At 54.1% G+C, this 69,640-nt stretch overlaps 1 protein-coding gene across 2 annotated transcripts; it reads left to right on the top strand.

The window, feature by feature from the left end:
• Positions 1–13,009: 13,009 nt before the first annotated feature.
• On the top strand, positions 13,010–57,773 carry EPHB3 (EPH receptor B3). 2 transcript variants are annotated; one of them, XM_074963477.1, is made up of 16 exons: positions 13,010–13,060; positions 34,679–34,743; positions 35,221–35,893; positions 50,417–50,572; positions 50,864–51,199; positions 51,936–52,060; positions 52,218–52,386; positions 52,476–52,581; positions 53,462–53,514; positions 53,779–53,901; positions 53,991–54,238; positions 54,719–54,934; positions 55,042–55,191; positions 55,299–55,492; positions 55,768–55,923; positions 56,520–57,773. In XM_074963477.1, exons 2-16 carry the CDS (start codon positions 34,687–34,689, stop codon positions 56,626–56,628), a joined length of 2,871 nt encoding a protein of 956 aa, XP_074819578.1. In that variant the 5' UTR covers positions 13,010–13,060; positions 34,679–34,686; the 3' UTR covers positions 56,629–57,773. The 2 variants fall into 2 exon arrangements, with proteins under 2 accessions (XP_074819578.1, XP_074819577.1); XM_074963476.1 differs by having other exon boundaries at positions 55,027–55,191.
• The last annotated feature ends 11,867 nt before the right edge of the window (positions 57,774–69,640 follow it).

The raw sequence follows: 69,640 nt of genomic DNA, 5'->3' as shown, positions 1-69,640 counted from the left end.
TCGCCAAGAGCCCGTTGTACAGCGCGTCTGAGGAAAACAATAGCCCCGACCCCTGCGCAGTGAAGGGAGCCATTTGCAGCAGCAGTGCCGGCGTTAAGCCTGGAAATGCTTGCGAGCCTCTGGAGCGGTGGGTGTCCTTCGGCTGGGCGTGGGGTGAGTCCCCCAGCCAGATTTAGTCCCTTAGAGAGAACAGAAAATACAGCACTGAAGAAAGTGACAAATGCAGAAGCCTCGTCTAGTGAGTGGTGTGTTCCCCTAAGGAATGCAGTGAGGATAAATTGGGGCCTTGTCATGGCGTGGTGTGTTGCCTGCAATTGCACCTGTTCATCGAATCCCAGGGTTGGAAGGAGGTCATCTAGTCCAATCCCCTGCTCAAAGCAGGACCAATCCCCAATTTTTGCCCCAGATCCCTAAATAGCCCCCTCAAGGATTGAACTCACAACCCTGGGTTTAAGCAGGCTAATGCTCAAACCACTGAGCTACCCCTGTTGTTATGGTGTGGCGGCTCCAGGGAAGGAGATGGCAGGGCCATTCTAGCCACTCCTCTCCTCTGCTCAGGATGTCTTGGAAGTGTCTCCTGGTTGGGCTGTGCGAGTGAGACGGTGCACGTGTGCGTGTGTGGGGGAGAGATTTGGGGTATGTGACGGGGTGTGTGGCGCTGTACGATTATGCACGTGAGTGTGTCATTTTCCGGGAGGCGGGGGTTGAATTGACTCTGTTTAGATGTTCTCTGAGCAGCAGAGAAATGCAGCCAGTTCGGATGTTTGGGCAGGGTGTGGGTGGGGGAGGTGCTCTGGTGACACCACGCTCACTTTGGCCCAAAGCTGAGGCAGTTTGTGCCCGTGAGGAGTGCAATGGCCTGTGCTGAGGGTGGGGAAGCTCCAGGTAGAAGGACAAAGTTGTGAATATTTGAAAGTGACGGAGGGAGGACTGGCTTCACCAGGCCATGTCACACCTCGCCGTGGTACTTGGGGCGCTAAGCACTAAAAGGAAAAACAGTGCCTTCCCTTTGATGAAGATGCTGCTGCTGCCACAGGCAGGAGGAGCCATGGCAACCTGAGAAAGGAGGAGGAGGATGCCATGGCAACCAAGAAATGAGGGAGAGTTGGATAGGAGCAGTTTAACATGGGAAGGACTCTGGAGGCAATGAGGGGACCCATCCCCTTGGCACATGTAAAACTAGACTGGACAGCAGCCTAGTTAGTACCAATCCTGCCCCAGTCCTTGGCATATAGTGGGAGGGAGATCTCTTGCCGCAGGGATCTGGGAGCGGGGCTGAAGCCAGGCAGGGAGGAGGAACCAAAGATGCCTGAGGTGTGAACGGAAAGGAAAGAGGCAGGAAGGTAACCATAAATGGGAGGGAAAGGGTATTTGTTCCATCCTTTTCCTTGCATACCCATACAGTCTCCAGGAGCCGTGATTGGCATGCAGCGACTGAGCTCACTCGCTCACCTGGAGACTTTATATTCGTTCTTTCTTTCTTGGTTCTTTTCCTTGGTCTGAAAATAGGCATCGAGGCTGTCTTGCTTTTTGTGAATGAGAAAACCCCTTTCATCAGCAGCATACATCCGCAACCTGCCTGTGATGCCAACAAATGCTGGACAATGGCTCGGCAGCTGGTGTACTGAAAGCATTGCTCCTTATGCTAACCACAATTGTCTCACTGCTTTGTTAGGGGGCTTATTCCTTCACCCACTTACTTCCCTGGTCCCTCTCACATGAACAGAGAGCAACAATACCCAAAGTCCAAAGGTGGAAACAATTCGATGTTTATTGGGGTGAACTTCCAGCAAGCATGATTGCAGTTTCCTTCCTTAGTGTCCCCCTTCCCAGCTCTGACACCACAGAGCCTTACATCTGTGTCTCTGTTCCCATTCCCCCCCTTAGCAAAACATGATTCCAATTTCCCCACCCCCATTCCCTGTTCCCATTCCCCCCCCATTACTTCCTGATTGACTGCAGACTATATAGTAAAACTTGAGTTCTGCTTAGCTATACCTTAACCTATCATTTTCCTGAAATTTAACTAACCAATCCTAACATATTGTAACATGATTATTTAACCAATTATATCCCACCACCTTAATTGGTTTACACCCAGCAAAATTAATTATACAGCCGACAGAAACAATCACAGAGCCAGACAGAGATTATACAGACAAACAATAGGGAAATGGGGACTACAATGATAGAACAACACAGAAATGAGGATTTCACATCCCAGCTCTTGATAAGCGAGTTCTTGCCAGACAGGATGCTATCAAACTAAGTTTCCTTTTACATCTTCTAGGCACTTCCCTTTCTCTGGAGGTGATAGGCACTATCAGGACAGGATTGTATTCCTAACAGCCCAACAGCACCTTATTTCAATGTGACTAGTTTGGAATGTGAGGATGTGACCATTCGCTTCCCAGCTTATGGCTGCCTCTGCTGCTTAGCCAAAGGCCTTAGCCTAAGCACAGGGCCTCAGACTGTCACAGTAAGAGAAGGACCTTACACCGGCAGACAGTGATTTTGATTCTTTCTTTTATACCCCTAACTAGCTAAGTGATAAGAATACACCTAAAGGCCTTTACAGACAGGCCTGAATATCTATATCCTAACATGCTTCCTTGTGCTCCCCCAGTCTGTGAGCTGCACCCACTTGCTGTGTCTCTTGTCTTATACTTGAATTGTGGGGGGGGCAGGGCCCATCTTTTCTTTAGACGTGTGTACAGCACCTTGCACAATGGGGCACTAACCTCAACCGCACAAATACCAAATCAGCATCATCCGTGTTCCCCGGGGAGAGGGCGGGGCGTATAACCTGGCAGTAGAGCTGGAGCAAGGGGAGGGGGATACTTAGGGATAGGTAAAGCCCAGACCTTTTCTTCTTGCTCAAACTGTGCTGCCTGAACTGAAACCTCTCTGCGTGGGGTAGAAGTAGGTGCCGTGGTGCGCCCATGGCTCATCGCATTGCAGGGCTGGGCCTTGGGGTGTGTTGTTGAACAGGAAATAGGCAGCGTGTGCAGCATAGCTGAGTTAACATTCCTGGAGAATCCTGAACTGGGACTTCCTGACTCGTTAACAAGGGGGCCAGCAGCACAGCATCTGCATGGGCATATGGGTGGGCGAGTGGCAGTTGTGGGAGAACCACAACTTAAGATTTTAAACAGAGGGGACAGGAAATTCACTGAGAAGGCGTGTTTGCCAAGTGGCGCTGGTCGCACTGGCTGGGCGGTGCCAGGAGGCACGGGGAATGTTTGCCAGATGGCGCTGGCTGTGTTTGCTGGGCAGTGCCGACGGCGTGGTCTGCGATTTGTCGGTGGTTTTGGCTGGATAACATTAGCATCATTCGCCAGGCCACGTTTGCTACATTTGCTGGGCGTGATTTGGTGGGTCTTGATCCGCTAGGTGAAGGCAGAAGCTGCTTCCCAGCCCCAGGCTCCCTCCTCTCTGCTCGCCCTGGGGGACATTTGAATTTGCTTCATTGAGCTGCTAAGCCCACAGAAGTCAGGTCTAATGGCCAGGGTATTGCCTCAGGCACAGCACAGCATATTGGGAATGACCAGCAGCAACACAACCAGCCTGGAAAGGGGACAATCTGACCGGGCAAAGGAGAACTGACGTCCCAGCCTGGAAGCACTGATGCTGCTCTGATGGAGGGACTAAGCAGGGGCTTTTGCTGCCGAGAGGTGGATGTATTTCCCACACCTTCCGGCTGGTGGAGCTAGTCTGCAGCTTCTGAGAGTTACCCTTCCGCCCCCCCACAACTCGACAGGCCTGCAAAGTGTGAGGTGTTCCACTTGCCCTGAATTCTCATGGCTCCTCCCTTTCCAAGGTTTCAGAGTAGCAGCCGTGTTAGTCTGTATTCGCAAAAAGAAAAGGAGTACTTGTGGCACCTTAGAGACTAACCAGTTTATTTGCGCATAAGCTTTCGTGAGCTACAGCTCACTTCATCGGATGCATTCAGTGGAAAATACAGTGGGGAGATTTATATACACAGAGAACATGAAAAAATGGGTGTTATCATACACACTGTAAGGAGAGTGATCACTTAAGATGAGCTATTACCATCAGGAGAGCGGGGGGAGTGGGGGAGAAAACCTTTTGTAGTGATGATCAAGGTAGGCCATTTCCAGCAGTTAACAGGAACCTCCGAGGAGCAGTGCATGGGGGGAGGAGGGAATAAACATGGGGAAGTAGTTTTACTTTGTGTAATGACCCATCCACTCCCAGTCTCTATTGAAGCCTAAGTTAATTGTATCCAGTTTGCAAATTAATTCCAATTCAGCCATCTCTCGTTGGACTCTGTTTTTGAAGTCTTTTTGTTTTAATATTGCGACCTTTAGGTCTGAGATTGAGTGACCAGAGAGATTGAAGTGTTCTCCGACTGGTTTATGAATGTTATAATTCTTGACGTCTGATTTGTGTCCATTTATTCTTTTGCGTAGAGACTGTTCGGTTTGGCCAATGTACATGGCGGAGGGGCATTGCTGGCCCATGATGGCATATATCACATTGGTAGATGTGCGGGTGAAGGAGCCTCTGATAGTGTGGCTGCTCTTTGCTCTTCGAAACTGACATGGGAAAACAGGAGGTAATATCTATTGTTTGACATGGAAACTGACATAAATTTGTCAACTTCTGATCAAAAGCATTTGAGGTAGGAATAGAGGCGGGTGTCACCTGAAAATAGCAAATAAAGTTACATTGGGGAAGGTGTGTGTGTGCGTTCATGCGCGTGTGTGTGTATATGATACAATAGACAGGAGGGTCTGGATTTTCAAAGGTTTGGCATCCACACTAGGTTTTTGTTTCCCCCCTAAAGAGCTGAGATCACATTTAGGTCCCAAAGTAAAAGCCTGGTTTTCAGCCATGCTCAGCACCCCGCAGCTCCCGCTGTGGATCTCACAGCTCTTGCTGGGTTTTCACAAGAGCACTGCACCCAACATGCTGAGCTCTTCTGGGGGTCAAGCCACTTATTTCGGTGCCTAGATGGGAGCTGAGCGCTCTTACAAATTTGGACCGTAAAGCTAGGAGCAAAGACGGTATCAGGGAGTCACTGGAGTGATTGCACAGTGAAGGTTGCGGCCAGACTTCCATTATCAGCCTCCTTCAGATTTTGAATTAGGCGAAGCAATTTGTCTGCAAATGTATGTGGTTAAAATAAGTGATTAAGAGAATTTTAATCCTGGGAACTTGGAAAGCAGGAGATTTAAAGAAACAAAACCCTTTCATATGCTACTTATGCAAAATAGTCTGGGTTTAAAATTTAACAGCAGTGACTGATCATTTTCTGTCCACCTCTTGCTCAGCACAGGAAATCCTGAAGATCTCCCTATATCACACATATGCATAGAGAGCTCTCCTCACGACTGGATGGAGTGGGGTTCTTGCAAATGGGGCATCTGGGGAAAAAAGGGATGGATACATCCTTGATGACATGGTTGCTTAAAGTTTTAATTGCCCAGTGATTAAAGTTTTAATTACTAAGGAATTAGCACTTGAAGTTGTAAGTGTTAAAGTGCTTACCTGCATCCTGGAGCTGGTGGGGCAGAGCAGGGTGAGTCATGAGAGAGTATTGAGGTGGAGGGGGGATGGGAAGATGGAGAGGGAATTAATAATTTTATTAAGATGATGTTGAAGTAAAAAGAAAACGGTCCAGAGTTTAAGCATAGACGTTTCTGGTTATCAAGGAATAAGGTACAGATTATCAAGGGGTGCAAAATTCGGTTTAGGAACGGGTGGCGTAAGGAATACATAATCTGCAATCTCCCTGATTGGGGGTAAAAGTTTAACGGGTCAAAGTACAGACATTGAGATATGGGGGTATGTTGTTCATATAATGGCTATGTTCAGGTGTGGAGTATAATGAGCGGATACGATGATGAGGAATGGATTTACCCTCATTTGGTGAGATTTAATGTTCAGTGAGTTTATGGTTCCAGTTCAGATGGTCCCATGGAAAAAGTCTCTCAGTCCTTTTCCCATAGTTGATGCACGATGTCGTACCGGCTCACATAACATCCTAGATCCAATATGCAAGTATCTAGCAGACCTGCTAAAGTCCAATGTAGCAGGACTCCCTCCTGCAGAGGGAGGTGTCGACTCGGGGTACAGCACAGTGGGCTCCTCGGAAAAGAAACTGGCAGGAGCCAAGTAGCTGCTAAAACAATTATACCTGCTCTGGGAAAAACTTTGCATATCAGGCTGGAACTCAAGCTCTCAGGAGATAATGCACCAAGCTACTCATGTGATGCAGCAGAAGCCTGGCTTCAGAGTAATTCAGCTAATTTAAAAACCAAAGAAATTCCCAAACAAAAAACTTTAAGCTGCTGTAAAAGTTGCTACGTGCAATTGAAATGTAGACGAGCCATTCAGTGCATTGGTGTAACTGTGTATTATGTAGAGCTGGGCGAATCGCTGATTTTTCGATTTGGTGGCTGGTCTAAAAAGTGTGTGTGTGGAGGGGGCGGGGGGAAGTCAGTTTGGGTTGAACCAAATCTGAAAGTTTTCAGAATTTTCAGTCAATTGCAATGTCTGTTTGGGGGCCTGAAGTGAGCTGTAGCTCACGAAAGCTCATGCTCAGATAAATTGGTTAGTCTCTAAGGTGCCACAAGTACTCCTTTCCTTTTTGTTCCAGAGTGAGGATTCACACCCAGGTCTCCTACAACCTCGCCTCAGGCCCCAGGCACGGGGTTAAGGGCTGCCTCCACTGCTGGCTGTTTCGTGAGTGGCAGAAACTGTTCCTGTCAAATCTGCAAAGCATTTCAGGTCGACTGAAGCTGCATTTTTCGGCGAATAAATATTTTGTCTGAAAAAATTCACCCCGCTTGGGTGTTACGGAAGCGTCTCATAGTGACTTCAGAACTGCGTTCTAAACTGGGCTTAAAAAGGGGCGTAAATGCTGGCATTGCTCTAAAGGCAGGTGCTGATTGATGTGAAATTTCACAAGCGGTGAGGGGTTTTTTTTTGTCCTTTGAATTTCCTGTGTCTCTTTCGTTTGGTTTCTCTTCATACATGGCTCAAAGGAAGTCTCTTAAATTGGGCTCTGGTTGAAATTTGTTATGGGCAGTCCTACTTCTCTGTGTTGACAGGTATCACATAAAAGACAGAAATTGGTAGAGAGGGGGATCCTGGCTAGCTCTGGTTCAACAGGTAGTTTTTATTTATAAAAATGTGGGATTTTACATCACTTTTTGCCATTATTCACAGTATAAGGGAATGTTTGGGCTCTGTGCATACAAACCAGATTGACTGGGACCAGGGCACACACAAGCCGGAGTAGCTGATTGGGACTGACCGCACATTAACCCTTCTCCCTCAGGAACGACTCATTTCTATCAGAATGTAGCCTATAACAGAGAAGGGTTAATGCACGGCTGCTGACGCTAGGAGCCATGTGCAGCTGCTCATGGATCAAATATTCTGTCAGCACCTCCCCCCCATCTCACCGGGGTTTTCTCCCCTCCCCTCCCCCCGTTCCCTATTCTACGTGGAGGGAACCTACCAGCAGGGTTGTTACTGATGGTCTGTTTCCCAAGAACAGGGACCGGCAGATGCAGTTACTGAAGAGGCAGGCAGGCTAGTTAGCAGTGGCTGGGGTTTGCCCGTTCCCTTGCAGTTATACTCTCCTGTCCTCGTTGCCATTTTCCCACTAATGACAACACTTAGCTCTCCTACAGCGCCTCTCATCCCTAGCTCTCAAAGCTGGGTCCGTATCCCTCGCCCCATTTACAGACGAGGAAGATGGAGCGCAGAGCGGGGAAGAGGTTATTCCCTGACGTCACCCTCCAAGACGTGTAAGCACCTAGACCAAAACCTCAGGTCTCTGGATGCCCAGCACTGTGCTGTAGCTGTCAGACCATGCTACCTCAAGAGCCCTCTTCTGGATTTCCAGCAATAGAAAGGAGCAGAGGGTGGTTGTACTCCACATTGAATGATTGGCTCCGTGAAGGACCATGCATGATGCAGGAATTTGGTCAGGACACTGGAGTTAACCTCCTTGAACTTGATCTTTAATTACTACAAGTGGTCAGCATGTTTCATCTGAAAAACAGAAGCCCCTGGCCATCTAGTGTAACCTAGGAGTTTATGCCCAGCAAGCGAAGGACCCTTGATCGGTGTTTCCTGAATCAGGTGTACAGTCTTTGTTCAAGGTTCTGCTGATTCATTATAGCAAGTGTGGCAAACATGTGCGATCCTGTAGTTAACGTTGAATTTCTACTTCCATTCTAGCCCCCATCCTTCTAGTTGCTCATAACTTTCTTGAACAAATTCCTTTTGGGTTGAAATTTTCCAGCCTTGGTCTCAGCTCTGCAGGGAATTCTTTTGGAAAGTTTGATTAAAATCAGTTCAACCATTTTTGAGTTATTTAAGTGTGAATAAACAGTTTTCCCATGTGTTCCAGTCAGAAATTTTGTGCTCGGGTAACTCAAACATCTGAAATTACAAAGTAATCTGGGTTTCTGCATCATTTTGAGATGTGCATTTCCAGCTGCCTGGGAAGCCACATGGCTCAGTATTGTAAAAGTGGAGTTTTTACAGTTAGCAAGTTCGCCCACATGCAATAGAATTTTTCTCTCCTTTTTTCTCTCGTGGTCAATTTTTTGTCCTCATCACCCAGGCCCTCCATGACACTGATCTTCCCCCTCTGGATCGGACCATCTCTCATAGTGCATTACTTAATGATGCCAGCCTCAGGACCCTGTTTGCTTCTCTGTCAGCCAGCTTTGCACTTCCTTCCACACCGCCCCCTCTGCACGTAAAGCTCCACCAGCCTGCTACCCTCTCCTCTTTCAGTCCCCTCCATCCGACCTGCTTCTTCCAGGTCAAGTTGTTCAGGATAGATGGCCAACGTGGCAGCCACTTCCTCCCTGAGCCACCATGAGGGAGTGAGGTCTCACAGCCCGGGCTGGTCGAAACTGTTTCCATTGAAATTGTTTTGCCATGGATAATTGGGGTTTTGACCAAATTCATTTTTTGGTGAAAAGTGTACGTCTCTGTGTAAAAAAAATCAATTTTTCGTTGAAAAACTGACTGCCTGAAAACCGAAAAATGTTGATTCTGAAATGCCAGTGCGGTGCCTCATGGGGGTTGTAGTTTGGGTGCCTCATTCCCCCATTCTCCTCTATGCGCCAGACTCCCCGGCTGGCCTTCATCTCCCATGATGCACTGCAGCCACCGAACAAACAAGAACACCATAGCAAGTGTGACAAACGTGTGCTGTCCTGTAGCTAAGGGGTATTCCAGCCTGTTGGTTGTGTTTGTTCTCCTTGTCATTCCATGAGGAGGGAAGAGAAACCCACGACACACGGGATCTGCCATGTCAAAGGGACAGTCACACCATTGTTTCAGCTCCCTGGAGCACTCTGGGTAATAAACAGGGAATGCTGAATACCAGACCTCCCTGTATGAATCAGGGGTGTTAAAATGCCAGAACCTGTAGGGCTGTGTGAGCATTTCACGCAGATACTCAGCTCATGTCCAAATCCCCATGGGTGACCAATGGAGAGACCCCAGGAATAACAGCCAGGCCAATTGGCGTTGATTCATGAATATCTTTTCTCAAAGCTCTTCCTGTTTCCCTTTGCTCGACCCACTATACTTCTTAACCTTCGCTTCCGGCCTCACTGCTGGCACCACGGTAATAAGACTGTAAAATGCAACCGAGCCATTGCAACCGGGGGGGACAAGATGCCCTGTAGAGAACAGAGAGGGATTTGGGCATCAATCAGCACCCTCTGCTGTACTTGATGCTGTCCACACACGCAGCAGGACACAGTCCTCGCCTGAAGAGCTTAGACAGTGGCCCAGTCCAAGGCCCTCACTCCAGGGATGTGAAAGGCAATAAGACCCACGCCCCTGCAGGGAAAGTGGCGGCTGGGGAATGCTGCGCCGTGTATCTGTTTTCTGTCTGGGTCCTAGACTCTTTGCAGCCCAGCTGTCAGTCACCTGCCCAGTGGGGGGGCAGAGGCAGATCCTGGCTGTGTAGAATGGGAGCTTTCTAGTTCTTCCAAGGATGTTTCCAACCTAAATGATTGCGAAGAGCCTTCCATCCATGCCTTCTTGTAGCCCTGTGTGAGACACACGGAGACATGGGAATTGCGCCCACCTATACCAAAAAGTGGATGTTGACTCTTAAGCCTAAGGATGACCGGGCCAGATTTTCCAGTAACAGGGGGGCTTAATTTGCATATGCAATTGCCATTGCAACCAAGTGCCCTTGACTGCAGCAGCCTGGCACTGGCTGGAGGTGCAGTTACTGCCCAGGGGGCTACATTCTGCTTTGGGCTAACCTCCCACTGATGCTGGCAAAGGATCTGTCATGTGCCCAGCATGATATAGGCCCGAAGCTTTGTAGCCCCTGCCTTCTAAAGCAGCTGAGGGCAGCCCTGGTGGGTGAGGAGCTGCAGAGGAGAGGCTCGCCCAGCCGTTCACTGCTGCCCCACTGGGGTTGGGGCTCTATTTCTGGGAAGCACTGAGTAAATTCACCCCCCTGCCCTTCTTGGCCAGCGAGCTGGGCAATCCTCTGGCCTCCTAACAGAGTGGAGAGGCTGAGCTGAACCAGTCGGGCACAAACAGAAGCGAGATGAGCCCCAACTTCCCTTGGCGGAAGGAAGTTCCCATCCAGGGGTCAGGTGGATCACTGCCACAGCAGCCTGTAAAGGACCGGAAGTCCAACCAGCTGTTTACTACCACACCCAGAGCACCTGGATCGGGCTCCACTGTGCACCATGCAAAGTCATGGCACAGGCAGTCCCTGCCTTGGAGAATTCACAGTCTGGGCTGCAGCTGGGGTAGGGGTGGCGGAGGAGAGCAGTAGGATATTGTTCTCCTGATAGGGGGATAACGTGCTGGAGGCAGCCTGACTGGAGGCATTGCTGAGTTCTGTTCTTGGCTCTGACGCTGACTCCCTGTCTGGCCTTGGGCAAGTCACGTCCCCCCTCTCAGTCTCAGCTTTCCCTTCTCCTGGAGAGGGACGCTGATCAAACCCACTTGCGTTGGGACTGGAGGGTTCACAATTAATTACTTTGACCATGGACGATTACAGCCAGTGAACAAGGGGGACAGGAGGTACCAAGAGGCTGGTTACAGCTCTCTGATTCTCTGCCCCTCCCCTGGTCCCATGCACTTTAGAGAAACCTGGAGGCTGCTCTATCTTATGCCAGCTGGTGATGGCCCCTAAGGACCACTAGCTAGGGATAACCAGAGTGACTTGTGCTCCCTCCACTCACCCTGCACGAGGGGCTGCATGGAGGGTGACACAGGATCCAGTTATACCAGCTGCATGCCATCTGGGAACTCTCCTACGCCAGAAGAATCCCTAGCTAGACGGGCACAGCCCGGCTCTTCCCACTTTGTGCCAAGGAAGCAGAGCAGAGCAAAGGAGCTGCCCTGTAAAATGCTACAAAGTCTGGACATTTCTCCCTGGGGTCACGCCAGGCCTAATGCCGCTGAGCGCTCCATGAAAGTGGGGAGCCGACTCACTCCGGGGGTTGGGAGGCTCAGGGTCACTCCCTTTACACATTAGCTACGTGTCCCTCAGCAGGCGTCCTTCAGCAGCCGAGGGACAGAGGAGACATCCCCTCAGCCCTAGCCCTGACTGTGAGCTCTCTTGCCCTACACTGCTGCAGCTCTCCAGGACTGGGCCAGCCGCAAGGCCCAGCCTGGCAAGAAGGGGGGTGAGGTGAGGGCAACAGCAGAGTGGTAGGGAGGTGGGCAGAGGCGCTCCAGTTGCATGCCAGCCTCAGGGGTGGGGTGAGCAGGGAGGAGTTGGTGAGTGTGGGCCCTGTAGACGCCGCAGCCTTTTGATCTTAAAGGAACCTAGAGTCTTGGGACTAAGGGATTCATGGTGTGGGGCAGCCGCTGGACACGCATCAGCCTTTGTTTCCAGTGGGACTGAAGCCAGGCTGCCTTCAGGAAAGATGGGACCACCTGGGAACTAGGTGAGGAGACTGTGAAGGGGCAGAAGAATGTGGGGGCTGGGAGGGAGACTAAGGGGAGGAGGGTGCAGGGGAATGTGGAGAGCAGATGGTAGACTGAGGGGGAATGGGGATGTGGGGGGCAGGAGGGAGTCTGCCGGGATGCAGAGGGATGTGGAGGGTAGGAGGAGACATGGGGTGGGGGAACACCAGCTGGCAAAGCAAGAGAATGTGAGGGGCCAGCTGCCGTGAAGGGAGAGAACTGGGGGAGCAAGCGGGGGCGGAGGAGGAGGTGGTTGTGGGGCAAGGTGGGGGGGGATCAGGGGCGGTAGGAGGCACCTGGCAAGGGGTTGGGGGGCAATAGGAGCCTGTGGCAGGAGCCTGGGATGGGGGGTTCCCACAGGGCTACGCCCACGACGAATCCTTGATTTTAAGGCATTCTCGTGGCCCCCCACGGGTGGGGAGGGGGTGCAAGCTCTTTAAGAGGCCAGTTCCATTTGTGGCCGCTAGGTGGGGCGCTCTCCTCGCTCTGCCTCGAGCGGCTCAATGGGCGGGTTCAGGGGCGGGGCCTGCTTCGAGTCGGCACCGAGTCCCCTCCCCATCTAATTCATCTTTCCCTGACGCTCCGCCCCTCGGTTAAGCTCCGCCTCGTGGTTAGAGGAGGGGTTTAGAACCCCCCCCGACGTCCAATGGGCTGCGCGCTTGGCGTTGTTAGGGGCGTGTCCCCCGCGCGGCGCTCCCGCTGAGCGCGGCGTTTGGTTGCCAGGGGCGTGTCGAGAGGGTGACTGGCGGCGGCGGGGCCCCGCCCCCCGTGGCTGAGCCGCGGCGGCGGAGCTGGAGACCCCAGAGCTGGAGCGTGAGCGGCGGCGAGCGGAGCCGCGAGACCCCCAGGGCAGCCGCAGCCGCGCCGGAGCCGATTCGCCTCGCGGAGCCCGGGACACCCCCCCCGCCCCCCCACGTCTGGAGCCGCCCCCCACCCCCACCCCGCAGCCGGCACCGGAGCCCCGCGACCCGCCCGTCCGGGCCGCCCCGAGTCCGGGCACTGCCGCGCCGCCCGCCGGGGCCCCGCGCCCCCGCCATGGCCGCGGCGCCGCCGCCGCTGCTGCCGGTGCTGCTGCTGCTGCTCCTGCCCGGCGGCCGCCGCGCCCTGGAAGGTGAGACCCGCCGGACCGGACCGGGGCGGCGCTGATCCCCGGCCCGGGCTGGGGTGGGGGGAGCCCCCGGGGCGGGCGCGCGGGCGGGCGGGCTGCCCCCATCTCTCCGGGGCGCGGGACGCCCCGACCGCTGAGTCCCCGTTCCCCTGCTGGGGTGTCCCCGGCACTGGCCGGGGTGGGTGGGGTTCCCCTCCCGGGCACTGGCCGGGGTACCCGAGACCTTGGCCCTGGCCGGGGGGTGACCCGCTCTCGGCGGGCGGGCGGGCAGCCCCCCGCACGGTGCCCGGCGTGTTGCCCATCCGGAGGCGCTGGCACGGGTGCGGAGACTGGGTGGACCGGGGAAAGCAGAGTTGCTGCCCCGGACGGCTCCGGGCCCTCGGAAACCGGCACCGCTGGGCTGTGGGGGTCAGGGCACGGCTAGGGGGCGTGGGTTTGGGTCCCCCCCCGCCGCCCTATGGGCTGCCCAGACCCTTGCAGAGGGAGACGGTCCAGCCCACCCGTGCCCATCGGCCACTTTCTGCGCCGTGGTGCCGGTCGCCTGCAGGGCGACGCAGCCGGTCTGCGTGGGGCGGGCTGGGGCGGCAGAGGCGTCCCCGTGGATATAAGGAGCATCTGCCCTTGAAGTGGTGGGGCGTCACTGGGCCCAGGGGAGATGCGGATTGTGGGAAGGGGGTTCCAGAGGGCTTGGTGTCCGTGGTATGAACCGAAGAGCATCCATGGGGTGCTGAGATGGAGATTTGCAAGGGCACACGTGGAAGCTGGTTGTCAGAAACTCTTGGGGGGGGGGGTTCCCCTCAATTTTTTTTTTTTTTTTTTTTTTTTTTTTTTTTTTAATGATCCATTCTGTCTGAAAGTCAGGATTTCCTGCTGAAATTCCAGGGGGCGGAGTGGGGTGTGGGAGAGGGAGTGTACTCACAACCTTGGACTCTACCTGGATTCTTCAAGTAGCCAGATCCGTGGTGGAACGTTTCAGAATGTTGGCATTGGATTCCCCAGCATTAGGCTTCAGAGTTAACATCTTGCTGAGTTGAGTGGGGGCAGCTGCTCTTTCTATGGACTGTTTCAGGCTGTCTGTTTGCAAACACAGGGAAGAGTGCTTCAGTGGTTACTCCGTTCATAGTCAGGGTTTTTTCTCCACAATCAAAAAGGCTAGAAATTGAACCTTTTTAAGTGAAAGGTTGGATGCTGCAGAAACTGATGAAGGCCACCAGAGAAGTACCTGGGTGTTGGACTGCTGCATCCTGGCTCCCAGGCTGAGACCAAATGGTGGTCACAAAGCACTGAACGATTTAACCCCAAACATGAAGGAAAGCCCTCCATATGGAGCCTTTTCCTAACCGTGCTTGCCCCAAAGGGAAGTAGCTGGTAAGTGTATTAGTGTGTACCCTTCCAAGAATAGACGTGCTGTGGGCAGACTTCTTCCTCCCCCTCTTGATCTGGAAAAGAAACTCTCTTCTAGTTCAGTTGAAGATAAAAAGTCAATTAATTTTCTTCCACTAACAGGGTGAAATCACAATCTTCTGGGCAGCCGGGTGATCCTTCATATTTGCAAGAGGAAAGCAGCTTTATAGTCCAACTGGATAAAGATCACGGGGGGGAGACACTGGGATTTGTGTGTCTTGTGGGTGGACAGTTTGGAATGGAGGCTAGTTGCAGATGATAGACATTTCATTTTTGCACTAAACGTCTTGCAAAAGCTAATTTTGGTCTCGTGACAAAAGTCTCTGACCCCTTTTGGGATCGTTGTAGGTTGCTCATTCTCCCCCTGGGTTCTGTAACTAAACACTCTTGCTTGCCAGAGGATAAAAAGGGGTGGGTGGGTGGGAAGGAAGGGGTTGCTGACCACTTCAAAAATAAACAAACAAAACCCCATAACAGACTAAGGGAATTTTCTGCCTTGTTGTTAAACAAGTCAGCTGTTCACTGAAAACGTTTTTATTCTGTTTTGCATGGCTGTGCTGGGACAACAAAAATCAAAGAGAGCCTTAGTGCTTGTTTGGAGTCATTTTGCTTTCTATTTCCCATGCATAGCCCCATGCTGCAAAGTTTGGGTCACCGCTTGTTTTTGGAGGGGCTGAGAGGACTGGGGACTGCCTCTGCTGGCGTGTAGAAAAATCAACATTTCTCTTGGTCTTTAGGCATTGGAAAAGGTGCGGGGGGGGGAGGTTGTTACAAATATCTTTTTATTTTTTTCCTTCTCCTCAAAAAAACTTCAAATGCGGGGCAACAGTCACCCTGAGTCGTTCCCTGTGAGGGCCAAACTAGGATCTCTGGGCCTGCTCAGTCTTTGAGCTTCTAGAGACTGTGATCCCCTCCTTGGGCTGTAGCAGTCTGGGAAGCAGTGACTACTCTGCATGCACACTGCTCTTTTGGGATGAGCCTTGAGCCAGCTGTGGACCCCTAAAGATCAGCCTGGAAATGGTGGCTGTGGACCTTACGTATTAAATAGATACTGCAGAATTAAGTTCTTCTGGGCAGGGACTGGTTTCCGATGCACAGCCGAGCTCTGATGTTGATTGGGGTGTCTGGGTGCTGCCCTTATACTGCTTCTAATAACAATTAGTTTCCTATAAATCCTTTGGGAATTAAGAACCAAGCCAGTTCTGGGGCCCAGCACAAACGCAGAGGATTACAACTCTGTGTGTGTGATAGGGGATTGATTGTGTGTTACAGGCCAGCATCTCGGCTTCAGGTTCTTGTCACGGTGCCTGCTCCTGGTTCAGTTCTCTGCTCCAAGGCTGTTCCATTGCCTTTCTGTAGCGTTTCTGGGTGGGCTGTCCTGTGTGCCTGAATTTCCAGCCCTGCTGTTGTGACAGTGGGTCTTGCAGCATTCAGTAGGCTGTGGAGGCAGCGGCCAGAATCTGCACAGCTTCTGGAGATGCAGCGGGTTGGGAGAGGTTAGGTCGCCTTTCCCCAGAAGCAGCTTGGTGGGCTCGGCTGTTTAACCCCCGTGAACTGGGGTGAAGAGCAGGACAAGGAAAATAAACAGCTTTCACTTAGGGTTTTCTCAGCTTCCCGAGTGTGGAAGGTCAGAGGGCCGAATGCTCCTCCTCAAGAGGTCACCTTCCAGCTGTTTGCCAGGCCTCCCTGAACATCCATGCTTCAGTGCTGGGCTAGCAGGCTCTGTGTGTGGAGCAAGGCTTGGTGATGCCAGGCGCTGAGCTGTGTCTGGGAATAGAGGGCGCTTCCAGCCCGCAGCCTGTTTCAGCTTCTCTTCTAGCTGGACTTCATTTAAATTGAGCTGGCTGGCTGGGCCAGGAGAGGGCTTCGGTGACTCCAGTCTTTCCCGGCTCTGGGAGCTGAGATCACTGACCCCGTGGCCGGGGATTGTGCTCCTGCACTTTTGCTGTGTTTGGCTTTTTTAGCCGCTCGCAAAGCTGTTTCCTGACCTGGGCTGGAGCATTCGAGTTGTTACTGTAAATCTGGTGTGTATGGCTTTTCAGATATTTCAGTGCTAATCATAAATCCGCCGTGGCGATAAATCTGTAGGCACATACTCTGTAACCACGGCCGCTAGTGGCCCGGGATTCTGCTGCCCCACTTGTCAGGTTCTGTGCTGGGAATGTGGAGCTCCCAGCTGGCTTGCTGGGTTGTATTCCACAGTAACTGCTGTAGTTCGTGTCACTTGGGCGGGGGGGTGTCACCCCTCTTGTCTGGCGTTGCGTTGGGCTCCCTCTTGCCCTTTCCTGTGGCAGAATCGCTTGGAGTTCTGTTTGTTGGGCTCCCTCTTGCCCTTTCCTGTGGCAGAATCGCTTGGAGTTCTGTTTCTTAGCAAGGCACCGTGAGGGGGGGAGGAAGCTGTTCTCCGCAGCAGCTCAGTGAGGGCTTTGTGCTGCTGAGAAGAAAATGGTTTCTCTCCAGATCCTGTAAGTGCGCTGCGTTTGTTTGAAGTTACAATGTGTTTTTCTTCTCCAGTTCAGCAGACCCTCAGCCTGCTGGAGAAGGAATGCTCTGTCCAGAAGCAACAGCAGTGGCTTTCTCTGGCGAAGCATTTGAATGCAAGAAGGAGACGGGTTTGCCCTGGTTTGGTTGGGAGCTGAGGCTCCTGTCGTCCGGAACGAGCTCTCCACGCAGGGCTGACATGAGTGCAGTGGCCTCCTTTGGGCCTCTGTAGCCTGCTCTCTACCCAGCTGTTGTCACTTAGAATCTGGGCTGTGGAAAAAGCTCAGAGCACCAAGAACATCCATTATGTCCAAGACTCCTAGTTGCAGCCTGCCAAGGCCCAAATGCGGGACCTGAGCAAAATGCTATGGGATTAATTTATTTCCCATAAATCACATTTTCTCTAACCGTGTTTAATGCCTCAGCATGTCTGATGTGATTGCCAGCTGTCCAAGCGAGGTCCCCAGCACTGTGCGGCTGGGGGGTAGTATTGGTGGTGGAAAAAGGGATAGTGGATAGCTGCTTACGGAGCTCTGCCAGTCTCCCTTACCAGTGTGTGGGATGGGCAGGCAGACAAGACGGCTGCGTTCCCTCACGTTTCGCTCAGGGGCGAAATTCGGCCTCTCCGGTGGGTTTTTTTTTTCCTCCTCCCCCCCCCCCCCCCCCCATAGTCTCCTGTGCCACTACCCATGAGCCGCACGCTGGGGAGCTTCCTGAACTCATCTGCAGCCGGGAGCGGGAGGCGACTTTTGTGCGCCATTTCTGAAGAAATCCCAAAGCGGGTGTTGCGCCTTCCTGTGTTGCACGGTTTATGGGCTCTCCTAATGTAAATAACTGAACGTATGCCCTTTCCCTGAATGTTTGGGAATGAGAAATATTTGGGAGTCAGTCCTTGGCTTGGGTTTTCCCCGATTGCCAGTCTACAGCCACGGTTTAGCTTTATGAAGGCCGACCCCCAAATACTGCGCCAAGTTCATTCCTGTGCCAAAACCACCCCCCAAGTTCTGGGACTGTCAGGTATTTTCTTGGCAGAGACCTTTGCTTTTTGTTTAATTACATTTCACCGAAATGCCTCATTTCTCGATGGGGGTGACTAATGGACTCATTTCTCGACGGGGGTGACTAATGTTAGCCCGGCTGTTTTATTGATGCTTAGGGGTAGGTGGGGAGAGAATGCCGGTCGCGGGGCTTCGTAGTGTAGTGTTGGCTACACTGTTCCTGTTCCTCGCAAAATGCCCTGCTGCGTGCAAGCTGCTTCGGCCGTGTTTCCTGAGCCGAGGAGCAGAGGGGCTTTCCTTTGTGTCAAGTGGAGCAAGCAGCTAGTTAGAGAGAGGGAAGAACTTGCAGCAGAGTTGCATGTGGTGAGATTTCGGTGGCAGTCTGTATGTTTGTGGCTTTGCACTTCCATTGTTCTCTTTTTGTGTGTGTGTGTGTGCGCGCGCGCGTGCGTAATAACGCTTTGCTCCTAGTTAGAGGCATAAAACATCCAGCTGCCTGAGGGGTAGAAACTCTGGGTCTGCCTGTGTGTGTGTGTCGTCATAGGAATATTGGCCTCTGGTTTTAAGAAAGGTCCCCAAACTCCCCCCTGTTGTGATGACTTATTGCACCAAATATTCGGGGAAACCAGTTTGTTGCATTTTCTTTCCATGATAAGTTGCTGCTGCTGAGACTGGAAAATCGGAGCTCGGCATTTAATTAACTGGCCAGAAGACTCTGAATCACAGACTTGCATGTTTTGAAAATTGTAGTTGTTCCTGTTGTTGTTGTGCTGAGTCAAACTGGTTTGTCGGGATTAAGCGTCTCCTCTTTGGTGCCGAGCGCAGGGGGAGGGGTGGCGGGCAGGGGTGTGTGTGTGTACACAGCCCAGTGCCCTCCAATGCATGGCAAAAAATGTTCTCGGCCCAGTTCAGGTTGGATTTGGGTGCCCTGCTTCACTAGTTTGGGATTCTCGCCCCTTGGCCGGAGAAGCCGGTGGGATGGAGGCCCGGTTTCTCTGCAGGGCTCTTGGCCTGGCTCTGCCCTAAGGGCCAAGGTAGCAACTTAAAGAGTCACTAAGCCGTCCCCAGGAGGGTCAGGCAGAGCCCTGAGTTGACAGGGAGTGCGCGGGGTACTCCGCAGGGCAGCTCGGGGCCGCTAGCCTCTCAATCTTGACATGGGTGGGGGTCTGTCCTGCCCTTTGCTTCCTCGGCCGTTTGGTTCAGCGATATGTGGTAACAGTGGAAGGAGAAGTGCTCTCTCACGGAGAGGGTCTGCTGTTCCCCTCTGAGGCTTGCCGCGTGTCTGGGAGGGAGAGAGTCGGTGGCTGAGGGACGGGGAGCTGGACGCGCGTGCTCCTGCTCGCAGCTGGGTGAAGTGTGCTTGCAGCTCCCGGAATGTCACTAGGAAATAAACAGGCACAGAACAGAAAACCCGTTCTCAGCCTTGAATTTGTCCTCTCCTAGTCCCCTCTGCCCCCAGCCACGGGGCACCGGTGGGGGTGGGGCAGCCCAGTCTCGTAGCGGGATTTCTGAGCCGAAGCCGCCATATTGGAGGGAGGGGAAAAATCTTTCACCCGGGTCGTCTTCCCTCCCTCGGTCTCATGTTGAGCTCTGGGCCCAGACGGGTGACGGAGCTGTCGTGTTTCGGCCACATCGCCTTATTTGGCTTGTCAGTAAAAGTCGAATTTCGGTAGCCAAAAAAACAGATCGGGATCCCCGGTCTCGGCTTCCCTCCCCGCTGTGTCGGCACAGGCAGGCGAGCTGAAGAGCCGCTCTGACCCCTTTGTCGCTCAGTAAGGTCGCGTTGAATGAGGCTCAAAAGGAACTTCTTTAAAAATGGGGGTGTTCTCCAGTCAGGCGAACGGGGAAATACAGCGATGGCCAAGCCCTGCCTGGCGCTGGGATAGCTCGGATAGATAGGGCAGACCAGGAGTGTTGCTGACAGGCGGGGAAGGGTGGTGGCTTAGCCACGAAGGAAACCAGGAACCATTTTATAAGCAAAACAGGCCACCTACACAGGGCTGCCTTGTGACTCTCCTTTCTGATTAAGGGTGCCTTTAAAAACAAACGTACCTAGGAATGTGCATTGGTGGCGTTCCACTTCACGCTTAGCTGACGGTTCCCTGCCCTTGCTAATGCCTGGGTTGCCGTGGCACGTCCCGATCGGGAAGATGGCACTGGAAGGGGTGGAGATCTGGCAGCCATGACGCCGAGCCTCTGCCAAGCACCGCAAGCGCCCTATTTCCCCCCCAGTGCTCTCTGCTCTGCAGATAGCCCAGGGACCAGCCGCGCTGGCAACTCCTTTGGGCGGGGGCCTTTTCAACACCCTGCCTCCCCGCAGCCTTGGGTTCATCATGGTGGAAGCCTTGCTGCTGGGCAGCTTCGCTCTCTGCTTCGCGCTGCTTGCGCGCCGATGGGGTTGCCATAGCAAAGCGCGATTGACTGGTCACCCCTCCAACAACTCCTCCATCCCTCCTCCTGCCGTTAAGCACATCAGACTCTTCTATCTCCACTTCCCATCAAGGTCAGGCACCCTAACGCACAATTGCTGAAGTGTTCGCACTTGCAGATGCTGTACTGAGGTGTTCCTCTGCTGTGGGAGGGCGCTGGGGCAGTACTGGCTCATAGTGCCGGTGGGCAAGAGATGCTGGTTAGGTTAGGGGGTGCTTTTACATGAAGAGGAATGAGAAGTGATGCTGAGTGCTCCCAGGTAGGGAGATTCGGGATGCAGGTTCCCCCAGCATTGTTACTAGGGGCACCTGATGGCAGGAATTCAGCGGCACAAACAGCTACCCCAAGTCGTGTGACTTGGCTGCGGAAACCTTCCCCGTGGGTTTCTGTGTGCGTGCGTAAGCATCCAGCCTCGCTGGTCGTTGTATGTAGCGGCAAGCTCTCCGCCACAGGCTGGCACGTCCCGCCCATGCACTGGGAGCCGCTGACCAACACCTGTTTCCCAGCCCCCTCCCCTGGAATGCCAGCAGTCGCTGGACCTTGCTGGCCATGGCGGGGCTGCAAACATCGGGCCTGATTCCGTCTGGAAGAGCCGCTTCGGAGAGCGTCGAGTTGAGGCTGCGGTCACCCAAAGGCCCCCTTCTCCCCAGCTTTTCCTGCCCCAGATGGAGCTGGGGAGGCAGTTAGCTCAGGGGGGGTGGATGGTAGGAGAGAGCGGATGTCCTAGGACCTCACCCTGCAGCCTCCTGGTGGCAGCTGCTGCTGCAGCATTTGCTCTGACCAGTTTCCCTGGGAGGTGGGGCCATGTACCCTTGCGGAGCGGCTGAAATCTGTCCGAGCGGGGGTGGGGGAGGCTTGCCCACTTCTCCAACCAGCCCCACTTGTCACTTGGCTAATTCAGCCAATTGCCCAGTGAGAGCCGAGGCCTGAGCGAGACCCCACTGTAGGGATCGCTTGGGGGGGGGGGGGGGGGGGCTGTCCTACATGCCTGCACAAACGGCATGCAGTCCACGGCCTTTTTTTATTAATGAGAAAAATGTGCAGGGCTTGAACGATTGCCAGGAACAGATTTATTCTAGTTCCCCAGAAATTAAACTGAAATGAAGAGGAGAGAGTCGGCCAGGCCTGGCACCCCCCCCCCCCCCCTCCCCGATTCTGTGCTTGTTTTAACTTCGGAAGAATCTGACTTTGGAAGGGGGGGAAGGATATTTGGGTTTAAACAGTTCCAGATGGGTTTGGTGCTTGAGAGTTGGAGGAAGTGAGCAGAGAGCAGCATGGAGATTCGGGTAACTGCCCCAGGCGGGAGTGGGGAGGGAAGTCTTGGCAGAGGCTCCATCTCGGGGCTGACTGGATGGGATACAGCTTGGCAACTGAGCACTGCCTCTCCGAGCCGCTGTCTGAGGGCTGAATGGCTCTGGATCTGCGATAAGTAACTTCTTGCCATTTTTCCCCCTCCTCTCCTGGAATGTTTCCAGAAGAATAACCTGCAAACGGCACTCGGGGGAGGTATCCCAGCCCGGAAACGGCTGCCACCTCCGGGAGCCAGTGCAAACCCGGAGACTGTGTCGTCTGCCTCCCCTCCCGTCACTTGGTGGACCGGAGCTTGTTTGGTGGCCCTGAATCACGTGCAGCCCAGAGCCCCGGCCACAGACACCTGAGCCTCCCAGCACGGGCTCTGCCCCTGCGGGAACTCCATGAAACCAGATGTGCAGCATCGAAAAGCAGGGAGCTGCTTGTTTCTGCTGTGCTCGGCCCCATGCAGAGGCAGCGCTGTGGCTCTCTCCCCTGGCTGTCGGGGACTTGTGAGTGTGGCAGGCTGTATTCTCCTGGTCGCCACAGCGCTGGAGGGTGTGGAGAGGTTTTATTTTGACATAAAGTCTGGAAACGAAGATGGGTTTGTGGAGCAGTTTGCTGCCTGCGTGTCCCGGTTAATGGTATTCGCGGGGCTGATGTCACCCGCTCGGCTGAGTTATTTCCATGGCCGGAGAGTGGCCAGAGTGAATGTTTCTGCCAGGAGCGTGACTTATAAATCACTTTCTTGCCTGCTGGCCTGGGAGGTCTCTGCTGCCTGGGGTCAGTCACATTCTCCCAGAGCCCAGATTGGACCCCAGAGTAGGGAAGTGGTAAGGACAGCAGCTCCTTGCAATAGGGCAGGGAGATGTCTGTGGTGTGTTGGAGGCTGTAGGGCTGAGAAGAGGCCCTGGGGGTAAGAAATGGCAGCTGGAGGCTTGGCTGAGACCACTCTGAAACCTGTCAGCGAGCCAGTGATCAGAGACTTGGGGGGGGCTCCACTGCGAATGAATCCATAAGCAGCCCTGTAGGAATGAGAGATGCCCCTTATCTGGGGATGTTAAAGGGCTCCTGCAGAGGAGAGCAGTTGGGGGTGGCTCTGGGTCTCACACCTTGGGAAAGGGAGCTGGAGTGAGGGACTATCTGTTCTTCCACCTGAAACTGCCTCCCTCTGCAGACCCTGGAGTTGCACATGGTGCGTTGTGCTCCCGAAATCCCCAGGGTATTAATAGAACGGTAATTGCAGTGTTGAGATGGCCTCTGAGCAGCTGGCTCTAAACGGCTCTGGGTTCTCTTCCTCCTTGGTGCCTTCAAACGTGGCTGCTGCTGCCCGAGAAGGTGCCAAGGCCTGGCAGAGCTCTGGTGGGGCTGCCCGCTTGGGAGATGGCACCAAAAGCTCTAGCTCAGAGCAACTGCAGAAGGGAGTGAATCCCCATCATCTGTCAGACCCTGGGAGGAAGGCTGAGCCCCCTGTGGGTTTTCCCCTCCTCCCAGGCACCGTCTGCTGCTCAGCAAGAAACTTCTTGTTCTTCCCTGAAGCTTGGTGCCCAGGGGCTGCGTGTCCAGCACTTGCAGGGAGCTCTGCCTGGCAATGAAATGACGAGGCCCACAAATTGTTAGTAAGCTTCAGTCTGTTGTGATGTGAGGAAGTTAGACCCCCTGGCGGGAGGGCAGGGCGGTAAGTGGGGCATGCTTCTAGTCTGTCTTGTTACCGTCCGAGAGCAGCTCCTGGGAAGAATCCAGTTAGAAACCTCCCTTCAGGGGTTTAGCAGCAGGCGGGTGAGACACCGGGAACTGAAGAAAATGCTCCAGCCCAGAGAAGCTACCTCTGGCCTCCTTCGTCTTGGCCTGTCATTCAGTGATTTTTGTCTGGGGTTTATATTTGCAAATCACCAAGGGGGTCTGGGTGAGGGGAGTCCTGAGCAGTGAGGTGTGTTTGCTGGGGGGTGGGCAAACACAGGGGAGGGAGAGGAGATGCAGTTGCTGGCCGGTCACTCACACAACCCCTGCTGTCTCCCACTTCCTGCCCCAGGTTTCGTTGATTGCACCCTCTAGGTTGGGCTAGTTTTCCAGGCACAGGATTGGGGAGTGGGGGGGCACTGCACCTTCCCCTAAAGCAGCAGGCTTCAGAGAGGGAAGATGGCCTTGCAGTAAATGAACCAACCCGGGACTCAAGATCTGGGCTCGGTTCCCGGCTCAGTTACAGACTCTCTGTGTGGCCTGGAGTCGGGACACTGAATCTCCTAGTGCCTCAGTTCCCCATCAGGAAATGAAGCCACTTCCTTTGGCTAGGCTGTTTATGTTGTAAGCTCTTCAGGGCAGAGACTGCCTTTGTGTCTGTACAATGGGGCCCCGATCTCACTGGGGCCTCTAGGCCCTACCGTAATACAAAAATAATGAGTCTGTTATTAAGTGCTCACAACTTTAAGTGGGGCAGGCTCTGCCCACTGCCAGAGGCAAGACACTGGGTTGCATGTGCCAGTGTTTGGCTCAGCAGATCTGATTTTCTTTGATGGTGTTCCAAATGTCCTTGGCACAGAGTGCCACAGCTGTGACACCGGCCCTGGTTTCCTTTTGCTCCCAGCGGATAGCTGGCTCTGAACTGTGGGGGAGGTGTGCCCCTTACCTCTGCAGCCATGTATGCGAGCGTCAACCCAGCCAGGGGGAGAAGCTCTTTGGGCCATGGTGTTCCCTCTTTCCCTCCACGCCCATCTCTGGAGGCGAAACCCAGATACCTGTGGGTTGGAAAGTGTCAGCAACAGGCACTTGTGATGCACGCCGGTGAGAGAAGAGAGGGAGCCGCGCCTGCCCCTGTGTTGTGGCTGCACCGTTTCTGCAGGAGGTCAGGGGGGCCCGGCGGGGCGGAGTGAATCTGTTTGCACGATATGCTCGGGTTGGGACCCCGCCTGCCCGCTGCGGCGAGGGTGACGAAGTGCGCTGTTGTGATGGAGCACCTTGCTCTGGCTCAGGGTGAAGTAGAACATATAGACACGGAGGCGAAGGGGCAAGACTGGAGCCTGTGGGGGCAAAGTTGTAGGGTAAGAAGGGGGAGGCAGGAAAGCTGGTCTCTGTGTCTGATGAGACGTAGTAACTGAAGGAGCTAGGAGCTGAAGGACTGATCCTGGCTGGGCAGATTCCCCAAGGGGGTCTCGTGGCCAGGACCTAGAGGGCTGAGCGATCCAAGGTCGGGGTGCGGGGAGGTATTGGGCACTTGCTGGGAGAGTTCAGGGCTCCCTAGTGCTGGTGTGTGTCTGCAGCGGCAATGATTCCCGGCTCCTGTAGGGGGAGCTGCCACACAGCATCTGTCTAGATCAAAGGCAGCCAGCGAATGTTTCTGGCCTTTGCAATCCTGCCGAGGGCTGTGTCCTGTGCTCAGGGGTCACAGCCCCTCCTGGTCCTGGAATAGCTTTGCGCTGACTGTTCTGATCTCCTGGGGCTTGTGGGGAAGGAGCGGAGAGGGCCTCTCCTGTTAAAAATACTTGGGGGGTGAGCAGCCCCTCTGTGGCTACTGCCAGTGCCCCGGCATTGCTAATTCCAGCCTGGGAGTCTAGCACCAAACCACACTCGCTGTCTCCTCTCCCCACTCACTGCACACACGCCCCAGCTGCTGTCTCCCTCTGCTCTCCTGTCCCCCAGCCTGTCAGCCTCTCCCTTCCTGCCCCTTCCCTCACATGGAAACCCCTGTGGCTCGCCACCGAACCCATGCCGGGAAAGTCACTGTGAAGGGGTGAGAGTTCCCAGCTCTGGGGCGTGTAGCGGGGAGGGGAGCAAGCAGAGCTCTTTGCAGCCTGGTGAGGCATGGGCATTTCCTGCAGTGTGCAGTGGGGGTGCCAGACTCTGTAACAGGGAAGGTGGAGGGGGGATGATGGGATCTGCCTCGTTTGGAGGGTGTGGCACTGTCACAGGTCCTAGCGAGTGCTCTCTGCTGGCCACCCACTAGGACAGCTGTGAGGAGTCTGTGCTCCGGCTCCCACAGGGCGTGTGAAAGCTGCTAGGCCACGGGAGGGACCAGCGCTGCAGCCTCCGAGGCGCTGTCTGGCATGCTTCCTGGGCATGGATGCCCAGTCTGCTACTCCTTTGAAATGGGGCTCCTTGGCTCATCTGCCCTATGCCCCCAGATACCCCTGTTACTTAAACACACCCCTCTCCAGAACTCCCCCCGCCCCCGGAGGTGTGAAGCTTCTGGTTACAGTTGAACTCTCAGGGGCCCGCAGTAGTTGTAAAGCAGTCAGCACCACACTCATACGCTTTGCGCAGAGACTAGCCCCTTTATGCTCTTTTATACTTAATCATATAAAGCACAGGAGAGTGCGGATTATGCAAAACAAACATTAAATGCATGTCCCTGCCTCAGTTTCTTCCCCACTCCAGGGCATTCTTTGGGCTGGGGTCTGAGTCCCTTGGTTTGTCCAGAGTCCTTGGCCCCTCTGGGCTCAGGAAAGCAGGCAGGGCCCCTCCCTCCTGGGCTGCTACATGCTGGGGGACCTCTCCTTCCTACAAGTCCTTTACCCAGCTTCTGTGACCTTACTGTGTCTTGCCCCATGCTTCTTTCTCCTATCTCACCTCTGTTCCTATGTGTTTCTTTATTTAAACCACTCTCGGTCACTTGGTCTCTCTTGTTTTACTCCTGGTAAGTTTCCACTTCTCCTGCCTTCCCCTCTCCCTTCAGAAGGGTTGAGCTAGACTGGATTTCCAAGGCTGGAGCTGCTTTCTAGCATAACCTTTGTGAGGGCTAAGTAACATAGTTACCCTGAAGTATTTCCCATTGCTCCTGTCTGGTGTGTGCCTTCTCCAAGACCTGTCGGCAGTGCTGGGTCCTCATACGTATAGGGACTCGCAGTACAGCTGCTTTTCATAACACAGCTTCACACTATTAGCCAGAATGTATAAGTTGTGCAAATGTCGCCCCGGTTCATCGCAGGTGTCCCCTTGCCAGTGACTAGGGCTGAATGGGATGTGGGCACTTCTCTGTGGATGGGATTCAGGGTGTTGCAAATTCCCTAGCAGAAGCTTGCCCTGGGATAGTCCCCAGCAGCTAGTCAGCACATGTGACTGGGCATTTCTCTGCCTTGGTTGAAGGCTCCTCCCAGAGGATTGGGGTGGGGTGGGGGGATCTAGGAATGGGTTGGGCATTGGGGTCTGGGAAGTGCATGGAAGGGTCTCCCTGCAGGGTCTGCCCTGATACACAGCACTCTGTGTGGCTTTGCTTTTGTGTATGTGAAATGCGCGTCAGCGGGAAAAGTGCAACCTCAGGTTCTCTCCCACAGGCAGCCCTTTGTTCCCCGAGAAAGGGCCTCCCTCCAAAGTCCTTTGTGCTGCAGTTTAGAACGGGGCTGGGATTAATTGTACCAATAGGTGCCTGAATGGGACGCGCACAAGGCCACTCGTTCCTGCTATAATTATCTCAGAGCTGGGGAGGGAACTACAATGTGCAGAAGATGCCCCCTTTGGTGGCAGCACCACCCGCAGATCATTGTGTGTTCTGCTTCTGTTTGCTGCCGATAAGCGGCAACCAGATATTGGCAAGCTTCTGCCATCCCCAGGCCCCAAGGCTCTCTCCCTTCTTCTCAGAGACCTCTCTGTGTGGCTGTGGGGGAGGGGAGGTGACCAAGCCCCAGAGCCGGGCACCCCCTCCCAGCAAACGCTGCCATGTGCAAAGGAGCTGTGCATAGGATGACGACTCATGAATAGCCCCACTCACCCATTGCCTAGCATCGGCAAGGCTGGGTTGGCCATGGCTCCATTCCTGCCGTCCGGAGTGAGGCTCACCTCTGGTATGGACCCAAATGTTCAAGGGCGCGCGTCAAAGATCCCTGGCTTCTGCATTCTCTCTCAGTGGGTTGCAGAATGAGCCCAGCCCTTCTGTTTGACGCTCTGGCCTGAGTAACCCATGAACTTTTCTCTTAGATATTTCTAAGGAGCTCTTCGCTTGAATCTGAGCCCTTCTTTTTTCCCAGTGGGGTAGGTATAGCTGAGAGGCCAAAGTCCTACCTTGCCAGAGCATCATGATAGCTGGCAATGTCGCAAGTTCAAAGCCAAGAAAGCGTAAGGTTTTGTACCCAGTGGATCAGATTCTTGGACTCTTTCTGAGGAGCTGACTGAAAAGAATGCATAAGAACTAAGGATGGCCATACTGGGTTAGACCAATGGTCTGTCTAGCTCAGTATCCGGTCTTCCAATGGTGGCCAGTGCCAGATGCTTCTGAGGGAATGAACGGAACAGAGCAATTTGAGTGATCCATCCTCTGTTGCTTGTCCCACCTTCTGGCACTCAGAGGTTTAGGGACACCGAGAGCATGGGATTGCGTCCCTGACCATCTTGGCTAATAGCCGTTGATGGACCTGTCCTCTGAACTTATCCAATTCTCTTTTGCCCCCCTTTGGTTCAATAAGTGCCCAGAATTGCTGTGAGAAGTGGTCTCCCCAGTTCTGCATATGAGTGCTGGAGCAGGTACTGAGAGGAAATCCTAGCCCTAAGCCTGGTCAATAGCAAAACTCAGACTGTAATGGCGCGTCAAAGCCTTAAGTACTGAAAAGTTTCTACTTCTGCTGCTTCTTCATAGTGCTCTGCCATCAATATCAGCCTCGACCACCTATTCTTCCTCTTCTCCCATGACACTCTTCATGCTGTCTTCCACTCGCGGACGACTTTCCATGTGGTGTGGCTCTGCAAAGCTACCACCCGCTGCTCCTTCAAATCCTTCCTCAAAATTCCCCTCTGCCACAATGCCCGCAAAAAGTCTTCAACGGACCATGAATAAGGCAAGAGGTGGTGAGGCTACCTGCTTATTGTCTACCTGCCGCCTCTTCCGTATTGCTTGTCTTCAATTGTGAGCGTGGGCAGGGCAGGCGATGACTGTGCCTGTTCTGTTTGGACAGCAGCTGGCACTTTGCGCGTGCGATCACGATCCTTTCCATCAGAAAGGGAAAGGGGCGGGCGGTGTGTGTCCAATTTGGGATTTGTAAAGACTTGAAAGTTGATGAAGAAAACAAGGTGGCGCGGTAGCGTTCAGGACAGCGTCCTGCCTCTGCAGCTCCTTGCTTCAGGCGGCAGGTACAGCGAGTCCCAGAACCGTTTCAAGCATGGCCCTCACATACAACCGATCTCTGAGACAAGGTTACAGAAGGCCTGGAAGGCCCAAGTGGCCCCACCGCCTCAGGCCTGGGAGCTGCCTTCTGCCCTCTGTTTGCGGCCCTTTCCTTGGTTCGGAGCTCACTGTTAACTGTCTCTCATTTTTCTGTGTGGTGTTTGGCCTTGGCTGTGGGCTTGCGCTGTTGCCCGGCCGTTACTCAGATCAGGTGGTGGGTCTGGAGTAATGAGGATGCAGGCGGCCTGTCTCCTGTCAGAGTGACTTGTCTGTCGTAGATCAGCACGTGCATTGCCTGCGCTACCTTGGAGAAGGGCATTTCCTGGGTGTGCCAGCTTTGTCCCACGGGGGCCTCTATTGCCTGGCGAAGCAGGCCGTCCACAGGAGGGTTTGAATGCGTCAGGGTCCAGGATATTGCTTCCCACCACGTGTTTCAGCAAGGCACAGAACTCCACTGCCCTTAGTGTGGAAACTGCAGGAACATGATGTCTGGGAGGGAGGGTCCTCCCAAAGGCCAGCACACCAGCTACTAGGGATCAGGGGATGGAGATGGAGGGAAGGGAATGCTCCAAGTGCCATGGGTGGAATTTCCTTAGGCATCATTGGCACAAGTGAGGACTGTAGCAAGGGAGTCTTTGGCTCTGTGGGATGCGTGGCACGGGGGCTAAGGGTCTGGACCTCGCAGATCCTGTTGTCTGTGTGCATTTCCACGGTCTTCAGAAGATGCCATCAGGGCACTGTGTCCTGTACTAAGAATCTATAGATTCTGTTTTAGCTGCAGTCTTTGGAGTGGGGGAACGCCCAGTGGCTTTCTGTGCTGAGCGGTCCTGGGCATCCCTCATCCACTCGTGTGAATGTTTGCATTGCTCGGAGTCTCGGGTCTGTTCACCTTTAGGTTTCCTCTGGCTCCTTCTTGGTGGAATGGCTGGCTGATTCTGGGCTCCTCAAATCCAAGTTCTCTCCCAAATCTGTCGCTTTCAGCCACTGGGCTCCCTAACCTTTATCTCTTTCCCGCTCCTGGTGCACCTAGTACTGCTGCCTGGAGACCTCTGCATCGGCCCCTCTGGCCCTTCTCAACAGCCTTCCTGAGGCAGCCGCCATTACAGCCCTTTCCTCTTCCACCTCTGGGGTCAGCCACTCTTATTCCTTTTGACACACGGTGGAGTTGCTTCAGATCACTGGGACCTGGAGGTGGAAGAGCACAGCTAGGAAATTCATTCCCGCTTCAGGCCGTTTCCTCCTCCCTTCTCAGACCCCTTGCACGAGAAACTGGTCAGGGAAGGGCTTTCCGATGAATGATAGAAATACCCAGTCCGCTCTGGGGGGAGTATGAATTTTATGCCGAATATTTCCTAATCCTAAAAGAGGCTCGTGCCCCATCACGCTAGAGAGCTAGGGTTCTACGCAGAAGCTCAAAGTCTTGTGTGATTCCATTGGAAGCGATAATTCCTTCTCTCTGAGCCCTCGGGCCTGGCTCGGAGCTCTCCGCCTTGGTGATGCATGCTGTACTTCCCTGTTGCCATTTGAACTCGCGCAGGCAGATGTAACATTCAGACTTGGCAAAGACCAATCCCTGTCAATGCAGAGTACTTGTTTGGCTTTCCGCACAGCCACTTGGGTCTCCATGAAACATTTAACGGCAGTGGCTGCATATCTCAGGCATCATGGAACACAAGTGTGCCCATATTTGGACAACTGGCTCGTCAGGGCTCTGTCCTTTCACAGGGTGTATATCCCTGCGCGCAACTTGTTCCCCCTGCAGAGATCTGGGACTCCAAACAAACTGGGTCAGGCTGACTTTTATAGGAGGCACCCTGGACTCCTGTGGCTGCAGCCTTTCTGCTGAAGGAAAGGCTCCTAGAAATGAGGAATGCAAATCTCTGTAATGATGCTGCATCCCCCGGGGAACAGATGGGTCTCCCTGAAGCTGGCTTGTCTCATGACACCTTTTGCCAGACTGCAGCTACAGTCCAGGCTGACCACTGGTTACCCTCTAGGAATGCAGCCTGCATGTGTGGCTAGTGATGCCCTAAATCAGGGGTAGTCAACTATTTTCTGTCAAGGTCCAAATATCTTGGTCAAGGTATAATCAAGGTCCAGACACCAGAGAAAATAATTAAAAACACCCCACAACAATGATGAGTAAATAAAGTTATTTTGGGGTCTGTTCAAAAGCATCTGTCAGTCTGGATTTGGCCTGCGTCCGCCTGTTGACTACCCCTGCCCTAAATAGTTTGGGATGCTCTGCTTTGGTTGGCAGCGCGATCCAATTACCTTGATCTCTCTCTCTCCTAGCCCCCTTGCTGTGGATGGCTCATATTCAGGCAGTTCTCCCATCCGGCATTCTGCAGGAAACCTGGCGAATCCAGGATGTTACAAATACGCTGGAATTTAAGGCAATTTGACTCTGCTGCCTGGAGTGACTAGGGTATGGGGGGAGAAGCGCTGTTGTCTTGAGGCCATGTGTCTGTGGGAGCAGCAATCTTCGGTAGGACAGCTCTCAGGTAGAGAATGGGCATTACCAGAATCCAGACTAGCACTGGTGGTCTCTAAGGGAAACCGTGAGAATCAGTTTTATGGAGTGGGGCACAGCTCACTTCTCTAGACTCTGCCAAATGTACCCTCTTATTTAAGAGCCACTGGAGATTTCTGATGCTTTGTCCTGTGCCATGCTCAAGACCTCGCTGCCATTTCCTGCAGAGAGACTCCTACCTCAGGAGAGCGAAGCTGGGCAGAGCCCAGGGTCTAATAGCCATTGACTGGGCTGGTCAGATCTGGAGCATGGCTCTTACGTTCCTGGCAGCGGAGCCTCCACTCTTTCCCTTGATGTTTCAACAACAGGGTCAGGGTCTACATCTGGATCCAGACTCACTTGGCCTAACAGCAAGGGTGGTATAAATGCAATTTGTTCAGTGCTTCATCTGGTGTCTAGGCCTCTCTGATCCTTGTGTGTTGCTTCCCCAAGGCTGAAATGTGGCCTCTTGTTTCATTGTTAAATTCCCTCTACACACCAGGTCAATTTAGGTTCAGGACTCCCTGCTGTGGGCGGGTGGGGGTGCGCACGTACACTGCTTCAGTGAAGGGGACCTACAGGAGCTGTTAGAGAATTAAAAATGGGGACAGTTCCAATTCATGCTGGGGGAGTCGCATCCCACAGATACAGAAGCCCAAGAGGCTTCACACGTAGCCCTGAGCTTTGAGCAATGCGATTCCCTCTGTGCTGGTCAGAAGCAAAGCAGCATTGTTACACTGCCCTGCACTGGAGGGTAAGGATGTCTCAATGCATCTGTCCCACAGAATTATCTTGGCGCAGAAGAACACGCGCTGTGTCCTCCTTCCGCCACTCACTTGGCTGGGAAAAGGAGCTCCCTGGCAAACATCTGGAGTTGCAAGCACCAGGATGAGTATGAAGCATCAGTCGCATAGTCTGTCTTGAAATGGAATTACCTCTCCAGAGAATGCCAAATGCCTGGTGTTTGGCACAAAAGCAAGCAGTTCCGGCCCTGCTGAGGATCCCTAAACAGATTGACTCCTCTGTCTCTCTGTGGCAAAATCTATGGGGAAGACCGGCCCAGACTGTTCTAGTGGAGAGGGCTGTCAGAGCTCTTGAGACCAGTCTGGGGTCCTGATACCAGAGCTCACTGGCTCGACCAGGGCTATGGTATTAATCGCATCTCCTCTAATCCCCATCCTCCCCCTGCTTAGTCTCCAAGATTGGGATTCTGCTGAGGCAAGTCATGAAGAGGAAGGTGATTGACCAGCGAATGGAGTTTCCCTGAGGATGTGCATTAGCAGAGCCTCCTTCTTCCTTCCTCACTCGTTGTACCGGTCTTTTGAGGTTCTCTTGCGGGTGGATCTCAAGCAGAGAAGCCCCTGAGGGAAGAATTCCAGTTACTGCTCAGTAACCTTCCTGTCCCTGCTGGCCAGCACTGGGGCATCTGATAGTCCTCTCACTTCCTATTCTAAAGGGTCCCCAGTTGGGGCAATTTCTGCTGGCCTGGGGTAGATTCCTTGTATCTTATTGGAAGAATAGTGGTGAGTGTTCCAGCATCATTGGCTGTGCCCCGGGGAGCTGCTGGGATACAGGGATGTGAACCATGGAGGGGGCTATGGGGATGCACTAGTGAATGCTTGGGATGGGGAGCTACTTGCCCACACCCTGAGAGTGACCCAGTGGCCTCTGCATCCAGACTACGCTACAGCAGGAAAAGCCGCTTTGGAGTATATCTCCTGTAAGAGGCAGATGGCTCATGGATGGGGAAGGTTCCGTGGCAGTTGCGAGAGGCAGAAGGATGAGAAAGTTTCATGCCTTGGCCCTGGGCCACTGCACTTCCCACAGCCAGGGAAGGAGAAATGCCCTCACTAGAGTGATGCCCCAAGAGACGCCAGATGCCTGTTCGCAGGCTGGGCCGATGAGCTCTGACTCCCTGCGTACAAAGCGTGTTTGGATAGCGCCACCCATGCTGAGCAAAGGAGCGCTCCAGAGCTCGCCGATTAGACCACGTGCGAAGGAGTGGGATGGCCCGGGGACTGAGCGGTGGTGCTGGGCTCCTAGCTGCTGAGTGTCGCCATGTTTGAGGGAGTTGCACTGGGGGATTGGCATTCGTAGGCCTCCTGGGAAGTGTGTGTTAGACGTGAGTTGGAGGTGGGGGGTTGGCCTATAGGGCATCCTGGCTAAAGGGCACAAAGTGGGGTGGGGGGAGAAGGGAGGTTGAAGGGAAAGGGGACAAGTGAACTGGATGGAGGAAAGACTCTTCTCTCTGCCTGTTGTCCAGGACTGTGTCCTGAAGAGAGGCTCCCTGAGAGTGGCAGAGTGCAGTGAGTAGTGTGCCAAGAGTGGGGGCAGTCTGAGGTGGAGGCTGCCTGTGGGACAGATTTGGCGGGGGCACAGACCCACGTGCGGTTCAGAAGGGGCATTTCTTTGCCCTGCAATGGCATTTTGACCTGAGTCTGCGTTTGCGCCTTCGGGAAAGGCCCTGGGTTTGGGGAGCTTGTGCTGGGTAACTGGGGGCAGGAGCTAGCCTGTGTTGGTCACGAGCAAAGACCCGTTTCGCTAGGCAGTGCTGGCACTTGGCATGGTATTGAGATTGTCTGCTGGTTGTGGTGGAGGAAATGGGGGGTGTCATGTGCCTCCAGGCCTCTGACACCCCCCCTCAACCCCAGCCGTGACCCCTAGCAATTCTTTAAGACCAGGATTGAGACAGTTTGCTGCCAGCCAGGACTCTTCCACTGTAGTTTGCTCAGGTTCGGTAGGGCTGCCTGGCCTAGCCTGGGATTAGGCCCAGCTGGCTGCAGTTCCAGCTCTCCTCAGACTGGCTTCTCGCTCCCCCCCACGGCTGGGGCTGGGGCTCTCGGGGGAATGCTGACGGGGAGGTTTGGCTTGTAATCCGCTCCTGGAATGTCGGCCAGACGGTCAAATTCTTCTCGCCTCTTGTGAAATGAGTGATGTGGGGCAGCTTGGGAGAGCAGCCTGCCATCCCTTCCCCGCTGGAGAAACCTGCCTGGCCTGCACCGCCCTGTCATGGGAACGGGCGTTTTCAGCCTCAGCCGCAGCAAAGACATCAGTGCTGGGGTGGGAGGGCTGTTCCCCTGCTGGCAGACACTCACAGCAAGGGAGGTATTTGGGGGGAGGAGGTTGTGTGGATGCCCAACAAGCGGGGCTCAGTGATAGGTTGCTGAAAGGAAGATGGCTGCTCTTGCTTGCTGTCCACATTCCCCTCCCTGCTATTTCGTTGGTGGCTCTGCTCCTTTAGCAATTCTCCTGATGGGATCTTTCCTCTCCCCTTGACTGGAGGCAATCCGGAGTCCGTCTGACTCTGCCCCTCTCCCTCGCGCCCCCCAAGCTGAGCAGCTCTGCAAATGTTTTGAAAGATTTCCTTCCTGTTTCTTTCCCAAACCCTGACTTGTCTCTCAATTCCATTTTTCCTTCAGAAACCCTGATGGATACGAAGTGGGTGACATCCGAGTTGGCGTGGACGGCTCATCCAGAGACCGGGGTAAGACTCGGGTCCTCCTCTCAGGGCCTACGCAGGGCTCCCGATTCCAGGTTGAGGTGCAGGTCTTGATCTGTTCCGAACTGGGACGCTTCACGAGACAAGGGCACCCTTTGGGTTCCCTCCTGTGCCCGCTGTGTGCCTTGTGAAATCACCCCTGTTCCCCAGACCAGCTCATAGCTCTCTGCTTCATTACTATGGGAGTTGCAAGTGCATGGCATTGCACAGAGAAGAGTCAAGTTCTCACAGGCTTCAGTGTGACGAGGGGAGTAGGGCCAGGAGAGAGCAGGGCAGGGACGGACCATATGGGTACCTCGGTTCATACTGACTGTGTGCGTGTGTTGGTGCTTTTGGGGGTAATCACGTGTCTGGTTTATGCAATGTGGTTTCGGTTAGTTTGTTATGGGGGTGGGGCCATGTTCTGAAGCATTCCGGTCTGCCCATCCCAGTGGCTAACCTGCCAATCTCTCTCCATTGCAGTGGGAGGAAGTCAGTGGTTACGATGAGGCCATGAACCCCATCCGAACATACCAGGTGTGCAATGTGCGGGAGGCCAATCAGAACAACTGGCTTCGTACTCAGTTCATCCAGCGCCAGGACGTCCAGCGAGTCTACGTGGAGCTGAAATTCACTGTACGGGACTGTAACAGCATCCCCAACATCCCGGGCTCCTGCAAAGAGACCTTCAATCTCTTCTATTACGAGTCGGATACAGATTCTGCCTCTGCCTCTAGCCCCTTCTGGATGGAAAACCCCTACATCAAAGTGGATACAATTGCCCCCGATGAGAGTTTCTCCAAGCTGGAGTCTGGCCGTGTGAACACCAAGGTGCGCAGCTTTGGGCCTCTCTCCAAGAATGGTTTTTACCTGGCCTTCCAGGACCTGGGTGCCTGTATGTCTCTCATCTCTGTCCGCGCTTTCTATAAGAAATGCTCCAACACCATTGCTGGCTTTGCTGTTTTTCCGGAGACCTTAACTGGGGCCGAGCCCACTTCTCTGGTCATTGCCCCTGGGACCTGCATCCCCAATGCAGTGGAAGTGTCTGTGCCCCTGAAGCTGTACTGTAATGGAGATGGGGAGTGGATGGTACCAGTTGGAGCCTGCACATGCGCTGCTGGATATGAGCCTGCCATGAAAGATACTCAGTGCCAAGGTAAGCACGTGGCTAGATGGCCCATAACATGTTCTCTTCCTCTGGAGTAAGGTATGTGTCTAAGGTATGCCTGAGCGGACTCGCTGTGGGAAGTGCACGGAGGGGTAGAGGATGCTGAATGCTCCGAGGTCAGACCTAGGAAGGTGGAAGCCGTGTGAGCTGTGTGTCCTGAAGACAGGCTGCTCACAGAAAGGGGACTTCCCCAGAGTCCTGACTGGCTTCGCAGGGAGCATTTCCACAGCATCTCCCAGGGACTCCGTGACACCTGGATATTGGAGTTTGATCCTCTGTGATTCAGTTTAATGACCATCTGTACTTCTGGGTCTCCACCTGGGTGCCTGATGGTGTTCGAAACATGAAAGCTCACACCGATGATACCTAGTTAACATCAGCTGTAGTGCACTCGCTAGCACTCGGTGCCTTCCAGCAGCTGGGAGCTATGGCCCAGGCCTGCCACCTCCTGGTCCTTTCCTTGGCATCAGGGCGAGCACCGCATGCCATTGTGGGGCTCCAGTTTTGCTGGAGGAACTGGAACCCCTTCTGATTTCAGCTCCTGATGTCCCTATTTACAGGCCTAACAGGGAACCTTGGGACCAGTGGGTCCTGCCGCTTACTGAATGGGATACGCAGTATGAGGTCATGCCAGAACCCAGTCCCCATCCTATCCCACTTCAAGTCTTCCTTGCACTAGGCAGCTATGGGGTGAGGTCCTGTATCTCTTGGAGAGGGAGGCTAGAGAGGTGTCTGCGCCATACTACGTCTCTGGGCAGTATAATCCTTTGGTTAAATTCTCAAGATTATTCAGGACCCACAGCCGTTTAGGACACTCGCTTCCATGTGTCAGTAAAGCAGAAAATAACATGGGTTCAACTAGGAAGGCTACCTTGGTTTGTACAGAGTAGTGCCCATAGGGCAAACTGCAGGAGTGAGGGTGTTGGGAGAGCGTCTGGCAGTGGTGGCAGCCAACTGTCACCATCAGAGCCTGCAGGGGTATCCATATTTAGAGAACTGACTTCTAAGAGCCTGTACTTATAAGGGTGTGATTCATTTGGTTCTCTCTTCTTAACCCTAAGGTCAAGAGTGAGCATGGGGAAACTGGCTGTGGTGTTGCTCAGATTCGAACGTTGATAGGGTCTCTCCTGGATTCTTCCAGGAGGTGGCGGGGTTTCTAGTAGGTGGTCTCGGAGACTAGATTGTGAGACAGAGGCCCTGCCCAGCAATACTCAGACAATTCATGTTGTACAGGAAGCTGCTGGGGCTAAGACTTTACCTTACTTGTGTCTGTGCCTTTGTTTCTCTGATCAGAGAAAAGGCAATAGAGGTTCGAAGGAGCAGTGCTCTGCAGCAGTGACTTACCTGAACAGCCAGGGAGATCCTGGAGTCATAATGAGGGATGGGGCTTCTGGTAATGCTTTCAGCTTGCCTTCTGGGGCAGGAGGGAAAAACTCACTAGCAGATAAGTCAGATCAACATGAGTAGTTTTCATGGAGACTAAAGAAAACTCCCTTTTTGCCAAATGAGTCAGAATAGTATCTGTCCACTCCGGTGCATCAGGGGTTCCAACTTTGTGTTAAATGATCGTTACATTGGGAAAGAGGATGCATCTTTCGTTCCCCATCTCCTTCTTTCAACAAAAATTGATCAAGAAGTGATCTCAGTTCTGTTAGCCTTGTCCATGGCAACCCCTTTCTTCTTGCCCAGACCTCTTTCCTCATCAGTAAGGAAAGCTCCTTAGACCTAAAAATCTCCATGTGATGCACTAGTTGCTGGGTTATTAAAAGGGGAACCCTTGCATTTCTCTGGGGAAATCACGTTTTGCTTGTGGAATAGAAGATCTTTCGCTAAATGGTCACGTGTCCATAAACAAAAGCAGCTTAAGGATTTGGAGAACCTAGAGAAGTCGCTCCATTTTCTTATCCCTTTACCAGTCATTTTAAAGTTCTTCTGTTGTTAGTGAGTTAAGGATTGTCCTGGGATACAACCAAAAAGTAAGTGGCTGTTTTCGCTGCCTTCCATGCCCTTGTGCAAGGGAGGGGTCTTCTGTCATCCTTTGAAAATAGTACAAGGTTTGGTACATGTGTGTGCCCATTCGCATGCAAACCTAACCTGTCTAAGATGGATTTTATAGAGACGGGGACCTTGTCAGCTCATTCCACTCCTCTCTGCCTCCCTTTCCTAGTCATAAAATGGGGATGTTGTTTGTTGCATAGCACCCAGGGGTTCTAATCACATTTGTGGCCCCCATTGTGCCGAGCACTATTCAGACAGAGGTAGAAATGGCACTTGCCCCAGAGAGTTTTAAGGTCAATGTTATTTACCGTCCTTTGTAAAACGCTTTGTGATCTCTGGGGGAAAAGTGCCTATAAGGGCCAGGAATCACATTTTAATTGGAAAAAAAAAGCGAATCCTTAGTTACTGCTGAGATGGGAAAACCTGCTGCAAATCCACCCCACTGCAGACTTCCTGTGGCTTTTGAAGAGATCCTCCTCTCCACGCGGCAGGATTAGATTTCTGTATTCAGACCGGTTAGACAAAGCTAGCATCCTGCTCCCTCGGGGGTCGAGGGCTCATTCCGCCAGGCGGAAGGCAGTGTCGTGGTCTTTGGCATGCTTTGAACGCTACGTTTCCACAGCATTGATTTGCCGTCTCGTTCTCGGGCGCGTTGTCCTTATGTCATTAGCACACAGCTCTTTCGGCGGGGGGGTTGCACTGCTTGCCGCTCTCCCCAGAATGGGGATTTCCAGAGGCAGCTCTCTCGGGAGGGAGAAAGGTTGCGGACCCTTGGCTATGGTTTTTGGATTACGTTGTCTCTGCAGCTCCGCCAACCCCACCCAGCTTCTCTGGACTCCTTTGGATCACTGAATGAGGAGGAATGTTGCGGGGGTAGGGGAGGATTTGCTGTCTTTTCGATGCTTTGGGCTCAAATGCTGAGTTCCTCAAAGGGATGTGCCATCTTCTCCCCCACCCCCAAATGGTTGCTAATTTCCACAGGGTCCCAGGCCAGCTGCACTGTGAGCATGTGCACTCCACATCTACTTTGTGTCACTTCATGTGCATCACCTGCACTGCAAAAAAAAAAAAAAAAAAAAAAAAACCCCAAAAACCAACAACACCACACAAAAAAACCCCAAACCCACCCAGTGGCAATGAGTCTGAGCCCGAGTCAACTGACTCGGGCTCATGCTGCCAGGCTAAACCTAGCAGTGTGGATGCGTGAGCAGGTGCCTGGGCTCCGAAACCCACCCCCCTCGCTGCCATGTCAGAGCCCAGGCTCCAGCCAGCCCAAGGCCAAACGTCTACGCTGCTATTTTTAGCCCAAGCTGGCTTGACCCGGGCTCTGAGACTTGCTGCTCCAGGTGATTATTTTTTTTGCAATGTACTCGTGCCCTCCTTGCATTGCCTCAGCAAACTGCTATGCCACCTTTCGTTTGTTTACTGTGTCTCTTTCTTTAAAAACAGACCATTCCTACTTTGGATGGGACAATGTTAGGGTGAAATCGCCCACTGGAGTTTTTTCTTCCAGGTGCAGGTCATGTCAGACCAGAGCCAGCGCTAGACATAAGCAGACTAAACAATTGCTTAGGGCCCTGGGCAGCTCAAAGGGGGCTCCTATTAATTATTAGTATGGGGGGGGGCAAATATTCCTGCTTAGGGCGCCCCCATGGGCTAGCACTAGCACTGTGTCAGACGCTTGTCTTCGAGGGATCGACACAGAATGCGTAGTATCTTTGCTTCTGACATCCCCCCCCCCCCCCCCAACCAACCAACCAGCCAACCAAAACCCTCTTGTAGGGGACAGTTTATCCAGATTCCTTCATGCCTGGTGTCCATCACATCAGACTGATGGGATCTCTAGAGATGTCTGTTTGAAGTCTCATTGGCAACACACCCCTTCCCCATGGCTTTCAACATACCTGCTCACATGATCATCTGAGACAAGATTGGAGGCAATATATTCAAAGTAATCCACTGCCTAGAAAGCAGCCCAGCTTCCCTGATTTCTGTGCACATAAAATCAGAGCTATCGTGTTACAGGAACAATGGGCTTTGTGTACATTTCCTTCTCTTTTGTTAGACTAGAGAAATGGTTGCATAGTTCAATAATATGTGAATGTCTAATCGCTTAAATGCCGAGAGAGAGCACGCCCAGAGCATGCGTGCTATGCTGTTCTCACTCCTGAATTTATTCCTCAACCAGCTCTCTTCCAAACTCAGCAAAGCACGTGTTCCTTCAAAGCCTGTGTACTAAATTTGAGCTTTTTCAAGGGATGCCGTTGGGTCAAATTGGGGCCAAAGTCTGGACTTTGTAGAAGAAAACTTTTTGCAACCAATGACTAATGGATATGTTACCATGACTTTTTAAAAAACTGCCTACTAATCATAACATTTGCCAATTATTTTCAGCCCCACGTTGCAACACTGAGTTAGTGCATGAAAACCAGGAAGTGAAACTAATTATTTAGATAATTAAAAGAAGAGGTGGCAGATTCCAAGGCAGCAAGAGAAGTAAGCTAGAATTTTAAAAATCTGTTACTTGCAACATAGTTAAGGAAATCTGACTCTTAAATATTATTTCTGACCCATCAGTGCCCCGTAAATTCATACTCTTGTGATTTGAGTAAAAAAATTAAAATTAAATTCTCCTTTTTAGATTTGGTTTTACACTTTATTTGGGCATCATTCAAACACCCAAAGGCTTTTTCTAGATTACTCCAGCCTGTACCCCCTGCAACGCACCACTTTTGGACTGAACCAGCATGAGAAAGTTCAGCCTAAAGGGTAATTTTTCTTGAAATGAAGTGCCTTGAAAATAGAGGTTTAGAATGAGTGTGGTCACCTGAGCCGCAGCTGGAACGGTGCTACTGTGACGCTAATCCATCTGTGGGCACTTATGAAAGAGTAATGTGCGTGAACCGCGCAGGTTCATGAAGCACAGATTGTCCCAGGCAAACCTGATTGCGGCCTTTAACAAAATGACAGGGTTGACCGGGCACAAAGGGATGTGATGGGTTTAATTTATCTAGACTCGTGAGGCTTTTGCTTTCGTCCTGCAAGGGAAAGGAATAGAGAAATTGGAAAGACGCTGTCTGGGTTAGAATACTGTAGTGTGGATAGAAAACTGTCTCAGCCCTTAAACGGTATAATTCGAGGCTATTATCCGCCCCTAAGAGGGAGCAGAGAGTCCTACAGGAGTTGGTGCTGGGGTGGAGAGTAACAGCTGGTCTAATGATCTGGACAGTAAAGTACCCTGTACCATGCAGTTTTGAATTTTCATGCTGTCGGGACAACCCTCCCTCATCCCTGCAGAGGGAGGGGACCTCAGAATATCGAGTTCAATGTGTATCGGCGGGGGGGAGATTCCCTTCTCCTTGCCCACATCCAGTGCGGTAATCACAGGCCCTGTACATGGTGAGTCATGGTGTGTGATGTTGGGATGATTTATTTCAGTGTGTTTTAGCTCCCTCCCATGGCCCTTATTCACTGGGGTGGGGCTTTGTTTTTGAAAGAGAAGCTTTCTGCAACCAGACCACCTGGTGTTGTCATTCTGTCTGACTCCAGAGGCTAAGCATGGTTGGGCTGAGTCAATACTTGGATGGCAGAGATCTCTACCGAAAACCCCGGGTGCTGCAGGAAGTGGTGTTTTGGCAGGTGGCCCTCTGAGCTGGTGCTCCCCTTGATGCAATAGGTGCTGTGTCGCTGGAGGAGTTGTTGACTTGCAGGCCAGATGCGAAACCGAAATCCTAACTTCTTGTGGTGTCATCCTGTGGCAGCGTCATCCCTGGAGTCCTGGCGAAAGTCCAGAGTGAGGAACTACTTTCTGCCAGCCTGTCCCCCTCCCTGAGTTCTACTAGCTTGATTTTTTTATTATTATTTTTAGACAGGGATTCTGCTTCACTTCCTCTCCTACTTCCAGTTGTGCTGTGACTGTTAAATGGCTGCCACGTTCCCCCTAGAGGTGGCTGCATCTCAGTTCTGACAGACGTGATCTGTGTGTCAGGAGTCTTCTGGGGATTCTTCAGCCTGAAAAGCACTTACAGAAATGTCAGCTCCTGTCGGGAGGGTCAGGGGATGCTGGCTCTTTAGCCCAAGCTGTAAAGACACATGCTTCCATCCTTGGAGAGCTCTGGTTCAATCCCTGGGGCACTGGCCCAGACTGTGGTTGTCACATGCAGTTTCTCACAGAGAAAGGACAGTTCAGTGGTTAGGGTGCTAACTGGGGACATGGGAGACCTGAGTTCATGTCCCTGCTCTGCCACAGATTTTGTATTTTCTTATGCGAGTTCACGTAGCCTCACTGTGCCTCCGTTCCCCCATCTGTACAGTGGGGATCGTAGCCATGCCCTGCCTCATGGGTGCTAACAGGATAAATACAATGGGGAGAATGGATCCTACAGTGACGGAGCCATGTAATAAGTAGCTTGGATAGGGGAAGCAAGAACCCCAGAAGGATGAGTCTGCTTCTCTCACTGCCAGCTCTTTTCCAGGCTCCGGAGGCCGTAGAGTAAAGCAGACCTGTTGCACTCCTGTATCGGGATGGGAGCATGACTCTGCTAGAGCCCGTACTTCTCTGCTCCTCCCCGGGCCTGCTGGCTTGAAACTTGTTGAGGAGGTGATGCTATGAGTCAAATCGGTTACTAATTGTCTCACACTCAAGTGCCTTTCATCCCAAAGTACTTAATAAGCAAAATAAATAAGTGTTGACAATGCATTTACTGCTGTCTAACCAGGGGCTTGGCTACTGCATTTTCAGCTTGGAAAAGAGACGACTAAGGGGGGATATGATTGAGGTCTATAAAATCATGACTGGTGTGGAGAAAGTAAACAAGGAAGTGTTATTTACGCCTCCTCATAACACAAGAGCGAGGGGGCACCCAATGAAATTAATAGGCAGCAGGTTTAAAACAACCAAAAGGAAGTATTTCTTCCCACAATGCACAGTGAACCTGTGGAACTCTTTGCCAGAGAATGTTGTCAAGGCCAAGACTATCAGAAGGTTCAGAAAAGAGCTAGATAAATTCATGGAGGGTAGGTCCATCAATGGCTCTTAGCCAGGATGGGCAGGGATGGTGTCCCTAGCTTCTGTTTGCCAGAATCTAGGAATGGGCGACAGGGGATGGATCACTTGATGATTACCTGTTCTGTCCAGTCTCTCTGGGGCATCTGGCACTGGCCACTGTCAGCAAACAGGATATTGGGCTAGATGGACCTTTGGTCTGACCCAATATGGCCGTTCGTATGCATTGGACATTAATAAAAGAGGGAATGGGGCTTGGAAGGAAGCACATTCTTCCACCATAAGTACAGACCCAGGCTAACCAGTTCAGACCCAGGACAGTGGGTGCTGGTACAAACCAGATACAAAAATCACTTTTCTCTCGACTGAAATGCAGCTGCTTCTGGGCCCTCAGCAATGTTGCACACCGTTTAGAACAGGAAGCAAAGAATGCCATGTCCCCTCAAGCATGCAGGAGGCTGTCGGGAGGCGGGGTACTGTCCAACTTGGGATCTAGCCAGAACTCCACAGCTTCATCGCCTCAGTAAAGCTGTACTTGCAGCATCAGGGTTTCCTGCCTTGTGAAAACTAAGGGAGTTTCTCCTGTTGTCTCAGTTTGGGATTTTCTGTCCCCCTTGTGGACTCAGGCTTCTCTTGCCATAGGTCAAGTGTACATGGCAGCTATTTCAGCCTGACGTGTCCAAGGGACTTCAGTTATTCCTCATCCCTTCATAGTATGGTTCCTTAAATCTGAACTTGTATCCACCGGTTTGTAACCATACGAGACGTGAGCCTGGCTATCTAAACACACAGAGGCTTCTTTGGGTGTCTGCTGTCTCCATTTTTCACTTAAGTGTGGTTTGGTAGTGGCCGTGGAATTGGCGAGGTGAGTGCGAGCTGCAGACCCTCCCTCTGGACTTTCCCTCAAGAAAAAGTGTACATGGCAGACACCATCCCCATTCGTGGCTAGTGGTGGTCCTGGATTTTCATCTGAGCCCGTCCACATACCAGTATCTCCTGATTTGTAGGGCAAAGCCAGGGTAAAGTCTAAATGGTAAAACTCTAAATCTACCAGGCTGTTAGGGGACCCAAAGACCTGGTGACTTCAGCTCAGAAAGTAGCACAATGGATTGAGCGCTGTAATCGGTGTGGTATGACCTAGCTCAGGGGTGGGCAAACTACAGCCCAGCGGCCGCGTCCAGCCCCTCAGACATTTTAATCTGGCCCTTGAGCTCCGGCCAGGGAGTGGGGTCCGGGGCTCCGCATGGCACAAGCAGCAGCATGTCCCCCCTTAACCTCTTACACATAGGGGTAGCCAGGGGGCTCCGCACATTTCCCCCGCAGCTCCCACTGGCCAGCTACCACTGCCAGTGGGAGCTGCAGGGGCAGAGCCTGCGGACGGGGCAGCATGGAGAGTCACCTGACCGTGCCTTCGCATAGGAGCCGGAGGGAGGACATGCTGCTGCTTCTGGGAGCCGCTTGAGGTAAGCGCAGCCCGGAGCTTGCATCCCTGACCCCCTCCTGCACCCAACCCCTTGCCCCAGCCCTGATCCCCCTCCCGCCCTCCAAACCCCTCGGTCCCAGCCCGGAGCGCCATCCTGCACCCCCAAGCCCGCATCCCCAGCCCCACCCCAGAACCTGCACCCCCAGCCGAAGCCCTCTCCCCCTTCCACACCCCAACCTCCAATTTTGTGAGCATTCATGGCCCATCATACAATTTCCATACCCAGATGTGGCCCTCGGGCCAAAAAGTTTGCCCACCCCTGACTTAGCTGGAACCTCCATGTCTAAAGGACTTGGAGCCCAGTCACATGGAGGGATAGCAGCTTCTGCAGCCTGCCTGCATACTGTCTCTGTAAGAGTGTGAACCAGCCTCCTGGTAGACTTAAAAGCATTTGCTTTGCTGAGTCTAGATTGGATTTCCAAATCAGCGTAATGCATAAGGCTCTTAATCAGTAGCACTAGGCTTTTTCCTGAGGGTTTCTGCTGCTTCATTGTCTCTTAGGGTGGGGAACTGCAAAGACAGTGCAGTGAAGGAGAAAGAAAGGTTGCGCGCTCACTAGTAAGTATCACTTCTGTAGATCCGCACTGACCTGCCCTCCTCCCCTCTGCAGTAGAGTTTTCAGTGGTGTTTCCATGGGAGGGAGAGGAGCTAAGCAGTGGCTAGGTGTTGGTCTCCCATACCCTGGTGTTCTAGCCCCTAACAGCTTTTCTGCTTTGCCTGGTGGTGTGTGTGGCAGAGCATGCGGCCCCTCCAGGGAGGGTCTGTAGAGACAATACGCTTGGAGAACCGTTGCAGTAAGTAGCTTTCCTTCCAGTGACGTAACTACTGGCTGAGGCCATGTCTACGCTGCCAGCTTTGGTCAACTCGTGTTACGTCAGCATAAACCTACTGCCCTTCGTAGATCGCTTGTGCGTGTGCATGCTCGACTCCTTGCGTGTACTCACCAGGAATGCTTGTGTTAGTGCACCATGCAGTACGCCACAAGGAGGTATCACCGCATGCAACTTGCCATTGTCCAGTGCACTGTCTTTTGGGAAAATTTGGCAATGCCTCGTGGGGCAGAAATGAGTGTCACAGGCGTGACTGGGAGCAAAGGGTCAAGGTCCCATCATGTAACTTTCTCCATCCAGTAACGCCACCCATATCCCATAATTTTTGTGCCTTTTATTAAAATCCCACAAAGCCATACGGTGCTCCTTGCTGTCTGCTGCTTCTGACAGAAGCATGGAGTCTGCCCAGCTCTGCATTGCTTTCATGAGCATTGCAAACGCAGGGTACACGATCCTCCGGTATTTGCAGAGCTGCACGAAGAACCACAGCAGCGGGGGACAAGATGATTCTGTGGAGGACAGACTGCTGGGGGTCATAGTGGACCACAAGCTAAATATGAGTCAACAGTGTAACACTGTTGCAAAAAAAAGCGAACATCATTCTGGGACATATTAGCAGGAGTGTTGTAAGCAAGCCATGAGAAGTAATTCTTCCACTCTGCACTGATTGGGCCTCAACTAGAATATTTTGTCTGGTTCTGGGTGCCACGTTTCAGGAAGGATGTGGACAAATTAGAGAAAGTCCAGAGAACAGCAACACAAATGATTACCTGTCTAGAAAACGTGACTTTCGAGGGAAGATTGAAAAAAAATGGGTTTGTTTAGTCTGGAGAAGAGAAGACTGAGAGGGGACATAACAGTTTTCAAGTACATAAAAGGTTGTTGCAAGGAGGAGGGAGATAAATTGTTCTTCTTAACCTTTGAGGACAGGACAAGAAGCAATGGACTTAAATTGCAGAAAGGGAGGTTTAGGTTGGACATTAGGAAAAAATTCCTAACTGTCAGGGTGGTTAAGCACTGGAATAAATTGCCAAGGGAGGTTATGAAATCTCCATCACTGGAGATTTTTAAGAGCAGGTCAGACAAACACCTGTCAGGGATTGTCCGGCTATGCAGAGCCGTGACTCTTGGCAACGTGCAGGACACAGTGGATGGATTTGTAGCAATGTGGTTCCCAAACTGCAGTTGAATGATAGATGACACACATCTCCCTAAGTTAACACCAACCCACCTTGCCACAGAGTACATCCAACAGAAAGGGCTACTTTTCTCTGGTTAGTGGATCACGGGGGATGCTTCCCTGACATCAGTGTTGACGATGTTGAAATGCCACCTTGTCAGCACCAAAGAAAGAGGCAACTGTCAGCTCAGCCAGCGCAGAGTGACTGTTGAATGTGCTTTTGGTCGATGGAAGGGATGCGGGTGCTGTTTACTCACAAGATTGGACCCCAATATATCCCAATGGTTATAGCTGCCTGCTGTGTCCTGCATAATATCTGTGAAGCAAAGGGAGAAAAGTTGGCTCTGGGGTGGAGGGCGAAGGTGGAGCAGCTCTGTGCTGAGTGGGAACAGCCAGACACAAGGGCTATTGGAAGAGCTCAACAAGGAGCTTTGTGGTTGAGGGAGGCCTTGAAAGAGCGCTTTAACAGTCAGCCGCAGTAATGGGATGTGATGGACTGTGCTGTATCTGGCCCTGGAGCTTTGGGGGCTGTTAGGAATTGGGGGCTGCTTGATGCGCATCTGCGAATATCGCACTGGCTGTTAATGTAGCTCTTAGTCTTGTGGTGCTTGCTGTACGTTTACAACTGTTACCCTTGTTAGGCCCTGATCTTGTGAGTTCTGTCGCCTTGTACAATAACCAGCAGTGGGCACTTTCAGTAGCGCTAGGCATTCGGCGGCATATATTGTGAAGTAACAAAGATGAATTGTTTACCAAAAATAGATGTTTGTATTGGATACCAACAACAGTGGGGGGTGACCCAGTATGCAATTAAAAAACAGTACAACAAACACTTCTGTTCCGTTCGTTTATTTCAGAGCTTAACAAAGGGAAGAAACGTTCATGTCCGATTCAGTGCATTGTGGCTACACATGCACTGACTTGCGAGAGCCACAGTTGCTGTGGGTGAAGCTGGGGTTGTCCTTACTGTCCCTGGTGTGGAGTGGTTCGGGTAGAGGTGCAGGCCCTGATGTCATGTGGAGTATTGGTTAGTGTAGGGAGTTCTCAGTGGAAAACTCCGTTTTGTCTGCGAGCCTGTGATTGTTGGACCTGTAGGTCTACAAGACTCTGCAGCATTTGTGAGGCACAAAGTGGGGTGATTTGAAGACCAAGAGAGGGAGACGGTGGCTCTGGATCTGAATCTCTGCGCTCGTGAGACCCTACTACAGCATCAAGGGTCAATGGTTGTGGTGCTGGGCCATCTTTCTTCGGCAGCAGCAATGAGGATGAAGGTGCAATGTGGCGTGAACTTAGGAAAGACGTTGGTATTAGTTCCCAGGTGTCTGCTTTGTGCTGATGGCTGCTGAAAGAAATTAGTGTCTGTAGTAAATCTGGAGGATTGGATGGGCAAGTGTATAAAAACAAGCCATTGTGTGATTACGAAATGCCCCACACCCTGTGTGCAAGGCTGCAGTTCCCAGCTGTAAAACTTCCCACTGTGGGTGGTAGGAAATGCCTCGTAAACGGAAACTGCTTTTGCCTCCCCAGAGATGGAGCGGTTCAGTCTTCTCATCTTGTGGGTGATGCGTTGTAGCAGGCCTAGAGCAGGAGGCTCCTCTGCTGAGATGGAGCTGCCGGAGATGAACAGTGATAACTGAAGGCAGTTTGACACCTCAGGGTGAGCGGGTGGATGGGAAGAGAGGTACGGTTCTGAACGTGTCTTCTGTGGAGAGGGGAGGGCTCTCTGGTTAGAGAGGGGCAGGAGGGGAGGGTATCTCTGAGCTCTTGGGAAGCCCATGGCTATTGAGGGACACATTTGTGGCTCAGTGATGGGTGACTGACATGCTCCATGAGCTATGATGCCAGTGCATAGCAGGGGGCTGTCTGCAGAGATTTTCAGCTGTAACTATGAATTTCCAGCATTTCAGTGGGCTGAGGTCGAACTTATTTTGTGGCCTTGTTAGTGCTGTTGATATTTGGTAGCTCAGGAAGGGTCCTGGAGAGAGACCTGCCTTCTCGTGGGACAGGATCAGCCACGCTGCAGGGGTGAATGAGACGGTGTGAGACCTGGGTTAGTTAGTTTCATGGCACTTCGCCACCACTGGGCTCCTTCGGGTTCAAGTGCTGGGATCGTCTTTTCACAGAGCCCTTGTTAGGGCTAAACGCTCCATTGTTCAAACCAGGCCTGGGATCCAGGCCTTTTGCTCAGTGAGGGGCTGTGATGAGAATCGGGAGGGTTTTCAGACGTGGGCAGCCCAGCAGAGGCAGCTGTTTAGCAAAACGTCTAGGAGAACGGCTTAACCTTACTTGACAAACAACTTTAAACTGGCTGGGGAATGACACTGTCACGGGGCCTGAAAACTGGCAGGGCTGGGGATGGGCCACTGGAGTTGATGCGGGGTCCTGTCCAAACAGCTCAGTTCCTCTGGAAGAGGGGTGAACAGCATGTCAAATGTGCAGTGGGTGCTGAACTTCGGGGGGTGAGGAAAACCAGCAGGAACAGAGAACTAATGACCTGGCCACTGAAGTGCCTGGGACTGTCCTGGGGGTCACGCTGGGCAAATGGAACAGCTGGCACGAACGGGGTGTCATAATTTTGAGATGCAGACTGACTGGGGAAGGAGGCATTTGGAAAGCAGCAAAGGCTGAGAGGGCAGTCCCGGGGGGACAGCTGCAAGGGAGGTGCCTGGCCTTGGGGCTGCGCGTGCAGCGGCTTCGGGACACAGCGCAAGGGGGGGGCAGGGGTCCTCCTCTGTCCCGCTGAAGTGAGACTGTGCCTAGAACTGTGATCGCTTCTGGGCACCGTCATGCCCTGCAGGGATTCGGGGACAGTCAGCAGAACAGAGCGAAGAGCTGGAAGGAAAGATTGAAAACACAGCTGGGCAAAGCACCGCCAAATGCCTGTGTGTTTGAAGGGGCTAAGTGCCAAGGAGGGAGAGGCTGTCCAGTTCAGTACAAGGGGCTAGAACTAGGGCTAATGGGAAGAGAAAGAGAGGGGAAGCTTGGGCTGACTGTCAGTGAGATATATCCATCTGCGACATGGATTCCCAAGGGACAGGAGAAAGCAATGGCGGACATGCTCTAGGGGCCAGTCTTACCCTGACCCGGGAGATGAACTAGAGGGGACCCTAGATATCTCTGCCATCTTTGACTTCCAGTGTAGGATTGTTCCCCTATACCCTTCCTGGGGGCTCTGTCCAGTTGAGATTTACTCCACTTCCCTGGAAGGCCAGTAACTCCTGGTTAGGTGGTCTTCCTCCTTGGTGTTTCAAAGGTGTCGATGTTTGTAGGAAGGTGCCCTCTGTCCGTGCCTGGAGGCATCTTCAGCCCAGAGTGCTACTCTAAGCCCAGAAGAGTTCAGCTGAGCTGGGCTAGTGACAATCACTTGTCTGCGCCAGCCAGCAAGCCCCTTGCGTCCAGCTCAGGTGCGCTTGGCATGTTTCCCATCACATACCAGTTCCTAGAGAGCTGGCCGTGCTGAGCGCTGGATTAGAAGACTCTGCTTTGAATCCCCGGGCCCAGAGCGCAGTGACGGGCAGAGTCACCAGGTTTGGGCTCGGGTCGCCAAGAGGGAGGGCGATGTTGGGGCTGGATCTGTTGGTAGCTCCATATTAGGGCTTGGATTGGTTTCTGCAGTGAATGTCCGGGGCTGGAGAGCCGAGGAGGAAAGTTCTGGGCTCCTTCCCAGCAGTCAGTCCAGTCCCTTGGGTCAGCGCTCTGTTCAGAAGGAATCTGAGGTGAATCACTCTTTCTCCAGTGTCTCCTGCTGAGGCGGGCACCTGGCATCCTGGCCTTTTGGGCTCTGGAGAACATCACTGGGAAAGAGTTACAGCCTCGATTGCTGTAACTCTGAAACTCGCTGCTGCTCTGAGGGAGCCTCCCAGGCTGAGGGGGCATCTTCGTATTGTCCTGTCAGGGCAGGTGGGCTGGGAGCTTCCGGGTTTCCGCAGCTTTGGGGCTAATGACCCAGGCCAGGGGTTCTGTCCGGGAGTGTTACTAACAAAGTTCATTTTTCCCTTCTCTCCCCTCTGTGCAGCCTGTGGTCCTGGGACCTTCAAGTCGAAGCAAGGGGAAGGTCTCTGCTCACCCTGCCCCCCCAATAGCCGGACGAGCTCTGGGGCAGCAACGCTTTGCACCTGTCGGAACGGCTACTTCCGGGCAGATGCAGACTCCGCAGACAGTGCTTGCACCAGTAAGTCTGTCTCTGTGTACCGGATGTCTTGGATCACTCAGACCCTGACCTTGGGGGACAGGATCGGGGTCCTAGTCTGCAGCAGTGTGGTTTGAGTTCCCCTCTGCTGGGGGAGTGGGGTGTCCTGGATAACCGTCTCGCTGTAAAGGATGAACAGCCAGATCGAGAGGCAGTGAATCCAGTCCTGAGAGCTGCAGGTCCAAAGGGCCACCTCCCCACAAATCCGGGTGTGGGCTGGGTTTGGGGCTCCTCAGGGCGCTCTCCGCTCTGACGTGAGTGTCTCATCCGCAGGCGTCCCATCCTCTCCTCTCAACGTCATCTCCAACGTGAACGAGACATCGCTGGCGCTGGAGTGGAGCGAGCCCCGGGACTCGGGGGGCCGGGACGACCTGCTGTACAACGTCATCTGCAAGAAGTGCAGCGTGGAGCGCCGGGTGTGCACACGCTGCGACGACAACGTGGAGTTTGTGCCCCGCCAGCTTGGCCTGACGGACCGGCACATCTACATCAGCAACCTGATGGCGCACACCCAGTACACCTTCGAGATCCAGGCTGTGAACGGCGTGTCCAACAAGAGCCCCCACTCCCCCCAGTTCGCCTCTGTCAACATCACCACCAACCAGGCGGGTCAGTACAGACATCTGCAGGCTGGAGCCGCTGCTGCCTGGGGAGAGGGTGCATCTCTGCTCTACTCCTGTAATATCCCCAGTAACTAGAGCAGGGTTTCCTGCTGAAAGTCTCTCTGAGGCCATTGTCCTTTTGTTCACGCCCTTTGTGCAGCGTTGCTGGCTCTAAGCTCCTGCATCTAATCCCCTGGGTGACTATTTCTCTCTGTTTTTAAATCAGTGTCCCTGGAAGGAATGAGATCAGAACTCCGGCAAACAAAGATGGGGGGCTGAGCTAGTGGATGCTCCTAGCTCTCTAATCCTGGCTCCAGAGACTCCCGGCTTGCAGGGGCGGATGGGCTTTCTCCCTTGTGGGCCTGGCTAAGGTCAGGACCCTCCCAAACCTTCAGAGCATGCGGTGCGCTCTCTGCTTTCCCTCTCCACCTTCCCCTGCATCGGGCTCCACTCCAATGCACTGGAAACCTACTGCTGCCACTCACTGAGTAGAATTCATGGGCATCATCCCTGAGACGGAGGAGGGTACCATGGAGAGCAGGAGGAGTGTGATCTTGGTCTCATCATCAGTTGGTGGGATCTTTGCCCCGTTGGTTTAGTCTCAGCCGTAGAAGACGAATGTGGGTTGGGGGACGTTGTGGGGGGTCCCAGGGGATGAATTCAGTGACTGGCGACATGTTTCCGCTGGCACGGGGCTACGAATGCTGCGGCTTAACCTGGCCCGTCCATTCCCTCTGTTGCAGCCCCCTCGGCCGTTCCCAGAATTCAGCTGCACGGCAGTACTGGCAGCAGCATGATGCTGTCGTGGACGCCCCCAGAGAGACCCAACGGGATCATCCTGGACTATGAAATCAAGTACTTTGAGAAGGTAAAGCAGAGCCCAGGCCACCCGCTCCCCAGCCCTGCTGCCTGCAGGACGTGCATGGGCGGGTAACGGTGATAGAGGTAACCCCGGTGCAGGGGGTAGGATGGCGCTTGGGGTTGTGACAACCGCTGTAAGTGACCCTGATCTTCCTGCCCCACAGCAGGGCCAGAGTGACGGCATCGCGAACACCGTCACCAGCCAGCAGAACACGGTGCGGCTGGATGGGCTGACGGCCAACTCCCTGTATGTAGTGCAGGTTCGGGCCCGCACTGTGGCCGGCTATGGCCGGTACAGCCTCCCCGTGGAGTTCCAGACACCTGCAGAAGACGGTATGTGCTGGGACTGGAACCCCTTCCTGCTCCCATCCCACGCCCCGGCTCAGCCCCTTGTTCTGATCAGCCTCCCGTGTCTCCCACAGGCTCCAGCGGGAAGAGCTTCCAGGAGCTGCCCCTGATCGTGGGTTCGGCCACCGCAGGCCTGGTCTTTGTCATCGCTGTGGTGGTGATTGCTATTGTCTGCTTCAGGTACCAGCTCTGGCGGGGAAAGGGTGTGAGCCCCAGGCTAGGAGTCCCACAGGGCCTCGTCCCCGTTGCAGTGTTTGGGGTATCCCTCAGACTGTCTGTGATTTAAGGCAAATACCCATCTGCATGCCGGGTTCTGGAGTGAGGGGGCCAGGCCTTCCAGACCCGGGGCCGCTCCACCGCGGAGTGCAGTGTCCGCATGGGGTTCTAGCAGAACCCTTCCCACTGCACTAGAATAACCATCGCTCCAGGCCCGTCAGGCTCCATTGTCCTCTGCATGTGGTGCTAGATGGGTGTTAAGCCAGCAGGGGAGGATGTTCTGTCGAGGAACATCAGCCGAGCAGGTGCCCCTCCCAAACCTCATTGCTCCCACCTGGCCTCCCTGGGCAGCAGGTCTGCGCCCATGGAGCATGGCAGTGAGTGTTCCTCCTCACGGCTTTGTTCTTCAGCAGTTAGAGGCCATTGGATGCAAACTGGGTTGTACGCGACTAGCAACCCGCCCCCAACCTGAGCCAGCCTTCAGCCTACCTCTACCACTGCAGCCCTCATTGGGCCTTCAGGTGGAGCCGGCTTCATGACACGCCCTGTGCCCCTGTGAGATCTCGCCCTGCCCGCTGCAAACCGTGCAAGGTCTCTGAGCCAGTGTGAATCAGGGCAGCCAAGCCCAGAGCAAATGTCCCCTCCAGCAGTTCATGCCTATGTCCCTGCTTCTAGGCTGAGGGTGACGATACAGGGAGAAGGGGAGGAAAGGCGCTGACCTTGACACCGTGCCGTGCCGGAGCGGGGCATCTGCTCCGCTGCTGGCTTGCGGACTTACCTGTGGTCCCCTCGGCACGCAGCAGGCATGGACTGTCCTGAAATGGCTCTTGTCTCCTTTGGGCAGGAAGCAGCGGAGCGGTACGGACTCGGAGTACACGGAGAAGCTGCAACAATACAGTGAGTGTGACCCCAGGCCCTAGTGCATGCTCCTGCCCCCGAGCCCTGCGTGCTGCAACAGTACGGGAGTGTGACCCGGCCCTTGCACCCCCGCGTGTGCAGGGCAGCGAGACTGGGATGATTTCCTTAGTTGTGGGGGCTTTGTGTCTGGTGCTAGAGTTCCTAGCCTGGGCCCCAGGATGTCCTATGACGCTGTAGGTCGGGCTGAGGGGTGTTGCTGGGACCACGCCCTCCCACTGGGCCTGACTTGCTCTGCTCTCGCAGTCACTCCCGGGATGAAGGTTTACATCGACCCCTTCACCTACGAGGACCCCAACGAGGCGGTCCGGGAGTTTGCCAAAGAGATCGACATCTCCTGCGTCAAGATCGAGGAGGTGATTGGAGCAGGCAAGTCACCTGACCGGGCGCGGCTCGTGTGGCAGGGCTGCCAGGGAGTTCTCGCTGTCCGTAACCGCTCCGCTGTTCTTCCCCTGCAGGGGAGTTCGGGGAGGTCTGCCGGGGCCGCCTGAAGCTGCCGGGCCGGCGGGAGATCTTTGTGGCCATCAAGACCCTGAAAGTGGGTTACACGGAGCGACAGCGGCGGGATTTCCTGAGCGAGGCCAGCATCATGGGGCAGTTTGACCATCCCAACATCATCCACCTGGAGGGCGTGGTGACCAAGAGCCGGCCAGTCATGATCGTCACGGAGTTCATGGAGAACTGCGCCCTGGACTCCTTCCTCCGGGTGAGGCCTGCTGCGCTGCGGGGCAGGCTGGGCCCCAGGGGTGTGGGAGGACAGGAGGCTGGGATGGAATCACTCCCCTTCCCCTCTCTCTCTCTGGCTGGGCAGCCCTCTGCTCTGCACTCGCTGCTCCCGTCCCGTTCGGCTCTCACATGCCTTTGCTTCTCTGCGTTTCACACTGATGCCCCCAGGGTTCGAACGTTGGGATGGGGAGGAGGGGCCCTCTTGGAGGAGCACGGTGGGCGGGAGGTAGGTGGCACCTTTATGAAGAGAGTAATAGTGTGTTAGGGGGTCCCCCCCCACATATACACTTCCCTTTCCTGCGGTGGGGGTGTTAGAGGCTCAGCTAGCCAGAACCTCTAAGCAGGTTCATTGGCCCGTTCTAGGGGGAGATCAGAACCCCTCCCCAACCCCCTGTGGAAGCAGGGAACGAAGGGCTCACCTTTGGGACCCCTGTGACCTCTCCCCAATGTCTGCCGGCAGCTGAATGACGGGCAGTTCACGGTGATCCAGCTGGTGGGGATGCTGCGTGGCATCGCGGCCGGCATGAAGTACCTGGCGGAGATGAACTACGTGCACCGCGACCTGGCCGCCCGCAACATCCTCGTCAACAGCAACCTGGTGTGCAAGGTGTCGGACTTCGGGCTCTCGCGCTTCTTGGAGGACGACCCCGCCGACCCCACCTACACCAGCTCGCTGGTATGTGAGATTCTTGTCAGCACCCTCTGCCCGGCCGCAGAGGGCAGGGCCGCGGGGGCGCCCTGAGGTAGACACTAAATAATGGAATTAAGCGTCTCTCCCCACAGGGTGGTAAGATCCCGATCCGGTGGACGGCTCCGGAAGCCATCGCCTACCGCAAGTTCACCTCGGCCAGCGACGTGTGGAGTTACGGGATCGTCATGTGGGAGGTCATGTCCTATGGGGAGCGGCCCTACTGGGACATGTCCAACCAGGATGTAAGTGCGACCACGGGTGGGAGCCACGCTGTGGTGGCGCCGGGGGGCTGGCTGCCTGGCTGACTCGCAGCCGCTCTGAGCGCGTGCGTGCCTGTGTGTCTTGGCAGGTGATTAACGCTGTGGAGCAGGATTACCGCTTGCCGCCGCCCATGGACTGCCCCACGGCGCTGCACCAGCTCATGCTGGACTGCTGGGTGCGTGACCGCAACCTACGGCCCAAGTTTGCACAGATAGTGAATACGCTGGACAAGCTCATCCGGAACGCAGCCAGCCTGAAGGTCATCGCCAGCGTCCAGTCCGGGTCAGTGCCCTCCCCTCCCTGCTCCGGTAGCGACCCCGCCAGGCCGCTCGTCCCTTTGCAGTGCAGGGAATGCTGGGGAATCTGCTTTGCATGGGCTGGAGCCAGGCATTGGCTGAGCTAGAACCTAGGGGGCTGGAGGTGGGGATCCAGGTGGAGACAGTGCCGGGGGGAACCCCATTATCCACCAGTGCCTGGCAAAGGTCTGTACCTACCCCAGCCCAACAGCACCCTGTGTCCTCCCCGCATTAACTCTGGGCTCGCTCTTATCCCCGCAGTGTGTCTCAGCCACTCCTGGACCGCACCGTGCCGGATTACACCACCTTCACCACCGTGGGCGACTGGCTCGACGCCATCAAAATGGGACGGTACAAGGAGAGCTTTGTCAACGCTGGATTTGCATCCTTCGACCTGGTGGCGCAGATGACAGCGGAGTGAGTGGGGCTGAAGGGGCTGGGAGCTGGGCCTGGTCACAGGGCACTGCTGGGAGGAAGAGCGCTCAGCAGCTCTGAGGGCAGATGCCTCCTGCCTAAGAACAATGAAGTGTGCGCAAGTTTTCCCTCTTGGGCTGGGAAAGCTCTGTGATCAGTATCCAGCACCTCTGCTCTTAGAATTAAGTACCTTTTAGGCCAGGTCTCAGAGCCCGCGCTCCAGCCCTAGGCCAAATGTATATGTGGCTCGTTTGAGGCCCACGAGCCGGAGTCAGTCGACCTAGGCTCTGAGACTCGTTGCAGTGTAGCTGTGGCCATGAGAAGTAGACGCAGATCAGTGCATGGCTGGGGGTGTAGGGGATTCATATGAAGCCGGGACGGGTGCAGACCCTGACTAGATTGTTGTTGTGTCTGGCCAGGAGGCCAAGTGGCATTAAAGGATTTCTGCTGCCGTGTTCTGGGCCCCTCTAAAAACAGCTGGGGAATATCTGTCTGCTCCATCAGCCAGTGGTTAATGCTGCAGCGGAAATGCCCCTGCACAGGGCTCTCCAAGGAGTGTGTAGACTTGTTACGAGCTTTGCCTCCTCTTGTCCTTTCAGAGACCTGCTCAGGATAGGGGTGACACTCGCAGGACATCAAAAGAAGATCCTGAGCAGTATTCAGGACATGAGGCTGCAAATGAACCAGACCCTCCCAGTTCAGGTTTGACCACAGGAAATTCTGGGGCTGGAATGGACTGAGGGAATCTGTCAATAAGATTCTAGTTTGCGGTGCGGCCCGGCTTCCTGTTTTCCCCTTTGCGTGGAGCTTCTCGGCCTCTGACAGTCACACGGGATGGGACGCGCCTCCGTGAATCCAAGGCACTTGGGCCGAGAGGGAGACCAGCCTTGTGTTTGTGTTTGGAACAGAGCCGGCGATGCAGTCTTCATATTGAAGACAGATTATCGGATGAAGACTTCACCCCCTCTTCCTGCCCCATCTCCGCTGCACACGGCGCCGTGGGTTCAGGAGGTGTTCCGCTTCTTGGATTTCCTTAACCCCAAAGTCACAAACATTCTCCTCTCGCTACGCGCCTTTTGGAGACGCTGCGGGCACTTTCCCGAGCTCGTGGCCTAGCGAGGGGGTTGTGGGGATACAAGCATACACAGCAGCTGCCCGACCGTGAAGGGCATGGAGCGGGGTCCGACCTGGCCTTCTCCTGTGCAACCCCAGACAATCATGTCCCCCTGCTGCCCCCATACAGGGATCTGCACTGGAATGTGTCGGAAGGGGGGGTATCGGTCCGTTTGCCTCTGGACGCCGGAACCTGACCCCAGTGAGATTACTATGCAGGGAGTTGGACACACCAACTCCAGATCTCTCGTCCCTCTTTGTTTTATGGCCGAATCTGGACTGCGGAGAAAGGCCATCAGCGCGAGTTTGCACAGGGACCAGGGGAGCAAAGGCAGCCTTGCTCCTGCTCAGCCAGAGTTCGGAGCGCCGTCAGGGAGGCCAGGCCGAGCTGGCTGCGGAGCCCGGCTTCTCCCCAGTCTCCTGTTTTGTGCAGAAGGAGCGGGTCTTGTCAGAGCGCGGCCATCTCCTGACGCACGCTGTGATTGCTGCCAAAAGACTCTCACTTCTGCTGCTTTGACTCTTCCTGGCCGCTCGGCTTGTCCCGAGCGAGGGGGGAGAGTCCCAGCGCGAGCGTGCGTGCGTGTGTGCTGGCCAGCTGGGTGAGGGCACGGGCAGAATAAAGGCAATAAGAATTTTACTTGAGTTTCCTTCGCTCGCTTAGTCTCTGCCGCTGTACAGAACCCAAGAGACATGGAGCACAAGCCCATTCCTTCCTTTGTACAGGCGTAGTGCTCTTCCCCCCCCCCCCCCTTCTGGAGCACGGGGCATGGTCCTTCCCTGCCCCCAGCCCTGTGCTCCGGCCCCTGGCTGTAAATATCACAGGGAGCTGGCAGAAGGGCTGGCTTCACTAGTATAACCCCCTTCCCTGCCAATCAGGCGTAGCTGTCCTGACACCCGATGCCATGATGGTCATACAGGGTCTTAGCCACTTCCTCAGCTGTGTTCACAAACCCACCAGCTTTTCCCCGCCCTTCCCCCTGCAATGCTTACTAGGGAGCCTTGCCCTGTAGGAGTCCGTAAGGGCAAGGAGAAGGGTACTGTCCCCTGGCCACATAGGGAGTGGGGTGAACCTGCCTGAGGGCTAGCAGGAAGTGGGGCTTGGGTTTAGGGGTCACACAGGCTTGGCCATGAAGAGCTACATGTAGGGACTATATGGTGCTGGTTTCTAACCCTCTCGGCCTGAACCGAACTGTGCAAAACAAACCTAGAGTCAAAGCCAGGCATGACCAGCCGAGCGGGTGCAGCCAGTGGGCTGGGAGCAGAGCCTCTGTTACCGGTGCCAGGAGCTCTGCCTGGGCCCAACCCCAAATTTGGAGAAACCGCCCAGGCTGGCTGGGCTTGTCTGACTTTTCTGGCTGCTGAGCCAGGCCCCGTTCTATCCTGTCTATTGGCCGCTCTTGCTGATAGCCCTTCTAGACAGAAAAGGAGAGAGCTGTTAGAGACCATCTTCCCTCTTCTGCCCACCTTTGCTCTTTGTTGGAGAACTGCAGTCCTCCAGCATCCCAGCATTCCCTTGGGACTACTTAGCCCGGCGTAAGGAGGGGACAACTTGGGTGGAGTGCAGCAACTAGCTACGCCCGTGACTCAGCTATAAAATTCATGCCTGATCCTCCACCACCTCTGGGTTTGGAAGGATTCGATGTTTATCGGCAAATGTCAGTGAACTTCGATTTCATCGCGCACACGCAGACCAGTGGAAGAAATATTTCCATGGGTGATCATGGCAATTTACAGATAGATGCTGCTTGAGAACTGATTGGAGTTCGATTTAAGGGTATTGATGGCCTGTATTTTGACATGTGATGTTGACCCCTCCCCCCTCCATAATTTCACCCAGCTGTGAAAATTTAAATTGATAAGTCAGAAAAAAGCTTCAAAAGAAACCTGGATATTATCAGTCCAAGTGACAACCAAATACAAATCAAAATCTGCCCAGCCTGGCCACCTCCCACATGGGACAGCTGCCAAGATGGCTTCTAGAGAAACACAGTGACTTCAAACAGCGAGAGGTGAAGTCGTTCAAGGCAAACGCCCTTCCTCAAGTGCTCCCTAGCAGGCTGAGCTGGAGCCAGCTACCTCTGCCCAAACACCATAGAAGTCTTGGAGTTGGGTATCTCTTCAGGGGTTTTCCCTGCCCTTCATGGGGAGTCCTGTCTCTAGACCCCTCCACTCTGCTCTCCTAGCAGCCAGAACTTGGAGAACCCAAGCTCATTTTTCCCAGCGTCAGGTGCCGCTGGCTGCTTGCCCATGCCTCTTACTGGGAGTGCCTGGGCGGCCGTTCATTCTGGGGTGGGGATGTCTGTTGCATCGTAACCTTGGCCTCTCTATTAGCTGCCTCGTTGCACTGTGGCGCCACTGACTTGACGATCCCTGGGCCATCCTTGGGAGAGGAATGTCCCCCATAGCCTTCGAAAGCTCCGGGGATGGCATCAACACGTGCTGATGGTTTGATGGAAACCTGGGTTTTCCTTGCTGCGGTTCAAGCCCATTTCTACCTGGTGGGTCTCTGGAGCCTAGTGAGTACAACTGGGCTTGCTCCTCTCTGACATCCCTTGATGCATCTGTGGATGGTTCTCCTCCTACCAGTCTGAATCTCCTGCCTTTTCTCTCAGCTCTTCCTCAGATCCTAGCTTCCTGGAGACCCAGGCCAGAAGGGGCCAGTATCATCTTGCCCAGCCCGAATAATGCCGGGGAATCACCCTGGCACTCCTCAAACCTTAATCAGGTGTCGCCCTGCTCTGAACTCTCCCCAGTTTGTCCAGAACCGAATGTGAGGTTGAATAGCACCCTCAGGCCACCCCGCTGGGCTGGACGATCCCCTCCCTCCTCTTGTGTGTGATGGTCTGTCCTACAGCTCAACTAGACAGTTCCATGTTGGCAGTTCTTCCATGGCGGGACCAGCTCTCGTGCCAGGATCGTGGCCTGTTCTGCTTTATATGACTTCTGTTGCATGGCACTTTGTTCCAGGTTTTGTTTTTAGCCTGTTCCTTCACTCTATCAAGCTCAGGCTATATTTTAATTCAGTCCTTCTGAGCATTTGGGATCCTTCCCGTCATCGTCAGCTGAGTTTCATTAGAGACCTTGCCTCTTAACCCTCCCGCTCACTGATGGAAATATTGCATAGCTTAAGTCTCAGCTCAGGGGGAGTCCTGGATTGCTCCTTGGGAGGACGTGAGGGGTGGGAAAGGTTGTTCTGTTCCATTTTTGTACTGGTTCCTCTTCCGTGTGGCATGAAACAAACGTCCATTTAATTTTGCTTTGCTTTTTTTAAAACTCCTTCCAAAGTCCATTCGTGCCCTGAGGCTGGGCTCTGCAACTGTGACCGCCATTGCCAGGGGGAAGGCACCAAAGCCGGGGCCCAGCTTTGAAATGAGATCGCTCCCCGTTTCACAGCCTGGCCCAGAGCAGGGCCTTGTCGGGGCGAGATGGGTCTGCCGATGAGTGGATACGCCCCTGGCTTAACGCCACCCAGTGCTGGGGGGCCCAGAGTTGCCTAGCAACAGGCTTCCCCGCAGCAGCTGTCAGCACATGGTGTGGAGCGGGGCAAGCGGATCCTTTCCAAAATGGCGTGAAATGCGCCATGTGTGTTGGGCTCTCCCACAGCGCCGTCCCTGTCTGTCCAATCAGCGTCTTTGCCTGCCCAGGGAAGGAACTAGGCTCCTTTGTGGCCTGGTTTCTTTCTGACAAAGGCATCTTGCCTCTTTGTCCCTTTCCTCTGGGTGCTCGGCACCAACTCCTCCAGCCGTTAAGCAGTTGATTGGTCTCTTTCCCTGCACCTCCCTCAGAGCAGAGGCTGTTTGCCGCGTCCCACTCCTGCGAATGTGCCTGTCCTTGGAGTTCCCAGAAACAGCTGCCAGTGGCTTGGGGACCATGTTGCCTGGGGCCACCCTTCCAGTCAGGGTGAATTGAGATGGAAACCGTTGATCCGCGTGATGGACCCACCCCTGGAGATGGACGCTAACAGCCTGGATACACACGGTATCTGAGCAGCCGGGAGCCTGGTATCTCGAATAGCGAACCGCCTCGGAGCCTGCACTCCAAGCCTGATGTGACAAAGCGAGCTCCGTTCTCCAGGCACACCGTGCTGTGCCCCTTTTGGAGGTGGGGGGCCTGGGATCATGCAGCCCTCCTGAAGGGCAGAGCGGGGCAGACTTGAGGGGGGGAACGCCTGCTGCAAAGCTGTGCCTCCCCCTGGCCCAGTCCCTCCCCAAGCACTGAGCCCTCAAGTCAGCAGAGAGACAGTAGTAGGGAGGGGAGGGGTGGGAGACAGGCCTCAGAAGAGATCTTCCTCTGTTTCATGGTGTCCCTTATTCCACCTTGAATGGTTCTCCCTTCCGGTGTGGGTGCCCTACACGGTCTCCCTGGTGCTCAGCGCACTTGCTGCCCTGGGTCCTGTCTTCACCGTGTGCCCCAGCTAACCAATATAAGACTAATGCCTGGCCCTTTCCACAGAGAGGCCATCGCTGGCACCGACCCACACACCGCATCCTCCCACCACCTTGTTCCCCTGTGCCCGCTGCTGCGGTTCTCTGTGCACTTGGCTCAATCTCCAGCTGCAGCTCCTGGCATTTTAGCCCAATTCTCTGCAGCCCCACTGCTCTTCCCAGTCAGCCGCTCCCTGTCATGACTAGTGGGCTCATTCCGGCCACCTCTGGTCTTCTCTAGCCCCTGCCTCACCTCTTGAGCTTTCTTTTCTGGGGGGCCGTGTGCTGCCCTGTTCCCTGCAGAGCAAATGCACACTCCGCAGCCCTGACTGCTACAGTGACCTGTCAGAACTCGGTACTGTCTCAACTCCTCACTCTGCTCTGTCCATCAGCCCTTTCTCTTATACAGTCGTCTCCTCTCGCACCAAGTCTGCCCAGACCCCCTCCCCCCCAGTCCTGTACTCTGGTCGCCTCTTCTCCTTCTGTCCCTGCACGCTGTACCTCTGAGATCTGCATCTCTGCCTCATCCTCCCATGCCACATCTGCGTGCGGGTCTGGCAATGAGTTCTGCCAGCTTGGTCTGGGCCATGGTTCAGATCCATTTATAGAACAAACACGGTGCATCCTCAGTGCCCACCAGTTCTTGGTCCTCTCCGATTCTGAGCTTCACACTAGCTATGCTTGCTCCTGTTAAACTAGAGAGAAATTACTTCTCACTGGCTCTAAAACAAAGTGACCAATGCCGTAATCCTCTTTGCTATCTTGACCTGCCCATGTTCCTCTGCCGAACACCCCGGCTGTTAGCATCACTCCAGCTCTCAGGCTTCTGATGGGGTGGGAGCCCTAGCTAGTAGGGAGTCACAGATGCTGTCCTACCTGAAGTTTGATTGGCGGCAGTCCTTGAGGAGTCAGACTCGCACCTGTACAACTGCAGCATTCCTGAACCCGAGCTTCGTATCCCAGCCTGCCCCCGGCCAGTCCTGTTTCGGCACAGCTTGGTTTGCACCTGGTGACGCTCCTGGGGGGTCTCCAGTCAGTGTGTCCCCCACCCCCCAATTGGTTCTCCTGTACTGTACCTGCCACCGTTTTTATATATTGAGATGTATTTAATGGTGAAAAAGAAAAAAAAAACAAAAGAAAAAAAGAAACAAATGATGCAATCATGCATTTGTAGAAATATTTTTTAAAGAAATACTTTTTTCAATTAAATTATTTAAGAAATCTATGGAGCTCCTTGGTTTGTGTGTGTTTATTGGCATGGCTGCTCTCGGGGGAGACCAGCTAGTGGAGGGGGCTCCACATAAGGCTGCTCCCCAGGGAGCTGTGGTCCTGCTCTTCCTTGCTGTTTGCTATTCACTGTCCCCGGTGTGCTGTCCCCATTTCAGCCAGTGTCTGCTGGATTCTTGCTTCCCAGCAAAAGGAGGTTGCTAGGAGAGAGACCTGCTGCTTGTTAGCAGGTGTCCCTGTACTCTCAATGGCTCTCTACACGCTGGGCCATCCCTTCTCAGAACACCGTCTGCCCCATCTCCCAGCCCCAATCCTCTCTGCTCATGCTATGCCCTGCACAACCTAATCACCTACGCTGGGGGCTTGCTGCAGGCCGAGGGGCAGCCTGTGGTGCTCCATATAAATGCCTTAGCAATAGCTGGGAGCTGCATCTGTACAGCCACAGAGAAGCTCTGTTTAATTAGGGAAAGTTTTAAAGCTGGGAAGTCCCCTAGCCTGGGATGTGGCTCCCAGTCCTGTGAGCAGGGGTGATCAGGCCCAGAGTCTGGCCGATAAGCCGGGGGCAAGGTCCCCCTTCTCTGCACTCCCCAGCTTTGTGTTACGCAGGCCCTTGGCAGGGGCTGCGGAGAAGCAATTTCTTGATACTGCAAGGATTTGGTTCCCAAAGCACCTTGTTCTGATGCTAAGAGCAGCTGCTAGGGGGTTTAGTCCTGAGCTCCAGCCCCACGGTGCTGCGTCAGTACAACCCCTGCTGGGGGTTGCTCCTCCCAGGGCCAGGCTTTGTAAAGGAGGGACAGTAAGAACAGGAGACTGGGGAAGTAAAATCCAGGCTGTGCTGTGCTGTGCTGCCATAGTAACCGATGAGCTGGACCCCCCAGAGTGACCTGGGCGGGGGGGGGGGGCTGGAAACTGAGGTATGAAGCAGCAAAGATGAGCTTTCAGCCCTAGCCCTTCTCCAGGCTTGCCACCCCCCAGGGGCTGTGGTGTTAGCTGGCACTGTACCCCCTGCTCACCCCCAGAGGCTGAGAGGTCCCCCAGCACTGGCCCCAGCTGCCCCAGTGCTCCATCACCTGGATACCTGCCAATGAGATAAAGGGGTAGGTGACACCAGAACCTGCCCTGCCACTTCCCACAGCTCTCCAAGGAAAGGCTTCTTAGGGGCTGTCCCTAATATACAGGCCCAGGAGCTGGTGTGGTGCTGGTTCCTCTTGGGGCGGCCCAGGGCTGCTAGACCCATCTCCAGAAGCAGCTGCATTGTGCCGGACCCCTTGGCCCCTCCCTCTGCCTGGGCAGGGCAGCGTGGGAGAGTGGTTTGCTGATGCGTACCCCGTGTCCGCTTCAAATCTTGGCTCCATGTTCTGCTGTCTCAGCCTGTTAATTCACCCATCCCTGGCCCCTCCGCTCCTGCCTGGAGGGAGATTCCTTTGCTTGCTCCCCAGGGGAGGCAGAGGGGCCAGGCCCAGGGCGCCCCATGCCGTGGGCGTGTCAGGGATGGGATGGTGGCAGCCGTGCAGAGGAGCAGGAAACATGGGCAGACGTAAGGGGATGGGGGCTGGTCGTGTGTTGGTCTCATGTCTCCTGGGGAGGTGGCCCCAGTGGCCACATGCAGGCTCCTCGGCAGCAGAACACCCCCACCCCCACCCCGTTCTGCTCCTGGCCTGCTCTCCTCACAGCCCATGCAAAGGGGCCTTTTGTGCTGCTGCTGTTCTCCCCCTTTTAATTCCTAACCAGGAGATTAAGGGGAAGACAAAGGATCCAATTGTTCCTGGGGCTGGAGAGAGCCTGGAGCTGCTGGAAAGTTCAGGCAGGAGCGGGAGCAGCGCCTATGTCTCCAAACAAACCAGAGGGAGGGGCCCCGAAGCCTCCTGCCCCGCACCCCACCAGCAGGAGGAGCTTCCACCTGCACTTGCAGGGGAGAGAAGGGGCTGCAAGATGTCCCTGGTGTGGGTGCAGCCTCCCCTCCTGGCTGGCGCCTGCTATCGGTGTCCCAGAATGGGGCCTGGAGAGCTCGCCCACGGGTTTCCCTTTATTTGCATTCCCTGCTGCTGAAAGTGCAGCTCAATCCAAGCACAGCGTGTTACCTGGGCTGTATCTGAGCCCCAGCCAGGTACCTGGGCCTGGAGCCAGCCCAGCAAGTTACAGGGCTGGGCGGGCAGAGCTCACTGGAGTTGCCTGGCTGGTGGGGAGAGAGGAAAGATCTTGTGTTTTTATGGGGCTTTATTAACCTGCAACCTGGGAAGTGCCTGCCCAGCATTGCAATGCAGCCCCCTCTGGGATAGACAGTGGCTGCTGAACAAGGCAGCAATCCAGTGTCTTGCTGTTGCAGAAGGCTTTAGCCAGGGCAGGGATTGGGGCTAACACCCCAGCTTTTGCAGACAGTGTCCTGGGATCTCGCATGGGTGAGCAAGACCTCCCCACTGCCCCGAATATCACGTCTAAAAGAGACCTGCCACCTGTCCCCTCTCATGCCTGGGGCCCCCTCAGCACCAGGATCCCCCTGGCTAGCACCTCGCACAAAGCCTGTTTTTCTAGAATCAGAGATGCCGCCCTGCCCTCCGAGGTCTGTGGCGAGCCCCAGCTGGATAAACTAGCCAAGGGCCCTGCCTCTGGAGCAGTGGTGCTGTTTGCAGTTTGTGTCTCATTGCCCTGATGGCACCAGGCCGCAGGTGAAGACAGGCAGGACGCGGGGGCCAGGTTGGGCAATGTTTAATCTGCTTGGAGTCCACATTGCCATCCTCTTAAAGGGACCGCCTCCTTCTGGAATGCGGCCCAGCGTCAGACAAGGCTCACAGGGCCTGTCGGGGATAGGAGGGAGCAGCCTTAAAGGCCCCCAAGTAACCACACACTAAGGCCTGTCCAGGCATTAGCTTCGTAACATGCCTGTAACTGGCGAGGGGCCAGAGCTGGCTACAAGCACAAGTTGTGGGTGGCCACGAGGCACCTGGTTAATAAGCAGAGGATCTTAGCCATGCACCAGCTCGCTTGAAGCCTGACTTGGGCTGCAGCTCAGCACCTCGGCAGGCCCCTGTCACTGGGAAAGCCAGGCCTCCCTCCTCCTGTGACTGTGCACTCAGGGACTCCCCAGTGCCCTGAGAGGCTGCATAAAAGCCCCAGGTTCCTTAGCCGGGCCGGGGCTGCTGCGGCACTGTGGGATACCTGCCCCACCCGCCCTGCTCAGCACCCTCCTCGGCAGCATGCCAGGCACGGGTGCGAGAGCAGCCAGGTGGGGGGAAAGCTGCTCCCCGGCTGCTCCGCCTGACCCATCACGGCCGTGCCCTAGCTGTCCCCCAGTGAGCCCTCACCCCCCGCAGTGCAGAGACAGTCGTCCTACGGCCTTTACGCTCCTGGGCCAGACTGGCACCCTTGTGGCCTCCAGGCCTGGGTGTGTTGCGATTGGCACAGTGCTCTCCCCTTCCCACGTCCCTGGGGGTGAGGGGTACAGCAGCAGGGCCCTGCCAGTCATCGTGAGCTCCTGCCTTGCCTGGAAAGCACAGCCTGGGGCAGGGCACCCCAGAGCCTGGGGTAAGTTAGTCCCTCCTCCCTGGCTGGGACGTGGGGACCAACCGCTCCGAATTCCCACCCCAAGCCCAGGCGAAGCTCAGCGCCTGCTGGCGGGGGGCGGGGGGCGGGGAGCTTGGAGGGGAATATTAGCGCCTCTCCCTCGGTCCCTCCCCCGAAAAGGGGAGGAAGAGTTGGGATTAATTGACCAAGGCTGTTGGCTTCTCAGCGCTCTGGCTGCTAACTCTTGGCTGACACTCCAGGGCTTGGCAGCGTGGCTCAGAAACCATGTCAGCTGCCTGGGCCTATACAGCTGGAAAGAATCAGACTTCGGCCTCTTTCCCCCCACCCCACCAGGAGACAAGCCGCCCCGAGACGGGGTGGGCCAGGCCCAAAACATCCGCCTGCACGAAGCAGGGCCCAGCAGCCTGGGGATGGGGGGGACCTGATAGCAGGGAAGGGGCGGGGGGCTAAATGGGGCTCATGAAGCACTGGTGAGTGAGCCCCTGGAACGGGCCCCCCCTCCCCACTGAAAGCCCCGAGGCCACGACCCTCCCTGCTTTCCTCACGCTCTGGCCATGCGCCCAGGAGTCGCTGCTTAATGGGGAAGTGCAAGGCCATTAGTGCAGCCGTTCAGAGCCCAGCTCGGGAGGGCCGGGCCGGGCTGGGGATCAGGCTGGCTGGACGGACGGGGCCACGTCCTCTTCACAGGCTGAAGCGAGGCCTAGGAGTCTGTGTGGCCCCTGCCCGGCTGCGGAGTCTGTGCTTCCCCTGGAGCAATGGAAGGGGAGAGGCCCCTGCCTGTCTCCCAGAGCTGCGGCTCCAGCTCAGCTCCTTCTGGTTCCTGTTAGGATTATTTATGGGGAAGGTGTAAAGCCTGCTCAGATGCTGACAACGCGCAGGCCCCTGACCTGCGTTTTCCCATGGAGTTTTTTTTCCCTGTGAAAGTCTTTGTGGCTCAATAACAGCTGTGTGTGTGGAGGGGGGGGGGAAGAATCTGGGTGTCATTGCCCGTGGGGCTGGGATGGTTGATCTTTGCCACATGCACCTTTGGCTCCAGCTCCTAATGCTGCCCCGTTACTAACGAGCCGCTAAAGCCCCACAAGAGCAGGGCAAACGGGGTCGCAGAGGGGGATGTGGGGCAGGCCCCACAGGACGCAGCGGTTGCATTACCAGTCCCTGGGGCTGAAGGAAATGGGTCTTCATGGAACCGATGGAACAAACTTACATGGGCTTGGAGTCCCATGCGCCGCAGGGGCCGGGGGGATCCGGTGGGGGGGCTGAAAAGCAGCAGGGAAATGTGCATTCACTGCAGTCCTGGCGTGACGGCTGCCTGTGGCAGGAAATGCTGCTCCTGGATTCCTCCTGGCTCCCCTTGTGCCCGAGGGCTGGGGAGCCTGCAGGAGGGCAGTTAGGAGACGCTCAGAGAGGAGGAGTGCTATCCCGGGAGGGAGGGAGCGGGCTGCACTGGCTGTGGGCTCACCCGCCCCAAAAGGAGCGGAGCGTTGTATGCCCTGCCTGGAGGTGGACTGGGGTCCATTTCTGGCCATGTGATTGTGCTCATAGAGCTCTGCGGGGCAGGGTCGAAGTATTTCCAACATTCCCACATGTATTCCCTGCACTGCAAGAAGCAAGAATGGTTCCCAGACCAGACCTGTCTTAGGCATCTTGGCAAGGGGCATTCAAACCAGGCCCCCAAAAGATTCCTTACCATGACAGCGCTGTTCTGAGAAAGGGTTACTTACTATGTAGTGTAGCCAGGACACTTGCAGTGTTTCAGAGCAGAAGGAACCTGGGGCGGTAGGGGTTAACGAGGATAATCTGTTACTTTGATGGCTAATAGCCAGGAGAAATGCGAGCTAGCTAGCTGGATGCTTATATGGCCCTCATCTCTGCAGTATGTTACAGAGGAACATGGGAGAAAGCTCTCAGGGGTTCTGAAAAGGATGCAGAAACAAGCAAGGAAAATATGCTTTCCCCCCAAGCTGGAGGTGCTCATTTGGGGCACTGCAGAGATGCAGCCCTTAGAAGATACGATCCATAGAGAATATGGCGCTACCCCAAAATATTTCCAAGCTGAGATCTTCTTTGGCAACCTTCAACTAGCATGGAAGGTTCACTGCAAACATACCCGCATTAATCATCCGGCTGCCTGTCTGCATTGTTTCAGGGAAAATCTGAAATGGGACTGGCCCAAGAGACAAAACGCAGCTTTTGATTATCAAACACAATCAAAGCTGAGAAACCTGTGGATTGGGGCCTTTTAATCCAGCGCTTCCTCACTGTGATGCCTCGTCAAGGAAGGGAGATGGGGGCACAGGACAGACAGGTGAAAGCACTCCTTTGCCAGTATAAGATGCATCTCCACTAGGATCAGTGCTGGAATAGCTATCCCAGTACAGGTCTACCGGCAAACCTTTTCTAGAGTAGACAAGAATTTTGTATCCGCTGCATATTTTACCACCACACTGCTCATCCCTTTTCTAGATCACAGATCTATTTGATAGTAAGCTGCATGTTCCACTCCATTGTTAACCTTGGGCCATGTGGCAAATTGATCATTTATTCCTACTCTTTGCTTCCCATCTAACTGGTTTCTAAACCCTGGTACTACTTTGCCTCTCACTCCATGGCTACTTCATTTTTTTAATAACCACTTGTGAGGGACCTCATGAAAGACTTCCTGAAAGTCCAGCTGCATTATGTCAAGCTGCTCTGCTTTGGCCACTATTTTTCTGAACAGGTTCAGAGACTCCTAGTAGATTAAAGAGGTATGATTTTCCTTTACAGGAGCCTGGTTGGTTTGTCTCCATCATATCATGGTCATCTACGTGTCTGATAATTCTCTGTTTAATTAATCTTTCAACCAGTTTACCTGGTACTGAAGTAATGCTTGTTGGTCTGACGTTCTCAGGAACACCCCTAGCGCCTTTTTGAAAACACGCACAACATTTGCTGCCTTGCAGTTGGCCAGTCTAGCAGCTGAGTTTAATGAGCAATGGCATATTTTTGCTAAAACTCAGCCACTCACTTCAGAAGCTCCTTCTGATTTCTTGGAGGTACCATCTGGTCCCAGAGACCTGTTGCTATTTATTTTTATCAGTTTATTGCAGCCCCTCTACTTTGGGCACCTCAAATTATGACAGTGCCTCCTCCTCTGCACCGAAAAAAGTGGGGATCTCTGCAACTTCCACTGTGGTGGAGCCTGATGGACACACAAAGATTGGGGAGTTTTCCTGCAATATCCTTTTCTTCTTTAATTGTTCCCCGGTGGCCCAGCGAAGCCAACAATTCTCTCCACAACTTCTTGCTTCTGATCTAACTTAAAGAATTTATTGTCTTCAAAATCCGTATTACAATGGAACTGGCCACAGTTTGTACTCCTTCCTCTGGTGCTCACTTGGGCTGGAATTCCATTTTCTGAAGGATGTCGGTTTGTCTCCTTTAACCACCTGTCC

Source organism: Natator depressus, chromosome 9 (assembly GCF_965152275.1).
Source record: "Natator depressus isolate rNatDep1 chromosome 9, rNatDep2.hap1, whole genome shotgun sequence".
In the NCBI taxonomy this organism is placed as follows: Eukaryota; Metazoa; Chordata; order Testudines; family Cheloniidae; genus Natator; species Natator depressus.
Note: the sequence above shows the minus strand (reverse complement) of the source record. Positions and strands in the feature narration are given on the sequence as shown.

Excerpts from the sequence above, each read along its gene's own strand:
- EPHB3 (XM_074963476.1), top strand. The coding sequence starts at position 34,687 with ATGGATACGAAGTGGGTGACATCCGAGTTGGCGTGGACGGCTCATCCA. Across the intron at positions 52,387-52,475 it reads CCAGACACCTGCAGAAGACG|GCTCCAGCGGGAAGAGCTTC; the intron begins GTATGTGCTGGG and ends TGTCTCCCACAG. Across the intron at positions 52,582-53,461 it reads ATTGCTATTGTCTGCTTCAG|GAAGCAGCGGAGCGGTACGG; the intron begins GTACCAGCTCTG and ends TCCTTTGGGCAG.